We start from the raw sequence: 72089 nt of genomic DNA, 5'->3' as shown, positions 1-72089 counted from the left end.
AGGATAAGCCAAAACCAGCATGGTTTCCTGAAAGGAATATCTTGCCTGACAAACCTACTGCAATTCTTTGAGGCAATTACAAGCAGGGTAGACAAAGGAGATGCAGTGGATGTGGTGTACTTAGATTTTCTGAAGCCCTTTGACAAGGGGCCGCACACAAGGCTGCTGAGCAAGGTAAGAGTCCATGGAATTACAGGGAAGTTACTAGCGTGGGTGGAGCATTAACCATTACCCTAAAGTTTAATCTCCAATTTGAGTCAGTTGAGAAGAAGGCAAATGTAATGTTGGCATTCATTTCTAGAGGTATAGAATATAAGAGCAGGGATGTGATGTTGAGACTCTATAAGGCACTTGTGAGACCACACTTGGAGTATTGTGTGCAGTTTTGAGCTCCTTATTTTAGAAAGGATATACTGACATTGGAGAGGGTACAAAGGAGATTCATGAGAATGACTCCAGGAGTGAAAGGGTTACCGTATGAGGAAAGTCTGGCAGCTCTTGGGCTGTATTCCCTGGAGTTCAGGTGAATGAGGGGAATCTCGTAGAAACATTCCGAATGTTAAAAGGCCTGAATAGATTAGATATGGTGAAGTTATTTCCCATGGTAGGTGATTCTAGGAGAAGAGGGCACGACTTCAGGATTGAAGGACATCCTTTTAGAACTGAGATGCGGAGAAATTATTTTAGTCAGAGTGTGGTAAATCTGTGGAATTTGTTGCCACGAGCGGCTGTGGAGGCCAAGTCATTGGATGCATTTAAGGCATGGATAGATAGGTTCTTGATTAGCCAGGGCATCAAAAAGTATGGGGTGAAAGTAGGGGAGTGGAGATGACTGGATGAAGTGGATCGGCCCATGATTGAATGGCAGAGCAGACTGGATGGCTGAATGAACTACTTCTGCTCCTTTTTCTTATGGTTTTGTATAACCAGGACTCCCTGATGCGATGCTCACTCAAATACTGGCTCTGAGAGTAGTCACACTCAGCTCAGTTCTGGAGTTCAGCCTCTAAAAGTTCATCCTTGGACCAAGGTTATGCTGATGCCTGGAAAAAAGTGGTACTGATCAAACTTAAATTGGGCATATCCTTTGCTCTGCTTGACAAAACTATTGAATTCAGCTCCTGTCACCTTGTTGACAATTGGGAGTAGATTCACAGTTGGAAGCATTAGTTCCATTGGATTTGTTCTGCTATTTATGAACAAAATATAGCTGCAGAATTTTTCATATTGTCGATTAGATGCCAGTGCTTTAACCATACTATAATGGTTCGAGACCATATTGGTTGTAGTGTAGATTTTCCAATCGTGCAGCTGGGATTTTGTCTGGTTCTAAAAAGGCAGAAACTCACAGATCACGTGTCTGTTTCATCCATATCAACCAGTGAATATTAAAAACAAAATTACCATATTTATCCATATTAGCCATTCATATTAATCACATTTTCTCGTGCTTGCCACATAGTCTTTTATGCCATGACAACAGAAATGCTGATCTAGACACTTCTTTAATACTGTCAGCAAGTCTGCTTCCTCCACTCTCTCTGGCATTCTTTGCTGGTGACCTTGTTGTCAGGAATTTCTCGATATCATGTGGAGCGAATTGGGCAGCATGATAGCATAGGGGTTAGCCCAACGCTTTACAGTTCTAGCCATCCAGGTTCAATTCCTGCCGCTGCCTGTAAGGAGTATGTACATACTCCTCGAAACAGTGTGGATTTCCTCCGGGTGCTCCAGTTTCCTCCCATAGTCCAAAGACCTACTGGTTGGTAGGTCAATTGGTCATTGTAAATTGTCCCATGAGTAGGCTAGGGCAGTGATTCCCAAAGGGGGTAGTTATGTGTCCTAAAGGGGTGTTAGGGGAAATAGAAGTCATTGGGGAGTGGTCAAGACTTTTTGGGGGGTGGGGGTGGCGCAGTAAGCGGCACCCTTACTTGAGTCACAAGATCTGACCGACCATTAGTAGAGCAGGCACTTCCAAAAATAAAAGGATGAGGCACTGGAACACTTGTTATCACAATGCATCTGAAACTCGGCAATCTCATCCAACCTTACCAAACAAACAGATATTATTGGGGGCGCATGAATTAGCAAACAGGGTGCCCAACAGTTCCCCTTGACTCACAACATGGAACAAGTTCAAGTTCTTGCAAATTAACAGTGATAAGTCAAGATTACCCTCTCATCTTTTTCAACAGATCTATTAAAAACAGGTCGTACAATGATACAACACTGGTCCAAACCAAATGGTGTAATACAGCCAATCAGTGAACCTGCAACCCCAAGAATTCCTTTTGAAGTGTTTCAAGCAACCTTGGCTTTAAAGTGTGGTCAAGAACCATCTTTGGGGATTATGAGATCTTATGTAATTGGTCAAGTGTGCTAACTGGAATAGTACAAAGCTAACTTGCCAAACACCAACTCTATTGCAACCAACATTCAGTTTACAATCTGAATCCTTGTAAACGTAACTTTTGCTGTTGTGGTCATCTTCATCCTCGCCTCGCCACTCCTATGGATGCTGCTATCTTCATTCCATCTGCCATCGTCAACATCCAATAGGCATTCCATGTTTGTGTAAATTTTTTATTTTAATGAAACCCTGTTAATGATGGATAAACATGTATGGTGCAATTTCTATGAAGCTATGGTGGTGAAGCCTTGAATTCTAATCCTAAGAAATGCTAAAAGACAAAAACTGCAGAAAGCACAGAAATACAATGTTAAATACTGGGAGTATGGTTTTATTCTGCTCTCAGTGATGCCCATGTATTTTATTTGTAATACTGTACTGTCTAATGAAACCATGAAACCATCAAGATTGCAGGAACTCTTCTGGAAAAAAAAGACACCCTAAAAAGGGTACTTATAGTTTAACTCAGTTCCAGAAGATGAAAAGAGCATTTGAAAAGTGTTGCACTCAAGTCTATTGCCACGAATTCTAAAAATGACCCTGATAGTGGTCTCATTGCTTCTTATAACATTTCCAAAATGATAGCAAAGTGTGGAAAATCTCATACAACTCTTGAAAGATTAATACCGCCTGCTGCATCAGAAGTGCTCACCACTCTTCTCAAAATGGAATACCAGTATTTTAAAATCAATTCCTCTGAGTAGGTTTGCTGGGCAGCACAGCCTGAAGGACCTACTATGTGCTGTATCTCAATCAATCAATCAATCAATCAATCAATATACTGGGGACATCAGGGTCTCAGGAGGAAGGCTGTTAAATGCTGGGAATCACCATCATAGAGTTTGAGAATATTGTTGAAGCCCTTTGTTTCTGTTAGCTGTTTAATTTACATGACTAGATATGGATGGACTGCAGTGCTTTGATCTGAGCTGTTGGGTGTGAGATCATTTAGCTCCATCATTTTAGCACACATGTCATCCTGCTTTGCAGCTTCACCAAATTGGCTCTTCATTTTGAAAAGAAAAAAAAAACACTGAACCAAGATCCCAGTGACATGACTTGAAATGCACTCAGCTATTTTCACTAACAAGTATTCAAATCTTGGGCTGACTGAAAATTTTAGCTACCAGTTTTTCCAAATTCATAACAGATGTTTTCTCCCTGATTGACTGACTACAGGAATTTGAGCAAAAAATTTGTTTCGCAAAATTAGAGCCTTCAAGTTGGAATGAGACAGCGTAAGTAGGGGAGTGTTCTTGTCATCACAGGAAGAGAGTTTGGCTTAAGGGAAACATTCCAGATCTCTGTGTGATTTGTGAAATATGAGGAACCATGAAGTTCTCACTGTGCAAAATGGTTGGCAAAGTAGGAGTCTAAGGCCTATTGCAGTAGCCCAGGTGGGTTGCCGGAGAGTCATTGAATGGCCCCATTTGTTGACTGTTTTCAGTGATGTTCAAGGACTCCATCTGCCGTGGCTCCAAAGGCGAATATGGACGTAAATGATGGAGTTGAGAGGTTTATATTGAGAGGTTTGTTGAACCTGGAGGAAGAAATTCTGTTCCACATGGTTAATAAACCAGCGCTAGTGTTATGAGTGATGAACAGACCTGATGGAAATGGGGTGCAGAGTTAACCATTCCCCCCCCCCCCCCGAGAACTATGAACTATTGCTGTTGCTATGCTGCTACTGAGAGAGAGAGAGATGAAGCCCAGGGAAGAACTTTTTTTTTTACAGATAAGAGGGAGAGAGAGACTGTTGATTTATTGTATTTTGACTCTTCCTGGATTATTTACCTTTCACTACAAGGACTTTACTTTGCTTGTTAACATTCCTCAGGAGACAGCAGGAGTGGCCTGATTTGATGGACACAGTCATTCAGAGTTGATGGATAGCTGAGACCCCGTTAGTAGGGATAAAAGACAGGTCTGGAGAGACACCCTTCCGACACACCAGTGGACACTGACTGAGCATTGGGAACCCACAGAAAAGTGGGAGCTTCGGAGACCGAATCAGGAGATCGGTCAATAAAGCTCACAGTGGGACAGCAGGGCTGGTGGGGACTTATGTGTGTGTCCACTCATGCCAGAGTGATGAGTCCACCACAGAAGAACGGTCTAGCTGAAGAACAGAGTGGTCATAACTGAATGGTTACAACGACACGATGGGTTAAGAAAGCCACAGAAGGTTTGCTTGCTGCAGCTGCCTAATCTCTCACTCTCTCTCTCTCTCCAATGATTACAACACAACAACCATAACTACCTCAGCATTTATGAACTAAACTGAACATTATACTTTTCTATGACAATTTATTTACCCCTAGACATCGATAGAGCTTGTATATTATTGCTTATTATTATTCCTACACTTTTAGGTTTATTATAGCTAACTTGTTTTATATGTATATTTGCATTTTTGATGCTGTATTGTGTAATTTACTAATAAACATCTTTAGTTTTTGGTACCACCAGACTCCAACGGATTCTTCTTTCTCTGCTGGTCTGACACCCAGTTACGGGGTACGTAACACTAGAAAAAAATCAGCTCATCTTCCCTCTCACAGTTACAAAGTTTCCTGAGGCAAGGGATGCCCAAACCACCTGAGAGCATTAAAATAGAATAGAAAATTAGGAGTGCTCCTAGCATTCCTGCTTCCATTTCAGATTTCCAGCATATGCAAATGCTCTACTTTCGCTCAAGAATTAGAATGATTGGTAACATAAAGGTAATCGTAATATTTAAGTGGCCAACTGCTTGGCCTCAAGTGGGTTAGTCAAGTTTCATTTTATTTTTCAGGAATTACATCCAAGCTAAAGGGTGACTGAGATTTGTTCAGTTCTTTAACATCTGATCTGATCTGAAACAAAGCTATTGTGAGAAGAGTGAGCCACAAAATGCCATTAAACTACAATACCCAACATTATAACGACACAAAGCTGCTGTTTAATGTCCAACAGAAAATGTCAAGACAACTTTTGAAGTTTGCACCATTGATAAATAGGTCTTTGCAGTGGACTTGCCAATGTTATAGATGCTGGCCAAGCAACCCTTAGATGGTCTATTTTCCACCTACTACCTGGCATATTGCTCAGGTTATGAGAACAAAATGCTGTAAATACTCATCAGGTCAGGCAGCATTCATGAAGATAGAAACAGGACATGATTCAGTTTGATGATCCTTTATAATAGAGTTCAAGAAAGCTACCGCGTAAAAGAAGACCAACATGTCCATTGTGGCTATCAACTACTTTTCACTTTGTTAGACAAAAGTTCGTCAACCTGAAGCATTAACTTTGTTTCTTCATCTGTTAATTGCTTTCTAACTTGCTGGGTGCTTCCAACATCTTTTGTTTTAACTGCATAATACTTAAATTTTTGGTTATTACATTGTACTGATATAATAACCATCAATGTGAATGCAATAAAGCAAACTGGATGTCAGAAATAATTTAATTACTGTAATGTTAATTTTATGATATCATGATCAGCATTTGATCCACACAAAAATGTAAAACTAATGCAGACTAATTCAACTCATTTAGTCATAATTCTCTTTTTATTCCACTGTTTCCATTCTCCTCCGTTGAAGAGATGGTTTTCTACATCAGCTATTATTTCATAGATGGCAAACCTGTTTTATTTTCTAAACATAGTTGAAAATGCTTAAAGACCCTTGACAGCTTTAAACATTTCTCCCTCTTTCTCCCACTTTGAAGATGAATGCAAATGTGTAATTATTCTATCATTCAATTTGTGCAGGTTAAACTTTTTATTAGGCAATGTTCCAAAGCAATGTAGACAAGGCCAACCAAACTAATGCAAAGCAAATCTTGTTATAAATATGGAGTTCAAATACGGATCAGCCATTGAATTATGGAACATGTTCCAGAGTCTGAATGGTTTACTTCTGTATCTGTCATCTTAAACGATTTTTATTAGTTACGATAAAAAAAAGATTATTCAATCAGAGGCCCAAAAATGTAATGTTTGAAGAACTCCCTTGGAGATACAAGAACAAGGCTTAGTGGTCAAACTAATAGTACATATTTGTGATTCATTGTTAGCTTTTGCTGAAGAGGCCTGAAGTTCCAGTCCTCTGAGCCAGGCTCATCTGTTGAAATTACACAATTCACTTCTCCCTCAAGGTTCAGTAGTGTTGGAACTAATAATCTACTATATGGATACCCAATGGAAACCAAATGTTCCAAATGGATGTGTCAGAACAATGTAGGCCACTTGGATTTAATGGACATCTCAATAATTAACTTAAAATTGTGTCAGTATTTGTAAATTGTCATTTGTGCACTTTGAAAAAACCTACATCATACCAAATTTATAAAACAAGTTATATCTATCTAGTGGCAAGAAATCTAGCAGCAACAATAACCTACAATGATTGCAAAAGGCATCTGAGCGAGAACAGAATTTAGAGCTGGCAATTCAAGACTGAATAAACACAAAAAGTAACTAATATGTAAGGTTAATACTTGCTGTATTTAGCATAGTAGCAAATCCTGTTTGACTAGACAAGGTATCTCCCTGCACTTCCCCTCTTAAGTCACCTTAGAATCCACAGAACCAAAGGAGAGGTACCATATTCTTGACTACAAAAGACAGCTTAAGAAGAAAAAAATGATTACTACTTTGAGCCAGAAGTACATATTAGATCAGATTTATGGTATTGAGCATATAATGGAATATTTATGGACAAAAATTATGGCTTCTGATAGTGATTTTTACAGTACATGTTTGGACTCTCAACTTGGGATTGTGATGGAAATCTGTTTTTTTCTGAAATGTTATTTCACACGCAACTCAGAGCAAAGATGAAAGATCCATGATATTCTGGACTGTAAATGCAAAAGATAGGAAGACCAGGTAAATTTTGACCAACTCTACTAATATTTTCTTATGTAGCTTATTGTCAAATACTACAACGTACTGCTTCCATAAAAAGATGATGCCAGTGACCAACGTGACCAATGATGGTGTCCTGCAGACAGTTCACGAAATTACTTCTTCACTCTTTTAAATATGCTTCTGCTACCAAACTGCATGCAATTGTAGTTTACATTTTGATTATGTGTTTTTGGGCTGACTGCGTGATCTAGCACTTCTGCTGTCTCTAGGTGAATTCAGTGAAGTTGAGACCAGTGTGCGTAGCCTAAAGGTATAGTACAAACCTACGTCTGGGTCCATTACTCCTCACTGATTAAAGCGTCAAGAAAAATTGAAATCAACAAGGACGAGTGCAGAAGGCGAGCGGGTGTTCTACACCATCTGCCTGCTTTGACTGATCTCCATCTTCCTTAGGCTACAAAGTTTGATCAGTGAGGCTCGTGGCTGTGAACTCAATTTTGAGGACACAGCAGTTTATGTTACATTTTCTTTCTGGTTTCTGGTTACTCTTTTTTCCTTTTTGCATGATTTAATTAGAGTGCTTCAGGCAGATTGGCTCTGCGGTCTGCAGTCAACAAATGACACTGTGTTAAACTGAACTGAACAGAAGTAAACAGAACACTTCAAGACCATTTCAAAGTCACTGATGTTTAATATTCTGTGTTTTAAAAAAAGGCTCTAGGGCTTTCCCAACGTATATGTTGAATAAACTCTTGGGCTTCTAACCGGGTACAGGTATTGATTTTAACCAACATTTCGATGAGTTTGTCATTGAAACATCAGGTAAAATCAATACCTGTACCTGGCTGGAGGCCCGAGAAGAGTTTATTCATTCTGTATGTTATTGGCTCACTTTTTGCCATTTCTGTGATTTGTTCTTTATTTTTGCACATTCAGTGTTTGATATTTTCTTTGAAATAACTCCATATTTTGTGGCTGCCTGCACAAGGATGAATCTCAGTGTTGTATACTGCATGTATGAATTGATAATAAATGTTTTTTTGAATTGTTCAACCTTTCTATGAAAGCATTGGACATGATCAGAATTTCTGCCTAAGGTACTTAGGAAGACAGCGTTTGAACCCCTGGTAATAAATTATATGCAAAGTTTTCTGTAATCCCAAATTGAAAATGCTTAAATTCATTGCATAAGGATGGAGGACAGAATGAATTGGGTACAATTGAATATAATTGAATATTAATCCCAGGGTAGCTTGATGTTCTAACAAAATGGTAATAACTCTTGCCCTGCAACTGATGAAGAATGTAATTTGTCATGGAGTAATAAAACACAGAAACATGCCCTTCTGCCCATCTGGTCCATGCCAACCAGAGCATCCTCTTTACAGTCAAAATTGCCAGCATTCAACCCACAACCATCCAAGCCCTTTCCCTTCATGTACCTAACCAAGTGCCTCTTAAACATTTCAATTGTACCCACTTCAACTTCTGGCAGCTCATTCCAGCTACTCACTAGTCTCTGTAAGAAAGTTGCCTCTCAAGTCCCTTTTAAGTCTCTCCCCTCATGTCTTGTTATCTGAGCCCTCTAGTTGTGGGCTTCCCGTCCCTGGGGAAAAGACTATGACTGTCCACCCTATTTACACCCCTCATGATTTACTAAACTTCTATGGGGTCATTGGTCATTGTCCTGTGCTCCAGTGAATAAAGATCCAGGGTGGCAAAGTAGTTTAAACTACTTTGCTAGCTGGCAGTATATCCTCAAATCTGCCCAAGTAGTGGGTACTGGCAGCTAAACTCACCATGGAGAATCAACAGGGAAGTGATCTAGCCTTTGAAGAATAGGTAGTTATAGTATTATCTCCCTTTAGTAAGAATACCTATAGCTATCTATATTGGATAGAGTTTAAGATCTTTGTTTGAATTCAGAACTTTGCAGACAGCAAACCTAATAACTGCAATATATTGTGTTTATACTGAAGCTCTGACTGATGAAGGCCAGCATGCCTAGTGCCTTCTTCACCACCCTGTCTACCTGCACAGCCATTTTGAATGAAATATGCATTTGTTCCCCCAGATCCTCCTGTGTCACAACTTTCATTGCATGCATTGTATATATCCTACCATGGTTTGAATGCCCAAAATATATCACATCACATTTATACAAATTAAAATTTATTGCATTCATATCCAAATCATTTATGTAAATAATGAATACCAGAGGTCCCAAGACAGACCCCTGGGACACACACCAGACACATGATTCCATTTAAAAAATTGACTTTCAGTCTTCATCCTCTGCTTCCTATCATCAAGCCAATTCAGAATCTAACTTGCTAGCTCCCCTGAATCTCATGCAACCTAACCTTTCAGATCAGCTTGCCAAGTGGGACCTTGTCAAAAGTCTTATTGAAGTCCACATAGTCCACGTCTGCTTTCTTGCTTTCACATATCCCCTTAGTCACATGAAGCCATGCTGACAATTGCTGATTGGACCTTCACTATCCAAGTGATGGTCGATCGTACTTCTCAGATTTCCCTCCAGTAAGCTTCCCACAAATGAAGTCAGGCTCACCGGCCTGTAGTTCCTTGACCCGTTCTTGCTACCCTTCTAGAACAATGGAGCAACATTAACCATTGTCCTTTCTTCTGGAACTTAGTCAATGAGTAACTACGAAGGAAGTATTTCTGCGATTTCTTCCTTGGCCGTCTGTAAGGTATGGGGTTGACCTCGGTCAGGCTCTGAGGATTTGCTCACCTTTGTGTTCTACAAGGCTGGAAGTATCTCCTTTCTCATAATATGCATATGATTAAAGACCTCACTACTTACTACATTCATTTCTTTGGCATCCATGAAATTCTTCTCAGTAAATGCTGATAGACATTAAATTTCTGTAGCTTCACAATCTGTTCCAGCTGCTGTCATCCAGGAAACGGTACCGCAGTACAAAAGCCAAGTTCAACAGGCTCCGGGACAGCTTCTTCCACCAGGCCATCAGACTGATTAATTCATGCTGATACAATTGTATTTTTTATGGTATATTGACTGTCCTGTTGTATATACTATTTATCACAAGTTACTATAAATTGCAAAATGCACATTTAGACAGAGATGTAAAGATTTTTATGCCTCATGTATGTGAAGGATGTAAGTAATAAAGTCAATTCAATTCATTCATATAGGCAGCCCTGATGGTCTTTAAGAGGACCTAGTCATTCACTATTCAACCTTTCACTGTTAATGTAACCAAAGAATCTCTTGAGATTATCTTTAACACTTCGTATCTCATCTTATACCCTCCTTTTGCATCCTGATTTTCCTCTTAAGCCTGGTCTCAATTTTTTTTATATTCATGGAGGAATTCATTTGTACTCAGCTACTTAAACACAATATATACTTCCTTCTCTTTCCTTACATGAGCAGATCTTTCATTCGCCAGGGTTCCATGAATTTGGTATGTCTACCCTATAGCAAGACCATGGAAACTGTGGACCCCTCTTATTACTTTTTAAAAGCCTCCCACTTACTAACTGTTCTTTTCCTTTTACATAGAGTCACTTAGTTGACCCCAGCTAGATACTGACTAATGCCCTCAAAGTTGGCCCTAATCTAGCTGAGGAGTCTAACCTACGGAACTATCTTTTTGCATAATAATTTTAAAACTAAAAGAACTGTGGTCATTTGACTCAAAGTGCTGTCACTTCAGTTACCTGACCCATCTTGTTCCCTTAGAGGAAATCCAGTTTTACTCCTTCCTGAGTAGGTTCCTCTATGTACTGTGTGAATAATCTATCTTGGGTGGACTACACAAATTCCACCACAACTAGGTCCTTTGCCTATATCAGGAAAATTGAAATCACCCAATCACACTACCCTACTATTCTCACAGCTAAGTGAAAATTCTTAACACATCTACTCCACATGTTTCTAGTGAATATTGAGGTGTCTATAATATGGCTTGATCAAGGTGATTATTCCCTCCTTATTTCTGAGTTCTACCCCAATCACCTCATTAGATGATCTCTCAAGAATATCCCTCTAAACACTGTTGTTATGCCCTCCCTTATCAAACAGGTAAAATTCCCTTCAATATTCCTGTTACTCAGTATTGGCTAAAGCATCAGCATTCACTGTCAGCCCTACCTTCCATTTAGCCATGTTTCAGTTATGGCCACAATGTCCCCGTCCCTAGAGTTCATCTGCGTTATCTGTTAAGATACGATCATTGAAATAGGTGCAATTTAAAGCAGTGGTCCTATCAGGCCTGTTACTGTAAACACAGCTATCCTGAATGCTGGGCTTACACTCTTGGTTACTGTACTCCTTTCCTGATCTTTTACACTTACAACTTGATAACTTCAGCTAAGCAGATTAGAAGCAGAGTCAGGTTTAATATCAGCATGAAATTTGTTGACTTTGCAACAGCAGTACAATGCAATTCATAATAACAGAGAAAAAACTGTGAATGAAAGTAAATAAGTAAAAATGAGAAAATATATATATATATATATATTATATAGTCAAATTAAATAGGTAGTGCAAAAATAGAAATAAAATAAAAAAGTAGTGAGCCAGGCTGCATCTATGGAAAAGAGTAAAAAATCCTAATGAAAGGCCTCAGCCCAAAACATCAACTGTTTACACTTTTCCACAGATGCTGCCTGGCCTGCTGAGTTCCTCCAGCATTTCGTGTGTGTTGCTTTGGATTTCCAGCATCTGCAGATTTTCTCCTGTTACTGGGGTAGCATTCATGTGTTCAATGTCCACTCAGAAATCAAATGGCAAAGGAGAATAAGCTGTTCTTGAATCATTGAGTGCGTGCCTTCTGGCTTCTGTATCTTCTTCCTGCTGAGAACAAGGCATGACCTGGCTGATGGGGGTCCTTAAAGGTGGATGCCACCTTCCTGAGGCATCGCTTCTTGAAGACATCCTGGATAATACAGGGAAGGATTGTGGAGTAATTGAAGAACTGTGGTGCTGCTAGCAGAGCTGATGCCTCACAGTCACATGGTCTCCATCCTGTGCTGTCTATGTGAAGTTTGCTTGTTGTTCCTCTAACCATGTGGGTTCTTGGGTTTCCTCCTACATCACAAGAATGTGTGGATTGGTAACCTAACTGTTCCCAGTATGTGGATGAGCGATAGAATCTGCAGGGAGCTGATGGGAATAGGTTACGTGCAGATTAGCATAATGGTTGGTGCAAATTCAGTGGACCAAAGGACTAATTTTCAAGCTATCCAACTCTATGACTCTGTAACAGTGTGTGAATAGACTATAACTGGAAGAATGTTTAACGGAGCAGTACAGAGCCCTGCACTCAACTACCACTTCCACATCCAAGGACTGTGCTGATTGTTGGAGTGTAGGTTGTATGAAATGCAGTTACCATTTCTGCTCCTAGCAACATACCACCATACATTGCCATGGTGAGTCTGGCCTGTGGCTGCTGTTTGTCTGTTCTCATTGAATGCTGGGGAGTGATGGATATTGAAGATTATGTCCTAGGTGGGTGAAGAAAATCTGAAACTGGGGAGAAGCTGCCTTCCTTTGTTTCCATTTCCTCCCTCCTCATATCCAGGGCTGCTGTTGTTGCATCTTCTCCAGTCTCTCTGCACAACAGTATCAGCCTTACCTACCATTACCTAGCACAACGCTCTACAGTCCCAGCGATACATTTGCTGCCACTGCCTGTAGGGAGTTTGTACATTCTCCCTGTGACCTTGTGGGTTTCCTTCGGGTATTCCAATTCCTCCCACAGTCCAAAAACATACCGGTTAGTAGGTTAATTGGTCATTGTAAATATTCCTGTGATTAGACTAGGAGTAAATTGGGGGTTTGCTGGGTGGTGCTGCGAGAAGAGCTGGAAAGGCCCACTCCACACTGTATCTCAATAAGAATAATTAAATTTAAAAGCCCACAGATTCCAGAAATGATCTTGTGATGCAGGCTATGCTCTCTCACAGCAGAAGTAGTTCATGATTTTTAAGAGATATCTGGAAACACAATTCATTATGTTATAATTGGTTCCCAGCAGAAACAGCTTGGCATATACAGTGGATTCTAGTTCATTGAGCTATCAGTTAATTGGGGCACACACCTCTTAAAGAACACAAACTAATCAAGAAAATTGCCAAGATTCCCTTTGTTTATGAGGAGGAATTTCTTTAGCCAGGGAGTGGTTAATCTGTGGAATTCTTTGCCTCAGGCAGCAATGCAGGCCAAGTCTTAATGTATATAGGCTTATAGGTTCTTGATTGGTCAGGGCATAAAGGGATACAGGGAGAAGCCTGGAGATTGGGGCTGAGAGGAAAATTGGATCAGCCAAGATGAAATGGCAGAGTAGACTCAATGGACCAAATGGTCTAATTCTGCTCCTAAATCTTATTGTCTTTCGGTTTATCTGGAACACAATGCTGCTTAATTGGGGAAGGAGAGTGTTGCCAAATAGGTCTCACTCGCATCAGTCGTGCACACTTGTGTGGCCATTAGAGCAAACAGTTTTTAAACAGCGTTCGTTGTAGGTGTTTAAGTCAAAAACCGGTAGTTTCTGTTACTGATAGTTGGTGAGAAGTAGTCAGTAAAGCAACTCAGAACTGTTTTGCTCACTGCTGTTCCAGGTGTTCAAGCTTGGAGATGCCAGAAATGGCCAGGAGTGAAAATTAAACAATTTCACTACTTTAGCAAGCAAGGAAGGAACTATGAAGAATTCGAAGGTATTGACAATCATCTTCAATGTTAAAATTGAAAGTGAAGATTTTAAGATGCAATCATCGATAGCATTGTATTAAAGCATTCCTTTTCAAATCTTTCTATTATTATTATTCAAAAATGACACAGGTACATCGAAGTAACAACACTTACAATGCCTCAAAAAAAAAGAAATTATCTTAAAGATTGAAAATTTTTGTGAATAAAAAGAAACCCCTATAAGCACGAAAAGTGAGGGGAAAAAAAGAAACCCATTGGGGGTACAATGCTGGAGCCATGCGTCATACAAAAAGCTTCTAAAAATAACCATCAAGCCACCAACAAGAAAGAAAGATATATCTAGAAAAAAATTTACACTTAGATCGTGGAGGAAATCTATCAGTTAAATGAAATGATAATAACGAGCAAATGAGCCCCATCTTTTCTCAAAATCAAATGAAGGTTCAAAGATTCGACTTCTAATTTTCTCCAAGCTAAGATACAGCATCACTTGAGAGAAACATTGTGACAAAGTAGAAGCTGATATATCCTTCCATTTCAACAAGATGGTCCTCCTAGCTATCAATGTAACAAACACAATAACATGTTGGTCAGGCACAGAAATACCATGGATATTTTGAGGAATGATTCCAAAAAGCACAGTCAATTTATTAGGTTGTAAATTGATTCTGAGTGCTTTAGAAATTGTTGAAAAGACTGACTTCCAAAACTGTTTTAATATAGAACATGACCAGAACATATGTGTCAGTGTAGCTATCTCAGTTTTACATCTATCACAATACTTGTCAACATTGGGAAATATTTTAGAAAGTCTCTCCTTCATCAAATGGTAACGATGTACAATTTTAAATTGAATCAGTGAATGACTAGCACAGATCGAAGAAGAGTTAACCAGCTTCAGAATCCACATCCAATCCTCCCATATAAAAGTCAAATTGAGTTCCTTCTGCCAATCCTGTTTAATGTTAAGTAAAGGACGCTTATCCCATTGTAATAATAAATAATAAATTCTTCCAATAGAACCTTTCATCGAAGGGTTCATATTCATAATAGTATCTAACAAGTCAGCTTCCAATATGTAAGGAAAATTACTTAAATATTTTTGTAAAAAATGTCTAACTTGAAGGTATTGTAAAAAGTGTGAATATGAAAGAGAATATTTATCGACTAATTGTTCAAAAGACATCAATATGCCTTTTTTAAATAAATCCAAAAAAGAATTAATACCTTTACTTTTCCAAAGTAAAAAAAATTGGATCTCTCCAGGAAGGTTTTAAAAAGTAATTATGATAAATTATACCACAACGTTTAAATTTTTTAAGATTAAAATAATTGCGGAACTGGAGCCAAATTTTTTAAAGAGTGCTTAACCACAGGATATAGGTTTAAATTAGCAACTTTAGCTAATTGTATAAATAGAGCAACTCCTAATAATGAAGTTAAATAAAACTGTTTCACAGCTCTCAGTTCCAGGTCTACCCAAATTGGCCGATCATTCCTATCACCCCAATATAACCAAAACGACATATATCGCAAACTAACTTCCCAATAATACATTCTTAGATACGGTAAAGCGAGACCTCCATCCTTTTTCAACTTTTGTAAATGACATTTACTAATTCTTGGTCTTTTATTATCCCAAATAAAAGATAGAATAAAAGAATCAATCCGATCAAAAAACTTCTTAGTCAAAAAAACAGGAATATTCTGAAATAAATATAAAAATGTTGGTAAAATCATCATTTTAACTACACGAATATGACCAACAAGTGAAAATGTAAGTGGGCTCCATCTACTAAATGAGTACTGCATAGAGTCCACTAAAGGAGGAAAATTGGCTTTATAAAGATCCTTATATTTTTTAGTAATTATGATACCTAAGTATCTAAAAGAATCCGTAACTTTAAAAGGAATATTACCATATATAGAAACAGATTCATTTAAAGGAAGTAATTCACTTTTACTAAAATTTATTTTATATCCTGAAAGATCTCCAAATTTGTCAAATAATTTTAGCAAAGCAGGAATAGATTCTTCAGGCTTAGATATATATACCAATCAATCATCAGCGTTAAGAGAGATCTTGTGCATGGTCTCATTCACAAAAATCCCATGAATATTTTTGGCTTCACGAAGAGCACTAGCAAGGGGTTTTAATATTAAATTAAATAACAAAGGACTTAATGGACAACTTTGTCTTGTCCCCTGTGATAGCTGAAAAAAGGAGACCTACAGTTATTACTGACAACAGTAGCAATGTGAGCTTTATATATAATTTTAATCCAATTATTAAAATTAATACCAAAACCAAATTTTTGTAAAACATTAAATAAATATTTCCATTCGACTCGATCAAATGCTTTTTCAGCATCCAAAGATACAGCGCATTGTGGAGTTTTAGAAAAGGGTGAATATATAATGTTAAATAGTCTCTGAACCTTTGAAAAATAATAACAATCCTTTATAAAGCCTGTTTGATCTTTAAAAATGATTTTACCCAAAATACTCTCCAACCAATTGGCCATAATCTTTGAGAGAATCTTAGCATTGATATTCAATAATGAAATAGGTCTGTATGAGGCACAATCAGTAGGATCTTTATCCTTTTTGAGAACTAAAGAAATAGAAACCTCATAAAAAGTAGAGGGTAAATCACTTTTCACAAAAGAATCTTTAAACATCTCCAACATATATGAAGAAAGCAATTTTCCAAGTTTTTTATAAAATTCTACAGGATAACCATCAAGTCCTGGGGCCTTACCAGATTGCATTGAAATATTAAAGCATTCCATTATCTGCACAAAGAGCCTGCACCAATTTTGTTCATTAAGTACACTGAATAAATTTTCCATCGATAACTCTTAGGAACTAATACACAGTTTTACAGTACTGATATCCTATTGTTAGTGTTCTAATTTGTTCTGTAATTCATTTAAATACCTACATAACTTGTTACTCAGTTTATCTTCTTTATACCTTTTTAACTATTTACATGAAAATTTGGCTAATCGGCGCAGCCGTTAAATTGGGCCAAAATGTATTGGTCCTGATGTGTTCCAATTAATCAGACTCCACTGTACTGCAGTTCTGGTAAAAGAACATTTTGCCTCATTGTGTCCTATGTAATAATAGAAATTATGCAAACATTTTTGTCTCTTTTATAATAAAACGTTAATACACATGTGACTAATTTCTTATTTTTTCGGATTTCCTTACATTTATAATCCTCAACCCACATATCTTTGCTAATGAAGGAAACCCACTCCAAGAACACAAAAATCTTCTTGCAATCTGTAAAAAAATTGCTGGAACATTTGCTAAGTATAAAGAAGAGGTGTACAGTATCTTCTTCACCTTACTAATGAGAGGATACCAGGTGGCATTTTTTTTTTAAAGATGGTCAAACATTGCACATCTGGGATTGGAATTAAGGATAGAGAGATTGGTTTCCATGGAGGCAATGCATATGGAATTGTGGATCTAGGTTTGAGCACGCTCCGAAAAGGATTTCAACTTTCACATATTTCACATATCAATAAGGCCATGGTATTAGCATCAACAGTTCTCATTACTGCAACAAAATATTTTTGGCTTATGAAATTCATTCTGCTTTGACACTTGTTAAACAGTTTTCCATCACTGGGCACCAATTACACAACTGTGCACATCCTGAAAGGTATTGGACAAAGGTTAACAGGCTCAGATCTAAACTACCTCCCTCATCCCACTGTTACGTACCCCGTAACTGGGTTAACAGACCAGCAGAAATGGAAGGATACATTGGAATCTGGTGGTACTGTAACTAAAGGTGTTTATTAGTAAACTAAACAATACAATGTCAAAAATGCAAATATTCATATAAAACAGATTAGCAATAATAAAAACAGAAGTGTAGGAATAATAATCAACAGCAATAAACAAGCTCTATCAATGTCTAGGGGTAAATGAATTGTCATAGAAGAATATAAAGTTCAGTTCAGTTCGGGCTGAGGTAACTGTTGTTTTGTTGCAATTGTTGGAGAGAGAGAATGAGCAAGAGATTTGGCAGCCGCAGCAGGCAAACCTTCTGTTGTCTTCTTGTTCCGTCGTACCGTTGTGGTCATTCAGTTATGACCCCTCCGTTCTCGTCTAGACCGTTCTTCCATGGTGGACTCATCACTCTGGCATGAGTGGACACACACACAAACCCCCACCGGCCCTGCTGTAACACTGTGAGCTTTGTGACTGATCTCCCGATTCAGTCCTCTAAGCCCTCACCTGCCTGTGGGTGCACAACACTCTTTCAGTGTCCACTGGTGTGTCTGAGGGGTGTCTCCCGGACCTGTCTTTTATCCCCATGGATGGGGTATCAGCCATCCATCAACTCTACATGTCTATGTCCATCAAACTAGGCCACTCCTGCTGTCTCCTCAGGAATGTTAACGAGCAAAGAAACGTCCTTGTAGTGAAAGGTAAATAATCAGTGAAGAGCCATAATACATAAATCAACCGTCTCTCTCTTTCTTATCTGTAGCAGATGTCTCTACCTCTGTTCTTCATCTCTCTCTCTCTCATTAGCAGCATAGTTCCCAAAGTGGGGGGGGGGTTAACTCTGGACTCCATTTCCATCAGGTCTGTCCGGCACTCATAACACCACCTACAAAGATTTCTCTTGCTCTGTGTTGATTGGTCTCCAAAAAAATAAGAAGTCACCTTCAGGTTGTTTGTGATGCTATTACGAGTGCTGCTCAAACCTTGGGCTCTTCAGGTAATCTTTAATGTGGATTTGAATAACTAACAGAAGAAAAGTATATATATTATATTTTACATCTATATCTATATATTAGTTTCACTGTTAAGAATGAAATACAAGAATTGCTCATGTCAGTTCCACTCTTCTGCTATTCATTTAATTCATTCAATTTATGTGTTTGTTCCTGTTGTTTTGAAGCTTCTTTGATGAACTGTATGGCAATGAGTTATTTCTGTGTCTCCTCAAGATATTGATAAACATTCAACAATACTAGAAGCCAGTATTTCTTTCTACTCATTGTGTTCATGTGCCTACTCACAAGCATTAGGTGATGACTGACTACATCTCACAGAGTCACAGAATAATAAAATCTTCTGTGGCACAGTCTTAAAATAAAATTGCAGGCAGAGGTCATTCTGCCCTAAGTGGTTGAAAAGGCAATTCAATTCACTCTGCCTTTTTGCTCTATCAATTTCTCCTTTTAAAGGTAAATTTAACATTTTATACTGCTTGCAAAACAACTGTAGGTGATAGAATTTTCAAAATAAAACAGAAAATGTTTGAGATACTTAGCAGGTCATATATGGCAGTTTCTTAATAGGAATGTTAACTTAAGCAAGCAGAATCTTGGTCTAACCTTCCCATCTGAATAGTCCATGACCTGCTTCGTAGAATCACCTTCACATTTTTGCAATGCACAAGGCCTACCTTTCCATACAAAAAAAACATACCATTCCTTGACCCTAGTTTGACCTATTACTTTGACTTTGTCCATCTCAAGAAGTGCAATAGTCTCACCTTTAAAATATTCCAATAGGTATTCCATTTTTGGTTGTTTCAAGACAGGTTTCAGAGCCACCCCATATTCAATAATATTTATTTTTCTCTCCTTAAGTACAGAACGTTTGGCAGATGAAGTTTCACATGAAGAGATGGGTGTTGGTGACTCTTTTTGTTTTTGATAACATCTTTTCATATTTTTTATTTGGCTGTTGGCATGTGTGTCTGGATACTGAATTGTGTTATAACATCATGGTTGGCACATTTGACTTGAATAACTAGTTGAAATGAATTAACCTCTCAAGTTGTAGTCTCTGTAGAGAAGCAGTTAAGGATCCAGGTTGATGACCTTCCATCAGAACTCTGCTGAGTATCACCAGCATTATCTATTTTTATTTTATTCTATTACCCTTCTATGCTTATTACTAAATTCCCTTCCATTGTCTTTTCAGGCCATGCATCCTGGACCTGAAAGTAACTTCTCTTGTGCTCCTAAAGTTTTTGCCAATTATCTTAAACCTGCTCCTTCTGATGACTGAAATTTGATCCAATGGAAAATATTTCCTTCTTTCCACTCCACCAAAACCCAAAAAGCAAAAAAGAGAGACATGGGTGAAGAAAATGGTCAAGAATTCTGGAAAACGTGGTTTGTTCAAGCACTGTAGGCATAACTTTGTGGCTATAGAGTGTTACGTATCCCGTAACTGGATCACTTACCAGCAAAGATAGAGAGGTCCGCTGAAGTCTGATGGTACCATTTTTAAACGTTTTTATTTATAAAGGGGCACAAAAGTAATGTTAATACAAACATTCAGATAACATACGTCGTCAATACTCAATCTAAAGTGCAGGTATAGTAATAATCAATCAGAAATAAGCTCTATCATTGTCTAGGGGATAATATATTGTCCATTTGGAAATATAACAGTCATTCAAAAGTCTGCAGGCTTCAGCCTTGTGGGAACCGCTGGGTTTCCCGTGTTGGAGAGAGAGAGAGAGATTGGTGAGAAAAGGAACACTTGCCCGGGTCCTTACGAAGCAAAGCCGTGGAATCAGGGGAGCAGGCTTCCCTGTTGTTAGTTAAAAGTGGTTTTCCGTGATTCCAGCCACAGACTCCCAATTCGGAATCTAACGCACGTGGCTTCCTTCAAAATGGCTTCCCGCTACGACCGGATCGCTCTCGTGTCTCCTTGGTGCATCTGAAGGGGTCGTTCCCCCCCCCCCCCAGACCCTCCTTTATACTTCCTCACGGGATCGCAGGTGTCAATCAGGTTGCAGGTGTCAATCTCTCTCTCAACCAGCCCACTTTGCCCGAGGGCTTTACACGTGGTCTTCATGAGACAATAGTCAAGGTCGCCTTATTCTGCATCCCGGTGAAACGCTGGATTCAGCACGTCTCTCTCTCCCATTTCCTGTGTCTATTCAGCACATCTCTCTCTCCTCTTGGGTCATTGACCCCCCCTTCACTAGGGCTCTTGCGATTCTCACAAAGGAGAGGGCTGGTATCATAACAAGAGTCAGTAGTTAATTGTGGATTGAATGACCTTGGTACCCCACAAGCTGATTCCTGCACCATCGTTCTCTCTGTTCTGCCTCCTACGCACGTATTCAGTATCTCACCATTTTCTGATCCCTCTTCTCTCTAAGCCTCCAGTGCAAGCATCATGTCAGCATTTTACACAATGATTGAGAGCAGAAAAGTCACTGTAAATTTATTGTTGCTGACTTTGTCTCTTCATTCACTGATGAGAGGAATTCCATTTTTTTGAGGATCTAGAATAAGGTGGGGTGAAGGGAGGGTACAAAATAGGAGGGGGTTCTACATGAAGGGAAGTGGAATAAGAGGAAAGTTCAGCCACAACATGACATGAAGTATGTTTGTGCTTTATGAATGGTATGATCAAATAGCTGCCAACTTTTGAAAGGTGCAATTTTTGTATGTGAATCTTGCAGTGCAAAGAGTTGAATGCTGATTAATATCGATTGTTGGTGGCTGCAAGCAGTATATTGCAGAGAGTGGTTAAACTGGTAGGATATGGCATTTGAACATGAGTTCACTTACTTTGAAAATTCCTGTTAAATTGCTAAACTTGAACTGCAGCATGTTCTTCAAACAATCATCCAGGATTTGGCCTCAAACAACACCTGCTTCCACTGCCTCCCAAGCGTGTCTGGAGAGTCTCCTGTTTTCATTCAAGCCTGTAATTCTTCCACACTCCTTCACGTTAAATATGCTAAATAATGTCTTGTATGTGCCTTCAAAATTCATTCTGTTGCATTCTGCAGGAAGGGGACACAGTGCTGATGTTACTGTTGTGTGCACTTAAAACAACCTCAGTAAATTCATAAGGCTGCAGATGCTGGAAATCCAAACAACACACACAAAATGCTGGAGAAACTCAGCAGGCCAGGCAGCATTGATGGAAAAGAGTACAGTTGACAAGACTGTCCTGATGAAGGGTCTCAGTCCGAAATGTCGACTGTACTCTTTTCCATAGATGCTGACTGGCCTGCTGAGTTCGTCCAACATTTTGTGTGTGTTGCTCAGTAAATTCAGTCTGCTCTATCATAGATACTAGCTTTCCCAGCACCCTGGAGATCTTCAAAGTGAGATGCCTCAAAAAAGGAGCATCCATTATTAAGGACCACCATCACCCTCTTTTCATTGCTTCCATCAGGAAGGAGGTACAGGAGCCCAAGGAATATGCTCAGTGATTCAGGAACAGCTTCCTTCCCACCACCATCAGAAATCTGAATAGACAATAAACCTATGAACATTTCCTCGCTACTCTTTTGCACTACTTATTTAACATTTGAAGTATATATACATATATATGCTTCATACCGTAATTCACAGTTTTTATTATTATGTACTTCAATATACTGCTGCTGCATAACAACAAATTTTTGGGGACACATGCCGGTGATCTTAAACCCAATTCTGATTCTGACTCAGAACCATCTAAGGATATACAGTATATCTGAGCCAATGCCTCTCCTTTCCACACCTAGCACTAGCATCTACTCTATATCCAAAGAGAAAACTTAAAAATTACTCTCTCCTACATACAGCCATTCTCCAAAGTAGCAAAGCCCAGATTCATTTACTTAAAATAAAACTATACTAACCCTTTCTGAACTGGCAAGCTGCCTTTCGATTGCTCTATTTCTGTGCACCATTAAGTCTCCTGCTGATACCTGCAGACAGTAAGCACCAAAGGAAGCTCTGACTGCACACAGCAATCTTGTAAAACAGCTGGTAGCATCACTTTAATGCCCCTTTTTGAAAGCTATCCATTTCAACCCTTGTGGGGGTACACAGCATCCAGTGCTGCCAGTGGTTACTGTTCTTGTTATCACACCAAAGAGCTGAGAAATCATTTCTGTCCTCAGCTGGGCTACTCAGCTGCTTTATTTAAGCTGCTGAGCCTTTGTCAGAGCAAATCCCTGCTGACAGTACTCTGCAATAAATACAGATAAGATAATGGGAGATTCTTACAGTACACGGTTCACAATGCTGAGCAAATTAAGTTGCTATTGTTCTGTGAGAGCAATTTCTTCCAGTATTTGACCTCACCAGAAACCATTGAGGCAATATCAAGCGTCTTTGTCTTTACACAGTAGAGGAGAGATTCAGTTGAATTCCTGCTGATCTCAGCTGGGGTATCGGTAGGGACAATGAAATTGATCTCAGAAGCTCATGGTTAGACAGTGTCCAATGGATATTGTTACTTCAGTATGATACAAATCAGCTGTAATGTCGCCTGGAGGGAAATGCCCAGAGGATGCTAACCATCAATGTAACACACAATACCAGCACTTATATGCTAGAAATGAAACAATTTTTATCAAATTGAGAGTAATGTTGAAAACAGCTTTCATTGTCGATCTATTTACTTCCACTTCTTAGCAAAGCACATGTCAAAACAAATAAATGCAGAGGAGGATTTTTGAGTGATATCTGTGAACAATTGTCCTGTAAATTAAATTAAAGGGGATATAACTTTGCACAAGTTAAAACCTGTTTAGAAAAACTGAATGAACTCTTCTACTCAGCGGGTCAGGTAGCATCGCCTCACTGCAGGAAGGATGTCAAAACCATAGGAAGGTTGCAGAGGAGATTTACAAGGATGTTGCCTGGATTGGGGAGCATGCCTTATAAGAATAGGTTGAGTGAACTCGGCCTTTTCTCCTTGGAGCAATGGAGGACGAGAGGTGACCTGATAGAGGTGTAAAGATGATGAGAGGCATTGATCGTGTGGATAGTCAGCAGCTTTTTCCCAGGACTGAGATGGCTAGCACGAGAGGGCACAGTTTTAAGGTGCTTGGAAGGAGATACAGAGGAAATGTCAGGGGTAAGTTTATTTTACGCAGAGTGGTGAGTGTGTGGAATGGTCTGCCGGCGACGGTGGTGGAGGCGGATATAATAGTGTCTTTAAGAAACTCCTGGATAGGTACATGGAGCCAAGAAAAATAGAGGGCTACAGGTAACCCTTGGTAATTTCTAAGGTAAGGACATGTTCTGCATAGCTATGTGGGCCGAAGGGCCTGTATTGTGCTGTAGGTTTTCTATGTTTCTATGAAAATGAATAAACAGTCAACGTTTTGGACTGAAACCATCCTGATGAAGGGTTTTGGCCCAAAACGTCAATTGTTTATTCATTTCCTTAGATGTTGCCCTGATCTGATGGGTTCCTTCAGCATTTTGTGTGTGTTGGTCTGGATTTCCAACATCTGCTGAATCTCTTGTGTTTAACCATTCTACTTCTATTGCAGTCTCACACATATTTGATGCATCATAATTCTACATTTAGAGATAATTTCTGCATGTTTTCTTGTTTTTTAACAGAGTTTATGAATTTTAGTTTCTAATCTGGTATAAAAAAATCATAAAAGTTAGAACTGTAAATAGCTTGAAAAACAAGGGTATGATATACTGCTAGATAATTATTAGAAAATCTTATAAGACTTTGAACAGGAAAGCCCAAAGTTCTTCCTGGTGAGGCAACACCACCTGCAAATCTGTTGGAGTTTCTACTGCATCCATTGTTCCCGTTACAGCCTCCTCTGCATGGGTGAAAACAAGTGTAAATTCGGGGGACCATTTATTCAAGCACCATCACTCCATCTGCAAGAAGTCGAATTTCCTGGTGACCAAACATTTTAATTCCTATCCTCCTTCCCATCCCAACATGTTGGTCCATGTCCTCGCCTGTGTCATGATGAGGCCACTCTCAGGGTGGAGGAGCAACGCCTCATAATCCATCTTGGTAGCTTCCGACCTGATGGCATGAACATTGATTTCTCTTTCCGGTAATATTTTTCCCTCTCTCTTCCCTCTTCTTCGACTACCCACTCTGGCCTCTTACCTCTTCTCCTCACCTGCCTATCACCTTCCTCTGGTGCTCCTTCTCCTTTCTCCCATGGGCCACTTTCCTCTCCTATCAGATCCCTTCTTCTCCAGGCCTTTGCCTTTTCCACCTATCACCTCCCAGCTTTTTACTTCATATGCCCTCCCCACCCACCTGGCTGCACCTATCATCTTCTAGCTTGTCCTCCTTCCCTTGCCCCCCCCCCCCCATCTTTCTATTGTAGATTCTTTTCTAGTCCTGAAGAAAGGTCTCAGCCTGAAATATCAATTGTTTATTCACTTCCATAGATGCTGCCTGACCTGCTGAGTCCCTCCAGCATTTTGTGTGAGTTGATCTGGGATACCCCAGTTTTTGTTCAATTTCTCTCAAAACTGGAATTCTAAAGGACTAAATTATAGCAGTACGAGTGAATCTGCAGATGCTGGAAATAAATGAAAACACAAAATGCTGGCAGACCTCAGCAGGCCAGACAGCATCTATGGGAGGAGGTAGTGATGACGTTTCGGGCCAAAACCCTTCATCAGCAGTGAAGTAACATGGGATGGTTGGGGGGGGGGGGGGGTAAGAAGTGGGGGGAGGGATGAAGTAGAGAGCTGGGAAGTGATAGGCTGCAGGGAAATGGGCTGGGGGAAGGTGGAGAATTATGGGAAATAAAAGAGAAAGAAAGGTAGGGCTAGGGGGAGATTATAGTGAGGGGGGAAAAAGAGAGAGAAAGAGAACCAGACTAAAATAATAGATAGGGATGGGGGTAAGGGGGGGCAGGGGTATCAACAGAGGTCTGTGAGTTGAATGTTCATGCCGGCAGGTAGGAGGCTACCTAGGTGGGGGATAAGGTATTGCTCCATCAACCTGTGTGTGGCCTCATCTTGACGGTAGAGGAGGCCATGGACAGACATGTCGGAATGGGAGTGGTCTGTGGAATTGAAGTGTGTGGCGATAGGGAGATCCCGCCACTATTGGAGGACTGAGCGCCGGTGTTCGGCGAAACGGTCTCCCAGTCTGCAGCGGGTCTCCCCAATGTATAAATGGCCACATCGGGAGCACCGGATACAGTATATCACCCCGGTTGACTTGCTGGTGAAGTGGTGCCTCACCTGAAAGGACTGTCTGGGGCCTAGGATGGTGGTGAGGGAAGAAGTGTGGGGGCAGGTGTAGCACTTCTTCCGTTTGCAGGGATTATAGCAGTGCTTGAATAATACATAAACCTCTATGTTACTTTGAGACGAATCACCTTTGCATTTATTTAGACATTTTAACTACAGAAATGACAATAAAAATAATCATGTACAATTAGTAAAGAATCCAACAAGCAAAAAATGGCTTCTAAACACACAGTTTTGATACACAACATATCAACACAATCTTATGGTTGGTTAAGCAAGTGATTTTCAGTACTCAGTCAGCACTGTAGGCTTGTATATTTTGCTGCCACTGCTGCTCTTATCAAGGGGAGGAAAGAAAAAACAGTGAAAGTAATGGAATTGTTTTAAGTATCATGATTGTGTATCCAGATTTTTTCTCACTTTATAGTTACATGGGCATTACTGGAGAGGTAACTGGCAAAAAGTTGGAGCTGATTGTTGTACCCCAAATGCAAAGTTATATTTTATTCACATTTCAAAATCTACCAGTTAGTTAGGGATGCGTAAGTACTTATCCAACAATGGTTCTGTAAGGGAAGAAAGTAGGGATAAGCTCCCACTACCTATTAAATGCTTCCGATGACATGCGCTTCAAATAGCCTCTGACAACCAAGTCCAGCTCCGGCCCAATGAAGCAGTGGAGGCTTCTTTACTAAATATATTTAAGACGAGGTTGGATACCATTTTGCATAGTAGGGGAATTACGGGTTATGAGGAAAAGGCAGATAGGTGGAGGTGAGTCCATGATGGCCAGATCAGCCATGATCTTATTGAATGGCGGAGCAGGCTCGATAGACCAGATGTCTACAGTTTCTTATGTTCCTATGTAACTGTCCATCATATTGTCCCCTTGTCCCTGTACCTCATTATGAAGTCTTTGAATTCCCTCCTGTTTTTCAAAAGTCTTTCTTGTGTTGAATTTTTTTACATGTGTGGTGGTCCTTGCCTACTGTACTCCAATTAGAGATTCAGCCACCACTTGATTTCCTGTTTTCCTCGCCACCCTGTGTGGTGGGGTGTTGTGTTGAAAGGTGTGGTGAACTTGCCCACTTTTCCTTGCTGGATAAGCATAGTAGCAGACTCTTGTGTTCCTCTGTGATCGTCTGCATAGAGCTTATACTTTCGTTTTTGTTCTTTCTTTTCTTTTTCCATCCTTTTATTGAATTTTTCAAAGACAAATACTTAGCAGTCATAATAGTACAAACGGAGTGGGATTACATTGTTGGCAATTAACACATGTGAGTAGAAACTATAGGTAACACCAATATAATTGACCTCCCAAACTCTTAATATAGACAAAATACAAGAAAATAAAAAGATGGAAAAAAAACCCAAATTGAAAAATCAAAAACAAAATAATCTAAACTAAACAGAACTAAAACTAAACTAAACAAAGCTGGACTATTCTATTATATCAGATAAAATCATTAATGTCGTCAACTCCGCTCCTCTACTCAAATTAATATATTGTGGCAACCCACTTCCCAGCGCACTCGAACCGGCTCACAAAGCGGCGTGCGCCGGCATTGAGGCCGGTCCCAAAGAGGGCGCCAAGCCTGCTTCACCAGCAAGGGGAAAAGCCCGCGCGCAGGACGGGACTGTGAATACGCGCCCCCTACAGCATTCCTGCCCGGGGAGGGCGGGATCAGGAAGGCTTTAAAGCGAGGCCGCGAAGTTTGAATAAATCTCTTTTTGCAACTGCAGCTCACCGACTCCATGTCGTTATTTCAGCGCTGCGTGTAGCACACTGCTACAATTGGTGACCCTGACGGCCCAAACGATATTTGGGCCGAAGATGAATGACGCCGCATCTGTTCATGCAGCTTCGTTAAAACTGCCAAGCTTCTGGACGCTGCGACCTCACCTATGGTTCCAGCAAGCAGAAGCCCAATTCCACATTTGGCAGATAACCTCAGATGCCACACGTTACTACTACGTGGTGAGCTCCCTCGAGCAGGAGACAGCCGCCCAGGTTGAGGAGTTCATAAAATCGCCCCCAGCGGACGGCAAATACACAGAATTCAAAGCCCTGCTCATAAGGACTTTCGGACTCTCACGGAGTGAGCGAGCTGCCCGCTTACTGCACCTGGATGGTTTGGGAGACAGGCCGCTGTTGGCTTTGATGAACGAGATGCCTACCCTGGCTGACAGACACAAGCCCTGCCTCATGTTTGAGCAGGCGTTCCTGGAGCAACTGCCTGAGGACATACGCCTGCTGCTGTCCGACACAGATTTCAGCAACCCCCGGAAGGTGGCAGCCTGAGCAGACGTGCTGTGGATAGCCAAGAAGGAGAGTGGGGCGTCCGTCGCACAGATCACCAGGCCACGCTCCCAGCAGCAAACCAGACCAGGCCCAGCAGCAGAGCCCGCTAACCCCAGAGGCAGGGGTGAGGAGACCAACGAACAATGGTGCTTCGACCACCAGCGGTGGGGCGCAGAAGCCCACCGTTGTAGCCCGCCCTGCAAGTTCCCTGGAAACGCCAGGGCCAGCCACCGCTGATGGCTATGACGGCTGGCCATCGGGATAGCCTCCTGTATGTCTGGGACAAGCGGTCGGGACGTCGATTTTTGGTCGACACCGGAGCCGAGATCAGCGTCTTACCTCCGACGAGTTACGACACCCGCAACAGAGAACCGGGTCCCACCCTGAGGGCCACGAACGGCAGCACAGTAAGGACCTATGGCACCCGTATGGTGCGGCTACAGTTCGGCTCCAGCCAGTTCACATGGGACTTCACACTGGCCGCCGTAGCCCAACCGCTCCTCGGGACGGATTTTTTGCAAGCTCACAGCCTGCTGGTCGACCTGCCCAGGAGGAGATTGGTCCACGCCGAGACCTTTCAAACGTTCTCCCTGGGTGAAGCCCAGTTGCCGGCCCCACACCTAGACTCCATCACGCTGTCCGACAATGACTTCACCAGAGTCCTGGCGGATTTCCCATCGGTTCTGGCACCGCAGTTCACAGCAGCCATGCCCAGACACGGCGTACAGCACCACATCCCGACCCAGGGACCACCCCTCCACGCCCGTGCTCGAAGGCTTCCCCCAGACAAGCTCCGACTGGCGAAGGAGGAGTTCAAGAGGATGGAGGAATTGGGGATCATACGGCGGTCCGACAGCCCATGGGCCTCCCCCCTGCACATGGTGCCCAAAGCGACAGGGGGCTGGAGACCATGCGGCGACTACCGCAGACTGAACGAGGCTACAACACCGGACCGCTACCCTGTGCCGCACATTCAGGACTTTGCAGCAAACCTGCACGGTGCACGGATCTTCTCCAAGGTGGACCTCGTCCGGGGATACCATCAAATCCCGATGCATCCGGACGATGTCCCCAAAACGGCTCTCATCACCCCGTTCGGCCTTTTCGAGTTCCTCCGCATGCCGTTCGGCCTAAAGAATGCCGCACAGACGTTTCAGTGGTTAATGACACGGTGAAACGCGACCTGGACTTCGCTTTCATCTATTTGGATGACATCCTCATAGCCAGCAGCAGTCGTCAGGAGCATCTGTCCCACCTCCATCAACTCTACGCCCGACTGAGTGAATACAGCCTGACAATCAACCCGGCCATATGTCAGTTCGGGCTCGACACCATCGACTTCCTGGGCTACAGGATTACTAAAGACGGGGCAACCCCTCTGCCCGCCAAGGTAGACGTGGTCTGCCATTCCCCCCGACCCAACACAATCAAAGGCCTTCAGGAATTCACTTCCTCCCCTCAGCAGCCCGAATCATACGCCCCCTGTTTGCCCTGATGTCAGGTAAGGGCAAGGACATTACCTGGGATGATGAGTCCGCAGCCACTTTCGTTAAAACCAAAGAGGCCTTGGCAAACACCGCGATGCTAGTGCACCCTAGAACGGGCATCCCTACCGCCCTCACAATGGACGCATCCAACACGGCAGTCAGTGGAGTGCTGGAACAGCTCATCGAGGGTCGCTAGCAACCCCTGGCGTTCTTCAGCAAACACCTATGACCACCCGAGCTCAAATACAGTACTTTCAACCGGGAACTGTTGGTGCTATACCTGGCAATCTGGCATTTCAGGTACTTCTTAGAAGTTAGGCCCTTCACCGCGTTCACGGACCACAAGCCACTTACCTTTACGTTCACGAAGGTGACCGACCCCTGGTCGTCCCATAAGCAGTGACATCTGTCCTACATCTCCAAGTACACGGCAGATGTCCGGCATGTCTTAGGAAAGGACAATGTTGTGGCGGACACTCACTCCAGACCTACCTTCCAAGCCCTGTCCCAGGGGGTAGACTATGAAGCGCTGGCAGAGGCGCAGCAGGCAGACGAGGAGATCCCTAGTTACAGATCTGCAGTCTCCGGTTTGCAGCTCCAGGACCTCCCCGTAGGCCCAGGTGAGAGGACCCTACTCTGTGACATCACCACCGGCCAACCCCGCCCCGTTGTCCCGGCAACCTGGCGGCGACGCGTTTTCGACTCCATTCATAACTTAGCGCACACTCCATCAGGACAACCGTCCGGATGGTCTCCAACAGGTTCGTTTGGCACGGACCGCGCAAGCAAGTCAATGAATGGGCCAGAATGTGCATGCACTGCCAGACGGCCAAGGTGCAGCGGCACACCAAAGCTCTGCCGCAGCAGTTCCGCCCCACCCACTGGCGTTTCGACCACATTCATGTGGATATCGTGGGCCCCCTGCCAGTGTCGCGAGGAGCGCGGCACCTCCTGACTATCGTGGACCAGTTCACCAGATGGCCAGAGGCGGTCCCGCTCACCGACACCACCTCCGAATCTTGCGCCCGGGCACTGATCGCCACCTGGGTATCCCGCCCACATTACCTCCGACAGAGGCGCCCAGTTCACCTCCAGCCTGTGGTCAGCTATGGCCAGCCTTTTGGGGACACAGCTGCACCACATAACTGCCTACCACCCACAGTCGAACGGACTAGTGGAGCATTTCCACCATCACCTGAAGTCGGCTCTCATGGCCCACCTGAGAGGACCTAACTGAGTGGACGAGGTTCCCTGGGTCCTGCTCGAAATCCGCACGGCGCCCAAGGAAGATCTGCACACCTCGTTGGCCGAGTTGGTGTACGGCGCACCCCTGGTCATCCCAGGAGAGTTCATACCAGCCCCAAGGGGGCAAGAGGAAGAACCCGCAGCAGTCCTGGGCAGACTACGCGAGAGGCTCGGTAACCTGACCCCCATACCCACTTCACAGCATGGGCAGAACCTGACCTGCGTACCCAAAGGCCTGCAGCACAGTTTGTTTTTGTACGACGGGGCGGACATCGGGCACCGCTACAGCGGCCCTACGAGGGGCCGTTTACGGTGATCAGAAACAACAGGTCCATATTCGTGCAAGACATTGGGGGGAAAGAGGAGGTTTTCACGGTGGACCGACTCAAACCGGTCCATGTGGACTTGGTGCAGCCAGTCGAGATTCAGGCACCACGGCGCAGAGGCAGACCTCCCAAACAGAGTCCGACCCAGACTGAGGACATTGGGGGGTGTATCGCCGGTTCTTGGGGGGGGGGTTATGTGTCAACCCACTTCCCAGCGCACTCGAACCGGCTCACAAAGCGGCGTGCGCTGGCATTGAGGCCGGTCCCAAAGAGGGCGCCAAGCCTGCTTCACCAGCAAGGGGAAAATCCCACACGCGGGACGGGACTGCGAATACGCGTCCCCAACAGCATTCCTGCCTGGAGAGGATGGGAACAGGAAGGCTTTAAAGTGAGGCTGCCAAGCTTGAGTAAATCTCTTTGGCAACTGCAACTCACTGACTGCGTGTCATTATTTCAGCGCTGTGTGTAGCACACCACTATAATATAATATAAAGGAATCGGAAAAGGTCAAATTACATTCTATGAAAGTATTGAATAAATGGCCTCCAATTTTCTTCAAATTTAACCCAGGGATCAAAGGTACCACTTCTAATTTTTTCTAAGTTTAAACAAGATATGGTTTGAGAAAACCATTGAGATGTAGGTGGAGGATTCATCTCTTTCCAATTCAATAAAATAGATTTTCTAGCCATTAAAGTAGCAAATGCAATCATCCGTTGAGCTGAAGAGGCAGATCAATCATTGGTAAACCAAAACCTCTTTATCCTTTGGATGTAAAAACCTCCAAATTTCTGAAATACCAAAATCAAGCATAAGGGAATTAATAAAGGTAGCCGATTTATTTGGAAGTGCCTGATTAAACTTAGATCTATCCATCGAAGAATTTAAACAGCAATTAAAGTCTCCACCCATTGTCAACATATAGTCATTTAAATTGGGAAGGGATGTAAATAAGTGTTTAAAAAATTCAAGATAGTCAAGATAGTTTATGTTTGGAGCATAAACATTAACCATAACAACTTTTTTGTTACAGAGTAGGCCAGTAATTAACAAAAATCTACCATTCGGATCCAAAATTGTTTTGTAATGAACAAATGAAATTGAAGAATCTATAAAAATATAAAAACCTTGCATTTTAGCCTGAGAATTCGAATGGTATTGTTAATCCTTCCAAATCCTAAAAAAATGCTGATTATCCTTTTTCCTCACATGAGTTTCTTGTGCAAAGATAATATGGGTATTCATTCTATGGAATACTTTGAAATTTTTTTCCGTTTAATCAGATGGTTTAAACCGTTTGTATTCCATGAAACAAAATTAATAACCTTATCCATCATAGTAAAACCAGTAATATGGTATGTAAAGGGTTAACCAGAATACAAACCCATGAACCCGGAAGAGGAAGAAAGTTTCAAGGAAGGACTGGAAGTTACTACATATCGGACATTTTAGTAGTTTTAAAATAGCCAAGGTGAAAAAATCTAATCTAAAAAAAGAAATATCTCCTCCCCCCACCCACAAAGACACAGACATAGCTAGAGATTGGACAAGAGATAAGCTAGAGCTAAATCTATCCCCATCTCTCCTGATGGCAGCCCAAAACATAAAAGGTTTTAAAGGAAAGCAACCCATAATCCAAAAAATATATGAAGAAAATTATCAAAAAAGAAAACAAGAAACTACTGCGATTTTTAAAAAAATGTTAAATCATAAAACAGAATACTAAAATACTAATACTTCAGAAAAAGGAGAAAACGGAAACCAATTCAAGTTGTTGGTTATTTTCACACATAAACAATTGAAAATGACGCAGCAAGAAAATCAGGTCTTATGGGAAGAAGAAAGCAGGACAACATCTTAAAATGTAAAAAAAGAGAGAGCAAATGCATCACTGTTCAAAAAAAAAAGAAATCGAACACCAAAACATCTACTAAATAGTTTCAAAAAATAAAAAAAAGCAGAATCCCAAAAGGGAACAGAAAAGTTAATCTAGAAATACTAAAAATATCTACAGTACAAACCAAAAAAGAGAAACCTCGCATTCTAACTGACCAGATCAGTAAGCTGGTAAATAGCTTAAAAATTTAAGTAAAAGCCAAAAAAGAAAGCAGAACCTTAATTAGGCTGTAGCTGAGGAAGTTTGTTGGTCAAAAAATTTTTGAGCTTCATTTAATGACTTAAAGAGACAATGGGAATTATCAGAGAGGACAATTCTCAATCGGGCAGGAAACAGCAGGAATGGTCTGAGACTCATTCGAAAGAATTCCGACATCAGTGGCTTAAATGCCATTTGTTCCTTCAGAACCTCGGGGCTGAAATCTTCAATGAAGCGGAATTTGAAACCTTTAAATTCGAACATGCCTTTTCACTGAGCAAAGCGTATCAAACGATCCTTAATATGAACAAAATGGAGAGGAACAATAAATGGACTTGATTTAGAAGATTTTGGACGTGGTGTGCTATGAACACGGTCGATTAATGGAGGGGCATTCAGAACTTCTGTGCCAAACACATCGAATAAAAATTGAGAAAAGAACTTGATAGGATCACCCTCCTCAACATCTTCAGGGAGACTGATTATCTGTAGATTCTGTCTTCGAGATTGCTTTTGAACATCGGTAACTTTGAATTTATAATGATCCAGCTGTTGAGACATCGAAGCTAAATTTTGTTCCAGAGTTATAATCCTTCGGTCTCTCTGCTGGGCTCCTTCGTCAAGTTCTGAAATCGTTGCTTGCTGTAGCTCAAATTCACGTCTAAGCAATCTAAAATTATCCTCAAGCGTCTTCAAAACTCCTTCGAACACGGCAAATTTTTGAGTAAGTTTATCATCTAGAAGTTTCCACGTTGTTTCAAAATTGAAAGGAGGTTGCTTAGATGGTTTTGGATCACCATCTTTTTTCCCATTAGGATCCGAATCTTTCCCGTTTTTAGCTTCTCGTGATCTGGCATTAATTTCCAGCGATTTAAAGTCAAAATCCAGAATTATGTCTGTAATATAAGCCTTTTAGTGTAGGTATAAAAGAAAGTAAATAAGGGTGGCTACAGGTAATAGAAGTAAAGGGAATGGAGCGAAGCCAAATTGAATCTCACGCCATGAGCGCCACAAGGCGACCTCTCTTTCGTTCCAATCTCGTACTTTTAGTTTTGCTGTGTGTACCTCCTTTATGTCTGGTAACTTCCACCTCATTTTACAGTTGTAGAGAAGTTTGGCAGGACTTTTCCCTGTAGCAACATGTTCCACACATCTGTACACAGATATGTACTTCCTTATTTCACATTTCCAGTCAAGTCCTTCTGCTTAAGCAATCCTAAACCTTTTCATCAATGATGCATTTTGGCGCTTCACTTCACCATTTGCCTGAGTCCACTTTGGCCTTGTTGTCAGGTGTTTGATTCCATTACTCTCACAATATTCCTTGAACTGTTCAAACCAGAATAGTGATACATTACCTGATTTGATAAATACGGGCAATAAATGTTCACTGAAAATGTTCTCCAGACTGTCAATAACTCTCTCTGCAGTTGTAGAGGTCAAAACGTCATATTATAAAATTGGCTGTAGTAATCAACAACTACTAGAATGGAATGGTTTTTTGGTAATTCAACAGCTGCCTTCTGCCAAAGACCATTGGCTAATGGTGTCAGTTTTAGTGGTTCTGGAGGGTCAGGTTTGGATACTGTTTGATAGTTGTGACAATTTTTGCAGTGTTTATCCACTGCTTTATCCATACCAGGCCACCAAATATTGGCTCTGAGACGGTAGTTTCTACCAACTGTTCCCAAGTATCCTTCATGAGCTAGGGCAAGTGCCTGTGTGTGCAAGGTTTTAGGTAGCACCATCTGTGTCCTTCTGAGGATAAGATTACTCACTACACACTGCTCATTTGCAATGGGTGCATATGTCTTACAGTTTTCAAAATGTCTATTCATGATGGCTTTATGCACCTCCTGCAGCTCAGGAACTGTGGCTGATGCTCTCCCCACCTCCTGTGTTGTCAGGGCTTTAGATGTAGCACTCACAGCTATGAAGCTGACATGGTTCTCTGAATCCTTCTTGTGCCTCTGTTTCGAGCAGTCTCTCCCAGAAGCCTCAACTGTGGGTCTGCAATATTCTGTTTTCCTGGCATGTGTATGACTCTCTAGTCACATGGTTGCAATCTCAAGACCCGTCACTCTATGTGTACACTTGGTTTAGATCTTGGGCTATAAATCATCTCCAAAGGTTTGTGATCTGTGATCAGGTCAAATTTTCTCCCATACCAATAAGGATAAAGTCTTTCTCAAACCCATACTAGTGTTAACACAGATGCCTTGTGCAGGAAGGCACAGAGTCGACTGTACTTCCTTAGAAGGTTGGCGTCATTCAATGTCTGTAGTGAGATGCTGAAGATGTTCTATAGGTCAGTTGTGGAGAGCGCCCTCTTCTTTGTGGTGGCGTGTTGGGGAGGAAGCATTAAGAAGAGGGACGCCTCACGTCTTAATAAGCTGGTAAGGAAGGCGGGCTCTGTCGTGGGCAAAGTACTGGAGAGTTTAACATCGGTAGCTGAGCGAAGGGCGCTGAGTAGGCTACGGTCAATTATGGAAAACTCTGAACATCCTCTACATAGCACCATCCAGAGACAGAGAAGCAGTTTCAGCGACAGGTTACTATCGATGCAATGCTCCTCAGACAGGATGAAGAGGTCAATACTCCCCAATGCCATTAGGCTTTACAATTCAACCGCCAGGACTTAAGAACTTTTTAAAAGCTATTATTAATGCTTTTTGAGATAGTGATTTAGATGCATATCATATTTTTTACTGAGTTAAGTATTGTATGTAATTAGTTTTGCTACAACAAGTGTATGGGACATTGGAAAAAAAGTTGAATTTCCCCATGGGTATGAATAAAGTATCTATTTATCTATCTATCATCTAATGCTTCTCACTCTGTAAGTATTTTTGTTCACAGTCTGTGAGACTATGGCTCACATTGCAGACAGGTATCGCCTCTTCGTTTTGTTTTTGTATGAGTACTGCCCCCAGTCTGACTGGGCTGGCAACTGCTATTACTTTAGTTGGTGCTTCTTTATCAAAATAAGCCAATGTACCTGCTCTTGCAAGCTCCTCTTTTAGGGCTTTGAATGCTTGTCTCTGTTCTTCTCTGAACTTGAACTGGGTGTCCTTCCTGGTTAATTACCTCTGTGGTTCTGACAAAGTTGCAAACTGTGTTAAGAATCTGCTGCTGTAGCCAACAAGACCGAGGAACCTCCTCACTTCTGTGGCATTGTGTGGTCCATGAACCTCTGTTACTGCTCACAATCTCTCTTCAGTTGTTTGGATGCCTTTCTGTGTGTGGTGAGCTACATATACCTGTCTGGACAAGCCCCCTGCTGACTGCTCCTCTGGCTCCTCCCACAGACCCCGGTATAAAGGCGATTGAGGCCTGAGCCCGGCCCTCATTCTCCAGAATGTAGCATGGTGGTCAACCACTGCTAGTTCTTTCTTCCAGTCAATAAAAGCCGATATCTCGCCTTCACGTCTCAGAGAGAGTTATTGATAGCGCATCAATTTTATTGACTGGAAGAAAGAACAAACAGCCTTGATGCCCTATCCCGGGGAGCGTGTGCCAGTGCACAGCTCGACCAGCTATACGCCCTCCATGCACATCTTTGCCACCCGAGGGTCACCCGATTTTACCATTTCGTGAAAGCCCGGAACCTGCCGTACTCCCTTGAGGACATCAGGACGATGACCAGGGACTGCCAAGTCTGCGCTGAGTGCAAACCGCACTTCTACCGTCCTGAAAAGGCGCAACTTATCAAGGCCACCCGCCCCTTTGAGCGACTGAGTGTTGACTTTAAGGGCCTCCTTCCCTCCACCGACCGCAATGTCTACTTTCTCAATATTATCGACGAGTACTCGCAGTTCCCCTTTGCCATCCCCTGCCCTAACACCACTACCACGTCCGTCATAAAAACCCTGCGCCAGCTCTTCACTTTGTTCGGATATCCCTGCTATATCCACAGTGATAGAGGGTCCTCCTTTATGAGTGACGAGCTGCGCCAGTAACTGCTGGCTAGGGGCATTACTACTAGTCGGACCACGAGTTATAATCCCCGGGGAAATGGACAGGTGGAGAGGGAGAATGCCACAGTGTGGAAGGCCACACTTTTAGCCCTTAAGTCAAAAGGGTTGCCGGTCTCTCGCTGGCAGGAGGTCCTCCCCGAGGCACTCCACTCTATCCGCTCCCTGTTATGTACGTCCACCAATGCCATCCCTCACGAGCGCCTGTTCTCTTTTCCCAGGAAGTCTGCCACTGGGACCACCCTACCAGCTTGGCTGACGTCCCCAGGGCCAGTGCTGCTCTGGAAACATGTGAGGAGCAATAAATACTCCCCACTGGTCGAGAGGGTTCACCTTTTACATGCGAACCCCCAGTATGCTTACGTGGTCTTACCTGATGGACGGGAGGACACGGTCTCCGTCCGCGACCTGGTGCCTGCAGGAGCAGCAGACCACTACCCCGAACACTCCACGGTAACTATGAACCCTGTACCCGAGGTGACACCCGCACACCGAGCCCTACACAGACTCCTCACGACACTTCTATACCGGACGTCTCGTACGCGCATATACCAGGTGCCTCGCACACGCATGAGGGATCACTGACGCCTAGTGGGCTGACACCTCCGGTTAGGCCGGAACCAGCACAACCACCGTCTCCGGTGCAATCACCACCGGCAGCTGTGCAATCACAGCCGGTGCTACGTAGATCGCAGCGACAGATTCGACCACCTGATAGACTTAACCTGTAAATATACTTGTAAGAAACTTAGCCCCATGGGGACTCTCTTTTAAAACAAAGGGGGGGTGAATGTGGTGAACTACATATACCTGTCTGGACACGCCCCCCCGCTGACTGCTCCTGTGGCTCCTCCCACAGACCCCGGTATAAAGGCGATTGAGGCCTGAGCCCGGCCCTCAGTCTCCAGGATGTAGCATGGTGGTCAACTACTGCTTGTTCTTTCTTCCAGTCAATAAAAGCCGATATCTCGCCTTCACGTCTCAGAGAGAGTTATTGATGGTGCATCACTGTGACAAAAGAATTCCCATGAAAACTAGTCTGTACATGTTGAACTGACATTTCTCTGGGTTCAGTGTCAGTCCACACTGTGAGTCTCTTTAAGACAGCATGCCGTCTCTCATCATGCTGTTTTTGGTTAGGCACTTGTACAATCACATCATCTGAGATATTCTCAGCTTCTTCAGTTCCAGTGAAAGTATTTGCTATCTCATGCTGGTACTGCTCACTAGCTGATGACACACCAACTATCAGTCTCTTGTACCTATTCACCACATTATTCACAGCAAATGTGGTTAACTCTCTAGATTCTGGAGTTAGTTCTAGCTGATGATAGCCCGATTTCAAGTCTAGTTTGTTAAACACCACAGCTCCGTTCATACCCTGTAGTATCTCAGCTACAGTTGGAATGGGATATTTCTCTCTCACAAATGCTTCATTCGTCCTTCTCATGTCTGGGCCCATTCTAATGTCCTTGTCAAGTTCTGGTAAAATTACTTCTGGGCTAACCCAAGGAGATGGGCCTTCAACTTTCTCAGTAATGTCCATTTTCATGAGCTGTTCAGTTTTTTTCTCAATGGCCTCCGTACAATTGTAAGATGTACCTCTGAGTGGCTGGGCGACAGGCTTTACCTTCAGATCAATGCACAGACTGATCTGCTTAGTGTTCAGTTTTCCTACCCCTTCAAACATATTGGGTAATGCAGCTTAATCTGTCACTACCGACACATTTTCTCTAACCTGTAACACACCCAATTTTGTATCTGTTTCTCCACCTCGGAGTGGTTCACCAAGGCCTTTTATCACAATGAACTCTGCCTGGTCTGTTCTGCTTCCAATATTTACTTCACATTCAAACATCCTTTCAGCCTCCAGTGATGTGCTGGATGAATACATGTACAGCTTTCTCTTTTGCTTAGGAATATATGGAATGGTACTTTATCTTCTCCGATAAAGCTTTTCCCACACAGTTCCACCCAGTATATCACGTCTGGCTCTTGAATCTACTAATGTGCATAGATTTACACTCCCTACACAAAAAGTAATTTTTTCAGAACACTCTGTCTCATTAACAACAAATGCAAATTCCTTCTGTTCATCCTCAACATTGTTCACTTTTTGTATATTTAATCCTTTTGTTGGGAACATTTTTGCAAATTGGTCCTTTCCAATGCATTTTCTGCACGTTTGTCCATTTTGGGGCTCCAACCAGGTGATCTGTGTTTCCACACTTGTAGCATTTCCTTTCATTTATATTAGTAAACTTTCTTTTCCCCTCTGCCTTTTTGCCATGTGTTGTGTCCTCACGATGTGAAACTCAGCACACGGTCTCTGGCTGGCTCATTTGGACAGACATGGCTGACAACTGTTCCTCTACTTTTTCACATTGTGCCACTATTCCCAGTGTGTGAGTAAGTAAGATTATGCATATTGTCCAGTAGTTTTCTCTGCACATAGACTGAGTTACATTTTACCACTATGGCATCCCTGATTTGGTTGTCTGTGTCGATACAAAATTCACAGTCCTTTGCTGCCTGCTGAAGGTGAGTAGAGAACTGTTAGGCCATCTCATTTTTGATTTTGGATAAGCTGATGAAAATGTAGTGTTGACTTGTGGGACGAAGTAAGCATTCAGCGCATCCACTGTTGCTGTGTAGTCTGTGACTTCTCCCGTGTCTGGTAGTGTTGAGAATATATCCCTGCACATCTGGTCCTGCAAGGTGCAAAGGTAGTGCTCTCCTTCTTTGTTTCCAATTGTCTGTTGCATTATTGTCCACTATCAGTCGCTTACCATCGGCGTAAAGTTCAAATAATTTGAGCCACTGTGTCCATCTTTGACCTAGCATAGCTGGATCCATAAAACTTTGAAAATGTTGGGTCCCAGATTTCTCCATTCCCATCAACTAACGCTAAACTTACTTTCAAAATCCATATCCTTGTCGACACTCTTGTGTATTTGCAACCTACTTTAGTACTTAATTAGATAGTGTATATATCAAGACATGATGCTTCATTCTCTGAACATGCCTTTATTTCCCATTCTCACTTCCCTGCTCCCTCACATTGCACATTGTTCGGTCCCTGACTGATGATATAATCACTGTACTTCACAAGTGTCAAACCACGTTAAATGACCTTACCATTTCAATGCATGACAGGCGTGGTCGTGCAAAGTTCCTTATTGGCCGACAACCTGTCTCTTAATGTGAACAAAACAAAAGAGATGGTTGTTGCCTTCAGGAGGGCACGGAGCGACCACTCCCTGCTGAACATCGACGGCTCCTCGGTAGAGATCGTAAAGAGCACCAAATTTCTTGGTGTTCACCTGACAGAGAATCTCACCTGGTCCCTCAACACCAGCTCCATCGCAAAGAAAGCCCAGCAGCGTCTCTACTTTTTGCGAAGGCTGAGGAAAGTCCATCTCCCACCCCCCCATCCTCATCACATTCTACAGGGGTTGTATTGAGAGCGTCCTGAGCAACTGCATCACTGCCTGGTTTGGAAATTGCACCATCTCGGATCGCAAGTCCCTGCAGCGGATAGTGAGGTCAGCTGAGAAGATCATCGGGGTCTCTCTTCCCGCCATCACGGACATTTACACTACACGCTGCATCCGCAAAGGAAACAGCATTATGAAGGACCCCTGCACCCCTCATACAATTTCTTCTCCCTCCTGCCGTCTGGGAAAAGGCTCCAAAGCATTCGGGCTCTTACTACCAGACTATATAACAGTTTCTTCCCCCAAGCAATCAGACTCCTCAATACCCGAAGCCTAGACTGATGACTTGCCCTACTGTCCTGTTTATTATTTATTGTAATGCCAGTACTGTTTTTGTGCACTTTATGCAGTCTAGTGTAGGTCTGTAGTCTAGTATAGCTTTCTCTGTGCTTTTTGCTATTACGTAGTTCAGTCTAGTTTTTTGTACTGTGTCATGTAAACCATGGTCCTGAAAAACGTTGTCTCATTTTTACTATGCACTGTACCAGCAGTTATGGTCGAAATGTCAATAAAAGTTGACTTGACTTGACTTGGCCTAGTAGGTTAGTCTTTCTAGTATGTTAACTACAAGGCAATATAATATAAAAGTTTTTGTGAAGGTTTATTTTCATCTTACTTTGTTGTTTCATGACTGAATATAAATGTAATGGAGTAAGGTGAATGTATTAATCTCTGTTCATGTAGTGTAAGCAAGGAGAATTTGTTTTGGAGTCTAGCCTACACGTGTTTGGAAGTTAAGCATGTGTGTGCCAAAGAAAGTATACCACTTAGTTAAGATGAGATGTATTTATTCATATTTTTGATGTAGTGTATGAGGTACAGGGTTGGTGGGATTCTAATGTTGTTTGTATCATTTCTTTAGGTTTGCCACTACCATATTGGTTTTGTATATTTTGTTTAATTTATTTTCATACTGCATACGTAACTACTTGATACATAAGTGTGTGGACTGAAATCGTAACAGCAGGAACTGTTTTTTAAATTCGTTATGTTGTTTTTATTTTCATAACCTTCTTTCTGGATTAGAACAGCTAAAACAGATGAAGGAATTGAAGACCCGAAAAACTATTTGTTGTCCTGAGTGTATTTTTTCCCAGGCTATAAAATTTGGTACCCGGAGTGGGGTAATTCCAAACTACTTTAAAGGGTTTTTGATTTTTGCATGCAGTACAATATACATTATACGGTAGTGGTGAAGAATAGGACAGCCATTCCTGTGGAACAGAAGGAGAGCCTATTGTGGCATGGACACCATGGTAGAGCCTTGAGACTGGGTTGGAACATCCAGGATTGATGCCAAGACATGTAATAGTAGTCCAAAGCAACTGAGGCCTTGAAGTTATCGTATTTTCTGCAGGAGACATCAGCAGGCTTGTTGTAAAGACTTTACAGAATTGAGTTTTCATAATGCTGCATTCAGAGGATGGGCAAACTGAACCTGATTTGAATGAACAAAATAGAGAGTTGCACAGTCGGCATGAGGAAGCCATGGCAACTATACATAAATTAAGCAAAAGGTCCTTTGTATTTGTATTTGTTCCAAGGGAAAGACACATTGCTCCATTTATGGGGACATTGAAAAAGATGGGAGGTCTGTTGATGACTTTATTGAAGAAGTCAAATGGGTGCTTCGTGCTAGAAATCAGTCTGACCAGGATCAGTATGGTTTTGTTATGTCACTACTCAGGGGTGCAGCCCTAGAAAAAGCACCTATGCACAGTGATGCTGAGGAAGACCAGGCTGATGACTTGTTCACCTATCTCAGGGAAGCACTTAGAGACAATCGTAGTGCATCCCAGTTGATATACAGCTTCTGTGGTTACAAACAACGTGAGAGTGAAGACATAAGGGGATAGCACAGATCCCGAAAAGGTCTTGGCTGTTCAACAATTGTCAGTACCATCAACAGTCAAAGACTTCCGATCCTCAGCTTCTGTAGATGGTTCATTCAGGGATTTTCAAAGATTGCAGGTCCACTGCATGTTGTGGTGAACTTGTGTCTTAATGCAGGAAGTCTTAGTAAAACAAACCAATTGTTAAAACAGTCTTGGATAGAAGAATGCTAAACCACCTTTGACTTGCTCTAAGAGAAACTGACCAGTTCATCCATTCTCTGCTTTGCCAATTTCACACAGTCTTTCATAGTGGAGGCTGATGCAAGTAGTCATGGACTAGGAGCTGTTTTATACCAGCAACAGGGAGAGACAAAGAGGTTTATTGCATATGCAGGCCGACGATTGAGAAATGCTGAAAAGAATGACAGGAATTATAGCAGCATGAAATTAGAGCTGCTTGCACTTTAGTGAGCTGTAGTAGGGAAGCTTCGTGGTTACTTATCAGGTTCCAAATTCACTATAATTACTGACAATAATCCGTTATCCCACTTGAAAACTGCCAAGTTGTGAGCAATTGAGTAGAGATGGATCTCACAGCTGTCAGTGTTTGACTTTGATGCTCAGTATTGTCCAGGTCAGAGCAATACCATGGCTGATGCACTCTCTAGGCAGCCGTTTGCAGGGGAGCCTGAGCCTGTCTCGGAGGATGCTGAGTTTGATGGGTCTGTGGCGATCTGTTGTCTGATCAATCACGGCACTACTCTTGACCCAGCACTGGATACAGCTGGTCTTAAGGGCTGTAAGGTTAAGCAAAATCGAGCTCTTGAAGACGGTACTAGTGACGTAAGCAGTCTGATGCAAGGAAACACACCATTCGTCCCGGGTTATTCTGATGGAGATTTGCAGACTTTTCAGCAGCAATACCTTGTGTTAAGTGCCTTCAGAAACTAATGGAATAAAAAAAGAAAGCTGAATGGCAAGGAACATAGACCTCTGCCTGAACCGGTTTTGTCTCTGTTAAAGCATTGGGGCAGTATCAGGGAGCTTATGGGTTACTGCATCGTGTAGATGAGAATGAGAAGCACAGGGACTGTTATCAGCTTCTGCTACCTACACCAGCTTGAGGATTAAAGTGTTAGGGTATATGTATGACACTATGGGCCATCGAGGCATACACCATACTATCCACTTGTTGAGAAGCAGGTGTTTTTGGGTGGGCATGCGTAAGGATGTGGCACAGTGGATCAAAAATTGCCTGCGTTGTGTTTTAACTAAGGTGCTGCACTGTAAGATCCATCTACCCATGAAATCATTTCTTGCTTCTAGGCTGCTCAAAGTTGCTGTTGTAGATTTCACTACGTTGAGCCAGCAACTGATGGGCGTGAGACTATCACAAAATTCGCCCAAGCATTTCCATTTGAGGATCAAAAGGAAGATACCACAGCAAAGGTGCTCTTGGGGGAATAGTTTATGAAGTACAGTGTTCCTGAGAGGTTGCATTCTGACCAAAGCAATAACTTCGAAAGCGAGGTCATAGCTAAGCTCAGCAAACTGTAAGGGTTAAAGAAAAGCCATACTACACCCTATTATCCTACTGACAATGCTCAGTGCAAGGAATTCCCTCAGAACGACACACGATTTGTTGCGTACGTTGCCCCCAGAAAAGAAACGCAGGTGGCCAGAGCGTATAATGTGATGCCTTACTGGATATTCCCCTTATTACCTACAGTTCGGTGTTGATGCCCACTTGATGCCAGTGGATGCTCTGCTGGGGTGAGAACAGTCTGTGGACAGGAAATGTGACTGGTTAGCCAAACGCCAGAAACGACTGAGTGATGCTCATGCCAGAGCAAAAGAATACTCTGAGCAGAATGCTGCAGAACGGATTGCCTTACAGGAAGATAAAATTAATTATCCTAAGATTGACATAAATGCACTGGTTTACCTCAAGAAGAGGCTATTAGCCCGTAATGAGATCCAGGATGCTTTCAAATCAATTGTCTATGGCGTGGTGAGGATTACATTCCTTGACTTCTCTAGTGCCTTTAACACCATCCAGCCCAAGATCTTAAGGCACAAACTAACGGAGATGGGAGTAGACTCTCACATGGTGGATTGGATAGTGGACTACTTGACAGATAGACGAGGTTAATACTCCCCAATGCCATTAGGCTTTACAATTCAACCGCCAGGACTTAAGAACTTTTTAAAAGCTATTATTAATGCTTTTTGAGATAGTGATTTAGATGCATATCATATTTTTTACTGAGTTAAGTATTGTATGTAATTAGTTTTGCTACAACAAGTGTATGGGACATTGGAAAAAAAGTTGAATTTCCCCATGGGGATGAATAAAGTATCTATCTATCTATCTATCTATCTATCTAGACGACACATACAGTACACTGTGGATCCTTTGCAGGGAGGGCCTATCAAGAGGGTAAACAGGAGGAACATCAGGCCCTGTGAGAACCTTCCCATCCCAGCTCCACAAAGGAGACTGCAAACTCCTGTAGTTCAGAATAGGCCTCCCCTGGGACATGAATCAGATTCTGAGAATAGTGAGATATTAGTAGGAGCTGTATCAGAACCGGGTGTACAGCATCTTGACAACATATCTTCTGGAACTGAAAGAACTTATGGAATGGAGACAATTGTACCTGTGGCTGCTAATACAGGGTCAGATGTTAGTTGTCCTCCTGTTGCAGTACCCCACAGGAGTAAATAAGTTAACGCTAAGCAGCATTCTAACCCACATCAAGAACCAAGGTCAGTCCTAGATGTAACCTCCATAGGTGCGGCAGCAGTGTCACAGATCATGGTTACTCTAAGTTCAGTTCTCTTCAGAGAAGCAGTTAGAGAGGTTAAAAGTACCTTTGCAGTGAGCGAGTAATCAAGGATGCATACCTGTATGCAGGGGAGAATGTAACCAGATAACTGTTGAATATTATTTTTTATTGTTAAAGTGCACTTAGGTAATGCTAAAACAGCTGCTTGTGCCTTTAAGAGAAAACCATGATTCTAATACTGTTTGCATTTGTTTCAGATTTGCCACTACTGTATTGGTTTTCTATATATGCTGTTTTATTTATTGTCATACTGCATACGTAACTAGCTGGTACACAAGTCTGTGGACCAAGATTAAGCTGAAATTGTAACAGTAGGAATTTTTAAAAATTCATTTTGTTGTTTTTATTTTGATACAATCTTTCTTCATTAAAACATTTAAAAGAGATAAGGAATTAAAGCCCCCAAAACAAGTATCTGATGTCCTGAGTATGCATTTTTCCCAGGCTAAAGAAATGTTCATTATATTATTAAATTTGGTCCTTTCCTTAAATGTATCTTAGAAATAGTTACCAAACAGCAGAATACATGCCGTATATATAGAAAGAGGTCCATGTAACCTTCATCAAAGGCATCCAACAATATTGTTGGCTGAGAATAATTCGGCCAAGACTATTTTGATCTGAGAAATTTATTTTTCTTTTTCTTTCTGAATTGGTGTTGCAACCATATTAAACGTCTCATTGTCACGTTTGTAACTTCAAAGTGATGTCTGGCAGGATTAAGAGTTTAAATGATTTCAAGTTCAAAACAGCAAAAACAAAATGGCTTCATACATTTGCTATTAATGCTCTAACACCGAATGAAGCAACAAGCCCTTAGTCTTATATGTTGATATTCATCGACTGTAGGTTAGTATATTTCTGCTGGTGGTTTAATTGCTTTTAAAAATTAATCCTGGGTGGAGTCCTGATTCCTGTGGATTGGGTTTTTATTTTACTTCGATTTAACAGAGCCTCTACATAGTTTTCCCTGATTCAAGGTTTCAGATCTTTGATATTCCCCAGGTTTAGGGAAAAACCAACATAAATAGCAATGTGAAGGATACTCAAAAGTATAACCTGCTTCAAACATTGAAATAATTATTATTGATCTTTTTTAAAACTATCAGATAAAGACATGCATGTGATTATTACAATTTTACCATCATTAAATCATTATTTATATGCACTTTAAAAATGATATTTTTACAATGTTTTGAAACAAATGCATTATAAGAAACTTTTGTATTCAATGATGCCATATAATTGGACAAAGAAATACATAAAACATTTTTGTATTTTTATCATTTCATCAATTTTAATGGTGATTTTCAGGAAGAGAAGCTACTTAAATTGCTCTCTTGGTGATAGTTTGGTAAAACAATAGAGTCATAAAAATATTTTTCAATGCCTAAAAAAACTAGCCAATAGAAAAACAGTATTTTGAGGTCATCATCTCTCTAATATATTCTCATGTTGCCTTTGAAAAGGAAAAGCTCCAAGCATTTTAATGGCCAAGAAATTTAAACAGGAAACATGACTTCTTTACACTGAAAAATAAATAGGAATATTAATTCTCAGCTCAGCAAATCAACTAATCATTTGCTGAAAATTTCTGTTCAGCAGTTTTCAATGCAAAATCCAAGAGTACCTCATAATTAGATATTTCAGCCCACCTTAGTTTGTAAACAAATATGAAATAAATACCGGTACATCTGAGAGACTGCCTCTAAAGAAAAGAAGATATCTTTGTACTATATGCAAATTTTGTAGCTAAGCAGTCAAGAACACTACAAGATTCAGTACTTATTGCTTAGAAATGATCAAATATATTGATATCTAAAAAATGAATAATAAATGAATTTGATGAAAGATAATTGAACTGTGAAATTCACCCATTTTTTTCCCTCTCTTACAGATGCTGCTTGATCTGTTATATATTTCCACCATTGACAGTTATTTCAGATTTCCAGTAACTGCATTGCAACTGAAGTAATTGTATCTCAAAATTCCAGCATTTCCTTATTTATTCATTCCTTTGTCGTCATTCATCTCCCTCCAGTTACATCTCGTCCAGACAGAGCAGCTGCAATTAATAAGTGTTTTTCATCCTCTCTCGGGCAGCTCCATCTCCACTTGTATTAGTCTGTCTTTCTTGGTGTCCACCCTGTAAGATATGTTTCTTTTGCCTCATTGTGTCTTTCCCTTAAAACATACTTTTTGTCTAATCTTTCCTGGTTCTGATAAAAGGTCATTAACCTGGAACATGAAGTTCGGTTTCCTCTCCAAAGATGCTGCCTGACCTGCTGACATTTTTAACCTTTTCTATTTTTATTTCAGATTTCCAGCATCTCAAATACTTTGCTTTTCTATTAACCCAATATTGATTACATTGATTATCAATGTATTTTTAAAGAGTAGTACCAAATTTTATCTATAATGCCACACATCAGTTTAATATTTCTCTTAATTAATTATCATACTGTCTATTACACCACTGGAATTTAGGGCAGCAATGAAGGTCTCTGTCTGTATGATAATGATTTATAATGATTTTCATAATGATTTTTTAGCCCTGAATGGAACCCTCAAACCTGGAGGAGTGGTGGATCACTCTTAGTCTGGCTTTGGCATGGGAAACCCTACCAAGAGTCAAAGCAAAAAGCCCTGACTCTAGCCACCATAGCTCTCCAGATCATTGAGGCACTTTCGTGCAAACCCTGTGATAAGGTTGTGATCCTCTTGGTGGAATTAAATATCATGTACTCCAAAAAAAGTTATGCTTCTCACATGCTCTTAGCCTTCTTTAGCCTAGCACTAGATCACATTCCATTCTATCTTTGACTTCACTGCTACCCACCCAATCTCCATGTCCAATCATGACTTTCCCATACATTGCTAGCACTAAATCCACAATTTTCTGGTTTTATCCACACTTTAATTAAAGCTCCTAACCTCTCTTTTCCTTTACTCACTGTTGCACCTGCCCATAATGTACCAAAATTTTTCAATCAGCTATACGTTGATGAAAATTACAGAGGAAATGTCCATACAATGTCTAATTAATTGTCCATTTAACCTGGCTTTATGCTGATCAGAATATTACAAAAAGGTTACAACACTTCAAAGTATCTGTTTAAAATCCCTTTTGAGGCCTGGGCAGGCTTGTAGCTCAAAGACGAGGAAATATGCAGATACTGCAAATCCAAGTAATGCTGGAAGAACTCAGCAGCTCAGGCATCTATGGAAAAGAGTAAACAATTGATATTTCGGGCTCGAAACGTCGACTGTCATGCTGAGTTGCTCCAGCATTTTGAGTGTGAAGTCTATAGCTCTGGTGGCATTGATTCAGTCTGCTATGATTCAGATTCTAGGATTAGATATTTTAACACTGGGAAAAATATACTGTCTGCCTCTGTCTATGCCTCTCCTAATCTTATAAATCTCTATTAGATCTCTTCTCAGCCTCTGCCTCTCCAGAAAAAACAACACGTTTATCAAACCTCCTGTTATATAGCACATACCCTCTAATCCATCTCTGGTCTGTGAGAATAATCCTGACCATTCGGCCATCCTCTGCCTAGACTTTGCTCCTATCCCTGTCCACCCCATTGATATCATTGGAGGCTGATTTGCATTTAACTTGAAGGACCCAATTGGGTTTCCTTTCCGTCCACTTTAAAAGCTGTGAGAAGTATGTGAGCACCAGTGGATAGGTCACAATGGTAAATTTAATTATTCACCAGTTTTCTCACATTGGTGCACTTAATGTTGCTCTAGATATAAGTGGAAGGGTTTTTTTTGAAGGGATGGTCGATTAAACCTGTCTCTTTCCAAGCTTAGGTATTACTTCACTTTGCATGTATGTGCTTTACTAATCAATCAAAATGCCACATATGGCCTCCAAATATACCAGTGTAATAGAACCTGGTTGATATATCTGGTCACATACAACAGTGTTCAATTTAAAAGAAAAACATACTCACTATGACAGAAATTAGAAGATTGTAGGAGGTCGACAGGTCTGAGAAGTGGAATTCAAATATGCATGAAAGCAGTTCACGTTTATATTCCCATAACTTGAAATGTATTCTTAAATGAATATATGAGTCCTGTATAATGCACTCTGAGAAATGGTTTCATAGGTCTTAATTCATTATTATTTGGTCAGTTTCAGTTTGCCATAAGAAGGCACTGAACTTTCACATGTTCAAATGACCTCTTGTGTCTAATTATCTGCACTAAGATTAACATTATTGCCTATGAGGTAATGCAGCCAAACATTTTTAATGAGGACAGGATCTCACCTGGTGGAAAAATTACAGTAAGTAGTTAATACAAAGCAAATAATCTTGTTTTTGTCTAAGTATAACCAATATTTTTGAAGGACGGCCTCAGCTCTGAACACAATGCCCCCCATGAAAATCAGAAAATACCTACCTGAAGCTACAGAGTTACATACAAACCAATATGTATTCAATATTCAGTACTTCTGGTAACAACAAGTTGATGAATGTCATCTTTTGTCAAGTACATACATCAAGGCCAGCTTGTTTCAGATTGGATATTTGGGTTACCAGATAAATCCCGTTTCTGACTTCTTGCTAAGACTTTGTGTTTATTTGTGGTTGAGTAGAATGCCAATAATCAAAAATTATCATAAGACCATAAGACATAGCAGCAGAATTACACCATTTGGCCCATCAAATCTGCCCTGCTGTTCAATCATAGCTGATCCTTTTTTCACTTCAGCTCCACTCCTCGGCCTTTTCCCCATAACCTTTTTGCCATGTCCAATCAAGAACATATCAATCTCTGCCTTAAATACAACCTGGCCTCCACAGCTGCCTGTGGTAACAAATTCCACAATTTCACCACCCTCTGGATGAATAAATTTCTCTGTTTTCAGTGGACGCCCCTCTATCCTGAGGCTGTGCACTCTTGTCCTAGACTCCCTCTTCATGGGCAACAACCTTTCCACGTCTACTCTACCTAGGCCTTTCAATATTTGTAAGGTTTCAATGAGATTGCCCTTCACCCTTCTAAATTCCAGTGAGTACCGAGTAGAGCCATCAAACTTTCCTCATATGACAACCCTCATCCTTAATAATCGACTCCAAAATCTTCCCAAACACTGAGGTCAGACTAACTAGCCTATAATTTCTTTTCTTCTGCCTTTCTCCCTTTTCAAAGAGTGCAGTGAAATTTTCAATTTTCCAGTCTTCTGAAACCATTCCAGAATCTAGTGATTCTTGAAAGTTCATTAAAAAGCCTCCACAATCACTTCAACCATCTCTTTCAGAACTCTGGAGTGTACACCATCTGGTCCAGGTGACTTATCTACCATCAGACCTTTCAGTTTCCCAAGAACCTTCTCCCTAGTAATGGTAACACAAACTTCATGCCACCTGACACCTGGAACATCCATCATACCACTAGTGTCTTCCATGGTGAAGACTGACACAAATTATTTATTCAGTTCATCCACCATTTCCTTGTCCCCCATTACTACCTCTCCAGCGTCCTTTTTCGGTGGTTCAACAGTCACTCTCACCTGCCTTTTACACCATGTATCTGAAGAAACTTATGGTATCCTCTTTAATATTATTAGCTAGATTATTTTTATATTCAATCTTTTCCTACTTCATGACTGTTTTTGTTGCTTTCTGTTGGTATTTAAAAGCCTCCCAATACTCTAACTTCCCACTAATTTTTGCTCAGTAATGCGCCTTCTCTTTGGATTGTATGTTTGCTTTGACTTCTCGTGACAGCTATAGTTGTGTCATCATGCTCTCAGAACACTTCTTCCTCTTTGGGATGTGTATATCCTGTGCTTTCCGAGCTGCTTCCAGAAATTCCAGCCATTGCTACTCTGCTATCATCCCTGCCAGTGTTCTTTTCCAATCAATTCTGGCGAACTCCTCTCTCATGCCTCTGTAATTCCCTTTACTCCACAGAAATGCTGATACATCTGACCTTAGCCTCTCCTACTCAAATTTCTGGGAAAAGTTGATCACTTTGTGATCACTTGCCCTTACGGGTTCTTTTACCGAATGCTCTCTGATCAATTCATTGCACAACACCCAAAACAGAATAACTGATCCCCTAGTGGGCTCAACCACGTGCTGCAATCCTGAGGCATTCTAGAAATTCCCCCGCTTGGAATCCCATACCAACCTAATTTTCCAAGTCTATTTGCATATTGAAATCCCCTTGACTATTGTAACATTGCCCATTTGACATGCATCTTCTATCTCCTGTTGTAATATGTAGACCACATCCTTACTACAATTTGGGGGTCTGTATAAAAGATAATTTTACCCTTGCAGTTGCTTAGCTCTATCCACTATGATTCAACACCTGCCAACCGTATGTCACCTCTGTCTGATGACTTAATTTCATTTTTTACCAAAAAAGACATGCCGCTCCCTCTGTCTTTTTGCCTATCCTTTCAATACAATGAACATTAAATTCATTGGACATTAATGTCCTTGGACATTAAGTTCCCAGATATAATCTTCTTTCAGCATGATTTATCGATGCCTACAACATCTGTAACTGTGCTACAAGTTCAACGACTTTATTCTGCATACTGCAACCATTTAAATATAACAGATTGAGTCCTGAATTCCCCCTTTTTTGATTTTGTCCACCTTTTACATTGCAACTCATCCTGTTGACTGCAATTTTGCCCTATCATCAGCCTCTGCTTGCTAGGAATCTCACTACACATTGCCTCTGTAACCCAACTATCTCATCTTCAGCACTACCAGTCCGGTTCCCATCCCTCTGCCAAATTAGTTTAAACCTACCCAAACAACTCTAGCCAACCTGCCTGCAAGGATATTGAACCCCCTTCAGTTCAGATGTAACCCTTCCCCTTTGTATAGGTCATTCATTCCTGTGAAGTGATCCCAACGGTTCATAAATCTCTAGCCCTGCCCCCGGCACCAGTTCCTCAGCCATCCATTCACGTGCCGACTCATCCTATTCTTACCCTCATTGGAACATGACACGTCTAAGAGAAGCACTGCCATGCCTTCTTTGTAATGGCATGTACATGCTGGACCCAGGATAGTTTCTCAAAAGTGATAATGGCGAGGAATTCAAAGTTGCTCTCCCTCTCCACCTCTGATCCCCTGTCGATGACTGGCTCATAAATCCCCAGCTTCCACCTCCATAATGAGACATTGAGAGAGAGGCTGTCATGGCACCACAAGCCAGATTCTCAATCCCTCTTACATGCTGCTTTGTCACCACCCTTGATTCGGCCTTCAACTGTGCTGTCGTCAGCAAACTTAAATATGGCATTGAAACATAAGAGATACCACCTGCTCATTTCCTGCCTTACATTCAAAACTAAGCATAATGAATTATTTTTAAGCATTCTAACTTTATCCCAAAAGTATCTGCACAATGTATTTTATTAAAATTCTAGATTTTGTAAGTCTGCTCCTGAATAGTGAATGAGGATGAGAGAATGAAAAAGAATCACTTCATGATACTGGCTGAAAAAGCAATGCTTTAAATAAGGTTAAGTTTGCATTGTATGAATCCCATGCCCTTTCAATCATGCAAGTGTACAGCTCTAAGTGGTACTTGAATAGTTTTAGGATAAAGGAAACGCAAGTTATACGTTGGACATAAATAGCCATTTGTGAAATATGGTTAATATCACTGGATGACAATTTTTTTCAGAAGTGTTTTTTCCTCTGAAATTGTTTTGTTTATGATAGACCACTTGAAGCCAGACACAAATATAATTTTAGGTTACTTGCATCATGCAGGAATTTGGAGAAGCAAAAAATTAACTTTTATGGAATATAATGCATTTAAGTGCATGATGGTGCTGATGCTTTGCAATAGTTCAACTAAGCTAAGAATGTTTTCATGATGATTTTCATTTGTATTCAGTGTCTGAGGTTTCTTGCTTACAAGAATAATCAGCTAACATTAATGGATTCCAGTAGCCCTGATACAATTTCTCCATTTCCACAATGTCCTGGTGAAATCTTTCACCATGCTTGTCACCGACAGCACCAAGATTTGCAGGTAAGAAGTCTAAATGGGAATACGGAAAATGAATCTTCAGTGACGTGTTGTACTTCGTGGTTTTGTATGCCTGAAACATGCTGTCAACCAGCTGCACATAGCTTGGAGTTCTGCAGTTGCCAGGAAAGCTTTCAACAACATCCTCGAATGCCTTCCATGCAGTTTTCTCTGGTCCCACTAGAACTTCTTCAAATTGCCTATCAATCATGCCCTGTTTGATTTCTAGACCAACAAAAATACCTTCCTTAGTCTTGGCATCAGTTATTCTGACTTCCATTATGAACTGAAATAACAGATATAGGCAATTTTTTAAAAGTGTGCATGATAGAGAAATTCCATGGTGATTTTAGTGATCAACAGTCCAAAATTCATAACATACACCCAAAAAAATCGAGGAAGCAAAATCTTTGTTGTCCAGTGTTTAGTTGTTATCAGCCAGGAGGAAAGACCTGACTATAAAGTGAGTTTAGTAACCTCTGAGACATAAAGTAACTGTCATTTTACACGCAGAGCATCCACGCGGTTGAAATAGCGTACAAAATTAATTGAAGATAAACCAAGGCTTCTTGACATTTATGTAGTCTCTTTCCTTACTATCCTTAAGGCCATGCACATGAAATGGAAGTGCTCAGAAAATGTGAACTGAACTGACAATATCCTTGTCATATCTTTGCCCATTAATAACTGGAAAAGCTTTAAACCAGTCTCCAGTGTCTTCATATCCTGGTTTCATTCATTTTGTTTGCAACTATGTCAATCCTTCTTCTTAGTATAATGCTATATATGAAAATTATATCAGGTTTTCGGCTGCTTTTTAATTAACTTAATTTGTATATGCAATTAAAGTATATTTATGATCACCATGATATTACTCAGCATCAAGTTTCGTCTAATTTGGATATCCAAATAAAATCAAATTAGTGCAAATTATTATTATTATCCTTTTATAATGAAGGCCATTTCATTTTATAAAGTCAATTATAAATGAAAATGTGGATATGTTTATATCATTATTGCTATTTCATTCCTTGTCTTGCTCCTAGACTTTGCCCTGGACCAATATTTCACTACAAACTAAAACACCACATCCTTAAAAATAGAAATTCTACAGCACATTAAATCTTTAATTCTATTCAAGACATTAAAACAATAATTAAAAGGTGAAAACCACAAGGTTTTAATCAATATCACAATGAACTTAAGAGGAAAAGTTCAATAAGACCATGAAAATGGGCAGAGAGATCAGGATTTCTATTAACCTATTGGTATTGATGTAGATTTAGGCTGCTGCCAAATGGTGCTGCCTGTTTATTTCCATGACTAAAGTACCGTAGCCAGTGCATGCTCCAAGAAGGAACTAATATAATGACTAGTAGCATTATGTGAAGCTAACCTGTACTCTGTAATGGCAGACCGCATTTCTGAAAGGGGAGATGCATTTATCTAGAACTTGCTCCCAGTGCTAGGCTGCATTCCCGTAGTCCTTGGCAGTCCTCAAAATACAGTGCAGCTGACTGGGGAAGGAAGCAATGGTAGCTGAGGAGCAGAACCTAGGACATTACAATGCAGTACAGTCCCTTCCGCCCATGATGTTGCGTCAACCTTTAAATTTACACCAGGATCATGCTAGGCTTTCCCTCCATTTTTCTTTCATCCATGTGCTTATCTCAGAGTCTTGTAAATGCTCCTAATTGTACATTGCACATACCCACCATTCTCTGCATACAAAGCCTACACTGACTTTCCCCCAATCAGTTTAAAATTATGACCCCTCGTAATAGCCATTTCCACCCTGGGGAAAAGCCTCCGACTGTCCACTATCTGTGCATCTTGTACATCTCTATCAAGTCACTTGTCATTCTCCTTTGCTCCAAAGAGAAAAGCTCTAGTTCACTCAATCTTTCCTCTTAAAACATGCTCTCTAATCCTGGCAGCGTCCTGGTAAATCTCCAATGCACCCTCTTTAAAGCTTCTATATCCTTCTTATAATGAGGCGACCAAAACTGGACACGATTCTCCAAGTAAAACTGCTAGAAAATAGAACACTTTGAAAATTGTGATTCTCGTCATTGCTTCAAAAGCAGTATATGAAAGTCAAATTCTACTGCTGCTTGTCCAAATGAATGTCACACGTCAATAATGCACCCAACACTTCAGAACTCCGACAAGTCCAGCAAAGCTGCCAAGTCACACTCTGACACTTAGTAATTTTGGCAGCCTTGCAAATTGCACAGAACGATCACAGTTGCATGATTTGGGCACAAAAGTAGTAACATTCACTTTCATCTTACATGGAAATGAGAGCAGCTTGTGAATTTCTGGCCCTGGAAATGTTAGGTTTTCTTTACACCAAAATTAGCCAAATTGAATGGATGGAATAATGCTTGCAATGGATTGAGTAGAATTAGGCCCACTTTACACTGAAATTCAGGAGTTATTTACTTCCATGAGCTGCACATTTCTAATTGATGTGACTCCACTGCCCCTTGGCAAAAGCTATTGGTTTTTGGCTCTTAGTCTGGGCAGCAGTATCCATTTACAACTTGGAAGTAAGTGCAAACAGTCAGTAAGAGAGTGAATATAGGATAGACCATAGAAATAAAGTCAATGGGGAAGAGGGAAGTGATCAAGAGGAGGTATATAGAGCAGGAACAAGGTGATCAGGAATGTGTATAATCAGAAAAATAATCAAACAGAAATATGGAGGACCAAAGAAGTGGTTAGTGGTTGTGACAGAGGCGGTAAGTGATGGAGTGGCTGGATGGCTGTGGTGGCTGGAGCATCAATAAGGACTGTAAGAAAGAATGATTGCCCAATAGTTTTGTTTTCCACCATATTTTTTACAATTTTTATTTAAGCCCAAATCTGTGACTTACATTCTATTTGTTTTAATACTCTAGACCAATCTCCTGCCAAGAAATATAATTCATTTTATATAGAATATTATGCACTACACTACAAAGTATAAACTTGCCTCATAATATTATAGTTCCCTTTTATTTTCTTAAAAATAGAGCATGTCTTTTGCTTTTAAAAATATCACAATTTTGTCTGTTTTCTCATATTTTTCGATTTGAAAAATTGTTAATCTGATTAAAAGATCAAAGTTCAAATTTATTACCAAAGTATATAGATGTAACCATATAGTACCCTGAGATTTATTTTCTTGTGGGCATTTACAGCAGATGCAAAGAAATACAATGGAATCAATGAAAAACTACATACAAAGATGGTCAAACAACAACCAATGTGCAAAAGAACACAAACTGTGCAAATACAAAAAACTAATACTAGTAATAATAATAAATAAGTACAGAAGACAAGAAAAGATGTCATAAGGGTAAAGAACAATTTTGTAATAGATTCGATAATTCTAAATAAAGCCTGACAGAAAACCAGAAATCTTTCATGTTGTTATATTGACTTCCAAAAGGCGTTTGACTGTGTCCCACACTCAATAAAAGAACTTAATAAAAGTTCTTAATATATGTAAACTACACCCAATACTTTGAAATTCTTGCAACATCTGATGGAGCACTGGTATACTATAATCATCCTCTCTATTAACAATCAAAAAAGACTAATCATTGTCATCAAAATAAACTGAGGTATTTTCCAAGGCAACTCTCTAAGTCCATTGTGGTTCTATCCAGCTTTAAACCCACTTTCTAATTTACTGAATCGGACAAAAATTAGATATCAAATCAGAAACAACGAAATGAGCTCTACTTTAATACATCTTTTATACATGGGTGATTTGCAATTAATTCAAATAGTAGAACTATTTTCAAAAGATGGAGCTAATAGAATACAAAACAGAGCAGCAGGATGCAATACAACCAATGGATGAAAATGAAACATATATCTGGAATATCAACAAGGAAAGGAAAAGAAAAAAGCTTTTGACAGAATATATTTCAAGGTTTAAGAAAATCTGCCAAACAGAGCTCAACAGTAAAAATATAACTAAGGCATTAAACACTTTCACCATATCTATATTAATGTATTCTTTTGGCATAATATCTTGGTCCAAAACTGATCTGTAATATTTACAAAGATAAGTAAGAATTGAAATGACAATTTTCAGAAAACTTCTGAATGCACTTAGATTAACACTAGATAGGACAGAAGGGGGAAGAGAAACAACAAACATTAAAAATCTACACAACAGTCAGATAAAACTTCCAAGGATATACTTTTATTGATTAAAACAGGAATCAGCAATCCACACAAGCATATGCAATTCCGATAAGAAGTATACACCACTATACTTAAATGAGACTACAAGCTAGAAAAATAAAGACATTATCACTATTGAAGAAAAAGTTAACTAATAGATGAGCATGGTCCTCCATGGAAGACATCCCCATAATCTGACAGATTAGATATTGACAAGGGAGCATTGAACACCTCGGTCAGAGTTGGAGACCTCTTCCCAGAAACAGAAGGGTTCCTGGTGGCAATACAAGACCAGGAGGATAGCACAGAAAATTATCAAAAATATGTAATAAAAGACAAATGAATTCAAGATGATAAATGTAGAAAATACCAAGAAAAACTAGAAACAATCCAACACATCACAGGATCCTGTAGCAGTTTAACTCAATCTGATTACTAACATTTGCCCAATCAAGTATCAAACATCATTTATCAAAATCTTGCTTTAAATTATAAACTCATAAATGAAATCACATCTTACTATAAATACACGTCTGATCCAGTTTTAGAGTCTGAAAACCACAAATTATATTACACAGATAGGACAATCCATAACAACCATCCAGCTATAATACAGGATAAACAAGCAAGGACAACTTATTGCATAGATATAGCCATTCCAAACACAAATATAAAAATCAATAAGTGAAGAACACCACTGAATTAAAAGAGGAAATTGAAAGACTTAGGAACATGAACAAGGTATACATTGTCCCGGTAGTAATATCTACAATGGTGTCATCCCAAAGTCACTACACAATAGCAGTGAGCAATTAGCGCTACACAGTAATATGTATGTAAATTTTCAGAAAGCCACAGTACTAAACACCACTAGAATAGTCCGAAAGTTCCTAGCAATTGACAAATGAGCATGCTTGGCTATGCCTATACCTCAGGTTTTACCAGCTTGAGCTGTGAAAAAAATAGATAATAATAAATAAGTAATAAATAATATTGAAAACTTGGGTTGTAGAGTCCTTGAAAGTAAAAATGGAGGGTCCTTCAAAGCTACTCCAAACAGTCTGGAAGCAACATTCATATTTTTCATTCTAATAATGCAACATTGGAAAAGGAGAATATAAGAAAAACTCATTATACCTAGTGTTTCTCAAAGTCATTGTCAAGGGAGCACCAGATCAGTTCACTACTCATAGAATTGTAAAGTTAACTTTAAGAAAGGGAGCTCCAGAAATTCTGTGCGGAAATTTTATAAATGTGTCCTGAATAATTCATAGATCTCAGATTATTAAAACTTAACCACAAAGCTAAAAAGGCTATTGCAGAAATGCTAAATTGCCTTCATAGAAGATGCCCAAATAACATTCAATGTAAAGATGAATTAGCAAGTCAGGGTCTTGCCGTCCTGCTGTGTTAATGTGTTGTCAGTAGCAAGTCATTAAAAAAAGATTCTCCAACATACAGGCAGGCTAAATAGCTACAGTTCAATTCTAAACAAATCATGATGATAACTAAGTATAAAAATGTTTACAAGAATCCTTACTTTCTTTCTCATGCTATATTTACAGAATTAATGAAATGAAGGATCGGTAGAGTGATTTATTTTAAAGGGAAAAGTATTGAGCGCCTCTATGAACAGTGGGGAATCTTGCTGGAGATTAATTTTATTTATTTTTATTTACTTATATTTTATTTCAAGATAAAGTGCGGAATGGGCCCTTCTATCTCTTCAAGCTGCACCACCCAGCAACTCCTGAAATAATACTAGCCCATTCACAGGACAATTTACAATGACCAATTATCCTACTAACTGGTGTGACTTTGGACTGTGGGAAGAAACAGAAGGAGCCATAGAAAATGCATGCATTCCATAGGGAGGACATACAGACTTCTTCCGGATAATGAAATTGAACTCTGAACTCTGTCGCCCCAAGCTGTAATGGCACCACGTTAACTGCTACACTACCATGATGCAAATGTGTGACAAAGGAATGTAAAAGTATTGACACATAAATAGTAGTTACTAAGGTTTCTATTAGGAAAAGTTTGCTTTCCCATACAAATAATATATGCTGGTGAATGTGTTGTGCTGCTGAATTGTAAGGTATGTGAGACAAATTCAGCAGTGTGTGCTTGGAAGGGATAAAAAAACACAGTAAATATGGGGAAGAAGGAACAATCTCTAAGCATTGCTTATGTTGGCACTATGTGCAAACAGAGAGATGCTTGTGATTGGAGGAAAGTCTTGAGAGGCAAACATTGACAGTATTGGAGTAGAAGGCTGCTGCCCCCAGAGCAAGAAGGGAGAAGTTTTACCTCAACAAATCTTTAATGATCATTTGATTTCTTCCCACACTAAAGTCAGATTCAAGACAGCATGCTGGTCCATTTCCTTTCACCATTGGCTGTTAATGTCTGGGGATGTCATCAGTAGAAGGAAGGGTTCCTACCCACTCCTCACGAGATCCATGAGGAGATGACCTGCGTCATTCTAACATTTTGATTGAGATATTGCTGTCTCTAACCATCTTCAAATACCACAAAGCTCCTGGATTGCCTTTTCAATTGACACAGGCACCTGATTTTAATTAGAAAATAGAATAGTAGAACATGGGAACAGGCCCTTCAACCCACAACGTTGTGCCAAATTAATTAAACTAATGACACCTAATTAAACTAATCCCTTCTGTCTGCACATGGACTGGATTCCTCCCTTCTCTGCATACTGATTGGCCTCTTAAAACTGACACGTTTAACCTGTATTTGACTTAAATGTGGCTCAATCACCAAACTCAGCTAGGCTTCCAGACAAAGCTATAGGTGGCTGGGGGTAAACAGCATTCAAAATTTAAGTCTAGTTACTCAAACTTCAAAACAGATATGCAGATATTCATTTAAAAATTCCTACTCATTTTGTGTTGGAATGCAACCAGTTCTGTACACAAACCCATCCCTCTCTACTTGTGGTATTAATTGTAAATGTTTTGTTTCTGCTCTTTTAATGTGCTATCTAATTGGTGTTTTTTTTTGACATTTCTGGTTGCCCACTCTGTGCAGTCTGTTAAACAGTTCTGACCACCTTACTGCAGTAATGTTACTTGGGAGGACAGTTAGCTCCCAGCTGATCAAAATGTCCAGAGTGTGAGTTTCTAAAAACTCACTAAAAAGCCTATACTCTTACTGCTTGGAGGGAGGTGAACTTATCTCCCCTTGCATCCAACATGTGCAATCCACACATGCTTTTCTTCTATCATCTTTTGAATATTGTATTTACAACTACTTTGTTTTATTTCATCTCATTCCCAATGGATAAAAGAGCTTTGCTTCTACTCAGTAGTTTCTGAATATAGATATCAGGACCATGATAATCATTTGACTTGTGTTATTCAGTGAAATAATACACCATCTTCAGTTGACAGGGAGAAATATTTGTCTACAACAGAAATTTAGAAATAGAAGCTAAGCTACAGTAAAACCTTTGTTATATGGTATTTAGTTAACCAAATCTGTTGGTTATCATTCCCCCAGGGCTGACTGTATGTCAGCCCAGGTGCCCTCATGGTGCTGGCCTGCTCACCTGCTTCGTGTCAGGTAGAGAAGTATCATATCACTGAGGTTTTTCTGTACCTTTTAATGTTTGCCATTGTTATACTTTCTTGTCTGCTATAGACTGCTTAGGAAGCATTTAAATTATCTGCATGCAGTGTTAACTCTTTCCTTTGCAGCTATTCTGAGAATCATAGCCTGTTATTATTTCAATTCTGAAACATTTATTTTATTGGCTAGCTTCTGTGGGTTTTAATTTTGATTGATACTTTGATCATTTGCAAGTATTTCAACCTGGCTCATATGGTCCTTGAAACAGAAGGCTGGCGAGGAGGGCAGAATCTAAAGTATATTCAATGTAAAGAGGACTGGAATTAGAATTAAAATTGTTTCACTGTCGTCAAATGTACCGAGATACAGTGAAAAGTTTTTCTTGCATACTGTTCATACAGATCAAATCATTATACAGTGCACAGTGTATTGAAGCAGAACAAGTTAAAGCAATAACAGAGTACAAAATAAAGTGTTAAAGCTACAGAGAAAGGACAGTACAGGTAAATAATGTGTAAGATCAGAACAAGGTATATTGTGAGGTCAAGAGTCTATCTCATCGTACTAGGGTGCCATCAATAGTCATATAAGAGTGAGTGAGAAACCACCTTGGGATGGGTGGTACACCATGTGATTTCAGGGTTTTTTTTTCATGTTTTGTGTTTTCTACCTGATGAGAGAGGAAAATGTGCAGAGAGGCTTTACTCTCTGGAAGACTGACCTTATGTCCACAATGGTGACTGAGGGTTTAGGTTTCCAAGGTGAGTAGTGACATATCAGTCCCCTTCTGTTCAATAAGTGCATAGAATGAATTTGGCTCATTGGAAGGAAATATAGTGTTGTCAATGATGCTGCCTGAATTGGTTTTGTAGTCCATTGTATCATTTAAGCCCTGCCACAACTGCCAGGTGTCTCAGACTCAGTTTTGGACTGACACTGTCTCTTGGCATCACTGATAGCTTTACAGAGATTATTTTGTACTTTAGTTTTACTTGAATGCATTGACAGAAAGTGTAAAGAAAAGTAAGAATTAAAGGCATAAATTTTGAATCAGAATGTGGGCGTTTTAGCCTGGTTTACTTAATATTTTCAATAAAAGTTTTGTGAGCTAGCACAAGAAATCCATATCAGTCATCCTTCAAAGTGAAACTGTTGTTGTAATCTGATGTATATTTCACATGATTAAGTGGCTATTTGCAACATACAAAAACATTGTGGTGAATATATCCAACATAATCATAATCTTTTAGAAATTTTGATTTGATTTGTCAGATTTTAGAAATAATGCATTTTATCATTCTTAGCTCAGCTTCTAAATTGAGTGGGGTCAGCTCTAAATAATGAATCTCACCAGGCATTCTTACTTAGCAGTCAAGAGACCAAAAATATCCCCCTTTCTTTTAAATAAGTTTTGTTCCTAAAGCATTATCTGATTATAAAATGCTTGTAATTTAAAAACCTTTTGCTTGAAAAACTGAAATATTGCTGATATACCAAGTGTTTCTTTTTAAACCCTTACACCTAATTTCACCTTCTTATTAGTTAATTTAGTTAATGCATTGAGTGATACTGTCCAGACTTGCAAGGATGAGTCAGACTCCAGATTGGATCTTTGCTGAAATAGCTACTGTGAGCTGAGGTGGTTCTATAATTATCCACTCTCCACAGAAGTAGAAATGGATGTGAGGGGAAGATGGTGAGATTAATTAAATCATTGTGCTACTGGATACACATTCTATTCTCTGATGCTATTTTCTAATACCATTTGACATCAACACCATTTGATACCACTCAGGTTTGGTGGTTTACTTAGAAATATGGGTGTGTGGACAGAATTTTTGTTATCTTTATAGCCCTCATTTAAGTAGATCACTATTAATTTCTATTCAGGTTTATAAATGGAGGAGATCCATTTTGGACAAGACCTCAGAAGAGTATCAGTGCCCTTTTAACATGATATGAGTCAGAATCTTCAGACAAGAGATACATGAAAAAAAAGTATTAGGTTATTCAAGAGTATAATACTGTGACAGATTTCCAATATCTGCATTTTTTTTGTATTTCAGATACCATAAGTTGGTGAAGAAAGAAAAAAAATCAACAGCTACAAAAAATGCATTTTCTTTAGTATGAATCATTCAAACAAGAAAGATTTACCTCGAGATGTATGAAAATAAGTATCAGTTTCCTGATTGCCTCATTAAGTCAAGCAGAATTTCCTTTGCTTAAGATTGTACAGCACTTAACTTGTCTAGATTGAGTAATCCATCAAATGAAAAGGCAAATGATGAAGATTACACCTGCAACAATCAAATGATACTGGAGCTTCCCCGATCCTACAAAAAAAATATAAGACTTAACAAGGATTTGTTTGCATCCAGCCTCGTTATGAAATACACTTTTCAAGTCACTCCAAATCATTTTGAAAACGATGAAAAGAAAATGAAACATTGTTTAAGGGATAAACACCAGACATGGTTGGCTACCCATCAAAATTATAGGAGCAATTCTAAAGTAAAATTGATCCTGTGCTTCTAGATATTCTGAATTGTGTCTTATAGAGCAGGATTGTATTTGAATCAATGAGAACTCTGTTAATACTAGTGTCATTGAAAAAGGGTCAAGATTCAATAACAAGTCATTGCTTTTCCCGTCTGTCAGTCAGCTGTGCAACTGGCTGTTAATAGTAATTGACTGGATATTGTAGAAAGTACTTTGAAAATCAAAGTGCCATCACACTACCAGTACAGAAATTAGAATATGTTTCCAATAAATCTTGATTCTTAATATTTCCTTTCATGCATTTATTGATGAGTGGTTTTGGAAGTTACTTGGGAGAATGGCTAGCACAGCTTGTGTTGAGATGGTGTGATTAATCGTAACAAACCAAAGATAACATTCGGGGACATGTTTTGTCATTCAGAGCTCAAAGGTAGCACAACTATTGTCAAGAGTGGTACCTGGGAAATATTAAAATAAGCTGATGGCAGAAGCAATTTTCTTAACCATAGAGCAGAAGCATTGTACTTGCTCTGTCATTGGTAGCTGAGTTTATGAGCCAAAAATACCTAAATCATCAGCTTTTTCATGGCATCATTACTAAATGCTGTATCTTTAATGGATGGCCAGCCATTAATGATGTATTTATTGTCACAGCAACCAATTAGAGATATTCAAAGGTTTTATGAGTTGTTACTTTGCTTTATTGAGACTTTTTTTAAAACAAGGAATATCATTGACAAATACTGGAACAAAATCGCATAGAACATCTACCTGCAGTTTTAACTATTGCAGATACTTAAACTGTATCATTATGAATTGAATTTGAAACTGAGTACCTATGATAAAAGAACAGCAACCTAATTCTCTGTACCACTGCTGGCATAATGCTGTAGGAACATGTTGAACAGGCTATACCGTCAAGGATGAATTAATAAATACATTAATGTGTAAGTATCCTGAATGCATGAATATGTAAAATATGATCAAAAAAGAACATTCTATGGAAATCGAGGTGCAGTCTAATCAGATTTATGCTGGAAAAAAAATTTCAAATGAAGTGGGTCATAATTTGAAACAAAGAACAGTTTGAGTTTTCGTACCACATTTTTATCACAGGATAACAATACCATTAACCAAAATTAAGATATAACTATAAAAAAAATTCATTGTAAATGTTTCCCTGTATAAATCTGATCAAAATTCAGCTACTTATCTAGTTGATAGTATTTTAACTCCCTTCAAGCTTATGTTATTGTGCTTGAGGTCATAGACAGCAAAAAAAAAAAGACAAGTTCCAAAATGCCTCAGGAAAAGTGAACCAGAGGATTTACTAAGAAAAGTGATAACATGCTTGAGTTTTAAGGAAGTGTCTGCAGAAAACGAAGGTTATTAGGTGAATTCAACCTGGCAGCCTTTAAGTGCAAACTCCAGCATAGGTACACAAAAGAATAGACTTTCTGAAAGCATCTTTCTGAATTCTTTTCTATGTGCTGGCTGCCTGTGAATTCAAACACATTGAAATTAGCTGAAAGGAAATTAAGAATTAAGGTTTTCAATTTTAACGGCCTCACTTTTACCACAATTTGCTTTACTTCATATATAAAAATTCAAAAACTCTTCCCCTGCTACATTGATGACTGCATTGGTGCTGCTTCATGCACCCCTGCTCAGCTCGTCAATTTCGTCAAATTTGCCTCTAACTTCCAATCTGCCCTTCAATTCACTTGGTCCATTTCTGACACTGCCCTCCCCTTTCTTGATCTTTCTACCTCTGGAGACAAAATGTTAATCAACATCTTTTATAAACCTCCTGATTCCCACAGTTATCCTGACTATACTTCTTCCCTTCCTATCTCCTGTAAACATGCTATTCCCTTTTTCCCAGTTCCTTCGCCTCCACCGCATCTGTTCCCAGGATGTGGATTTCCTTTCCAGGACATCAGAGCTGTCCTCCTTCTTCAAAGAATGGGGTTTCCCTTCCTCCACCATTGATGATGTCCTCACCTTCATCTCGTCCCTTTCCTGAACATCCATGCCAAGCTAACAGTGATAGAGGTCTTCTTGCCCTTGCCTATCACCCCATGAGCTTCCACAACTTCTGCCATCTCCAAAGGGATTCTACCACTAAACTTTTGTGGGGGATGACCTCCTGGGAGAATGCCTTGGTGAGCAGGTTACAGGCCCTGACCATGGGTCCATGGTGCAGAAGGGGAAGAGCGAGAAGAACAGAGCAGTAGTGATAGGGAACAGACAGGAGATTTTGTGGACATGAATGGGACACACAGATTGTATGTTGCCTCTCAGGGATGTCTCAGATCGAGTCCACAGCATTTTGGAGAGGGAAGGGGTGCAGCTAGTTGTCTTGGTACATATTGGTACCAATGACATAGGAAGGAAAAGCAATGAGGTCCTAAAAAGAGAATTTAGAGAGCTAGGTAGAAAGGTAAGAAGCAGAGCCTCCCGGGTAGTAATTTCTGGATTGCTGCCTGTGCCACGCGCCAGTGAGGGTAGAAACAGAATAATTTGGCAGATAAATGTGTGGCTGAGAAGCTGGTGCAGGGGGCAGGCTTCAGATTCCTGGATCATTGGGATCTCTTCTGGGGGAGGTATGACTTGTTCAAAAGTGATGGGTTGCATCTGAACCCGAGGGGGACCAATAATCTTGCGGGCAGTTTGTTAGAGTTGTTGGGGAGAGTTTAAACTAATTTGGCAGCGGGGTGGGAACTCAGGATAGGACAGATGGTAAAAAAAAGTAAAGGTAGCATGCAGTCAGACTGTCTGAAAGGGCAGGCAGGTGATGGGAGTTAATTACAGCCAATGGGCTGAGTATCAAAACATTAGGGATGCAGAATCATAAAGGTTAGCAAATATGGTACTCAAGATGTTGTATCCAAATGTGTGTCGTATAAGAAATAAAGTAGATGATCTTGTTGCAAGATAAAGTGGATGATCTAGATTGCCAGGTATGATGTTTTGGCCATCACTGAATCATGGCTGAAGGATGGTTGTAGTTGGGAGCTGAACGCCCAAGGTTACACGTTATATCGGAGGGATAGGAAGATAGTCAAAGGGGATGGTGTGGCTCTACTGGTAAAGAATGGCATCAAATCAGTAGAAAGATGTGACATAGGATCAGAAGATGCTGAATCCTTGTGGGTTGAGTTAAGAAACTGCAAGAATAAAAGGACGTTGGTGGCAGTTATATTCAGCCCTCCCAACAGTGGCTGGGAGGTGGACCACAGGTTACAACAGGAAATAGAAAAGGCGAGTTAAAAGGGCAATTTTATGGTAGTCATGGGAGATTTTAACGTGCAGGTTGATTGGGAATATCAGGTTGGTAATGCTTCTCAAGAAAGTAAGTTGGTTGAATGCGTAAGAGATAGCTTTTTAGAGCAGTTTGTCATTGAGCCTACTAGAGCCAACTATACTGGATTGGGTGTTATGTAATTAGCCAGAGGCAATTAGGGAGCTTAAGGTAAAAGAACCCCTAGGAACCAGTGATCACAATATGAATGAGTTCAACTTGAAATTTGATAGGGAGAAAGTCAAGTCTTATGTAGCAGTATTTCAGTGGAGTAAGGAAAATGACAGTGGTATGAGAGAGGAGTTGGCCAAAGTAAATCGGAAGGAGCTGCTGGCAGGGATGTTATCAGAGCAGCAATGGTGTACACTTCTGGGGGAAATGAAGAAGGTGCAGGACACATGTATTTTATAAATGAAGAAATACTCAACTGGTAAAATTGTACAACCATGGCTGACAAGGGAAGTCAAAGCCATTGTAAAAGCAAAAGAAAGGGCATACAACAACGCAAAAATTAGTGGAAGATAGAGGATTGGGAAGTTTTTAAAAACCTATAAAGAGCAACTAAAAAAATTATTAGAAGGGAAAAGATGAAGTATGAAAGCAAGCTAGCAAATAATATCAAAGTGGATAGTGAAAGCTTTTTCAAGTACAGGTATGTTAAAAATAAAAGAGAAATGAGAGTGGATATAGGACCACTAGAAAATGAGGCAGGAGAAATAATAACAGGGGACAAGGAGATGAACTAAATGAGTATTTTGCATCAGTCTTCACTGTGGAGGACACTAGCAGTATGCCTGATGTTGTAGTGTGTGAAGGAAGAGAAGTGGATGTAGTTACTATTACAAGGGAGAAGGTACTCAAAAAGCTGAAAGACCTAAAGGTACATAAGTCACCCAGACCAGATGAACTGCATCCTAGAGTTCTGAAAGAGGTAGCATTAGAGATTGTGGTGGCTTTTGAAATGATCTTTGAAAAATCATTGGACTCTGGCATGCTGCCAGAGGACCGGAAAAATTGCAAATGTCCCTTCACTCTTTAAGAAAGGAGGAGGGCAGCAGAAAGGAAATTACAGACCAATTAGCCTGACCTCAGTGGTTGGGAAGATGTTAGAGTCAATTGTTAAGGGTGAGGTTTATGGAGTACTTGGAGACATAGGGCAAGATAGAACAAAGTCAGGATGGTTCCCTTCAGGGAAAACCCTGCCTGACAGGCTTCTTGGAATTCTTTGAGGAGATTACAAGTAGGATAGATAAAGGGGATGTAGTGGATGTTGTATATTTGGACTCTCAGAGGCCTTTGACAAAGTGCCACACATGAGGCTGCTTACCAAGTTAAGAGCCCATGGTATTACAGGAAAGTTACTAACATGGTTAGAGCATTGGCTGATTGGTAGGAGGCAGCGACTGGGAATAAAAGGATCTTTTTCTGGTGGGCTGCCAGTGACTAGTGGTGTTCCGCAGGGGTCGGTGTTGGGACCTCTTCTTATTATGCTGTACAGGTTTCCCCGCTATCCGAAGGTAAAGTGCTCCTATGTAACCGTTTGTAAGCCAAAATGTTGTAAAGCGAAGAAGCATTTACCATTGATTTATATGGGAAAAATTTTTGAGCATTCCCGACCCAAAAAATACCTACCAAGTCATACAAAATAACGCATAAAACCTAAAATAACACGAACGTATAGTGAAAACAGGAATGATAAGATAAATAGACAGCCTATATAAAGTAGAAATATTACATGTACAGTGTATTCTCATTTATCAGAATCGGGTAGACAGAGCACCAAAATGGATTTGTAGAAAAAAAATCAGCACGTACGCGCATTCGCACGTACACACATGCGCACACAACTGCCTGCACAAGGTTTCACGGTTATGGTAGTCTTTCTCGTGGTATACACATGTATAAAGCGGGGTTTTTTTTGTAAAAGCGAAAATCCTCTTTGGTTTGCGAGAACAGGTACTAATGTAGGTCTTTCGTAACAGCAAGCTGTCGTAAAGTGAACGTTCAAAAAACAGGGGCCGCCTGTATATAAATGATTTAGATGATGGAATAGATGGCTTTGTTGCCAAGCTTGCAGATGATATAAAGATTGGTGGAGGGGTAGGTAGTGTTGAGAAAACAGGTAGGATGCAGAAGGACTTAGACAGATTAGGAGAATGGGCAAGAAAGTGGCAAATGAAATACAATATTGGAAAATGCATGGTCATTTGTTAGTAGAAATAAATGTGCAGACTATTTTCTAAATGGGGAGAAAATCCAGGAATCTGAGATGCAGAGGGACTTGCGAGTCCTTGTGCAGGACTCCCTGAAGGTTAACTTGCAGGTTGAGTCAGTGGCAAGGAAGGCAAATGCCATGTTAGCATTCATTTCAAGAGGTCTAGGATACAAAAGCAAGGATGTGATGCTGAGTCTTTATATGGCACTGGTGAGGCCTCACCTTGAGTATTCTGAACAGTTTTTGGGCCCCTCATCTTAGAAAAGATGCGCTGGCATTGGAGAGGGTCCAGTGGAGTTTCACAAGGATGATTCCAGGAATGAAAGGGTTATCATACGAGGAACGTTTGATGGCTCAGGATATGTACTCACTGGATTTCAGAAGGATGAAGGGGGATCTCATTGAAGCCTTTCAACTGTTGAAAGGCCTAGACAGAATAGATGTGCAAAGGATGTTTCTCAGGGTGGAGGTTAAGGACAAGAGGGCACAGCCTCAGGATAGAGGGGTGCCCTTTCAAAACAGAGATGTGGAGAAATTTCTTTAGCCAAAGGGTGGTGAATTTGTGGAATTTGTTACCACATGCAGTTGTGGAGGCCAGGCCAATGGGTGTATTTAAGGCAGAGATTGATAGGTTCTTGATTGGACATGGCATTAAGGGTAATGGGGTAAAGGCCGGGAACTGGGGTTAAGGAGCATAAAAAAAAGCATCAGCCAGAGTCAATGGGTCAGATGGTCTAATTCTGCTCCTATGTCTTATGGTCTTGTATCTGTACCTCCTCCCCTCCACTTTCCGCAGGGATCACTCCATCTCCACTAATTGTACTCCCAACATTTAACCTTGACCCTGCAAGTGGTCTAAGTGCTTCACCTGCCCATACTCTTCCTCTTTCACCTCCATTCAGGGCCCCAAGCAGTCTTTCCAGGTCAAGCAACACTTCACCAGCATATCTGCTGGGGTCATCTATCATGTCAGGTGCTCCCAATGCGGTCGCCTCTACATTGGTGAGATCTGTTGTAAATTGGGGGACTGCTGCATCCAGCGCCTTTGCTCCATCCACCAAAAACTGAACGTCCTGGTGGCCAAACATTTTAATTCCTATTTCAACCCGTCGGTCCATGGCCTCCTCTTGTGCCAAGATGAAGCCACCCTCAGGGTGGAGGAGACACACCTTATATTTCCTCTGGGCAGCCTCCAACCTGAGGGTATAAATATCAGTTTCTCCGTCCGGTAATTTTTTCCCTCCCCCTCCCCTCTTCTTCTATTCATCACTCTGACATTTCACTTCTTCTTCCTTGCCCATCACTTCTTGTCTGGCATCTTCCCCCTTCCTTTTCAGCCCTGACTTTCTGCAGACTTTCTTATGTTTGCATCTTTGGAGCTTTCCATGTTTCCTGCGCAGTCCTCAGCAAATTACTGCAACAATTACCAGTTACCTTCAAACTAACATAAATCCTGTGATTTACTTACTTTTGTCTTCCATTCAAAGATGGATTTTCACCTTGTGTTCCTCCTATTTTTTCTTTTCTCTTGCTCCACACTTCCATAAAAACTGTTCATCTGTAACATCTTTCAGTTATGAAGAAATGTCAGAGACCAGGAATGTTGTCAGGGATCTTGCCAAGAGTGACTCACCACTCACAATCACTCCTGAGACACAAAGAAACACGGAACTTAATGCATGAAGTTGTACCATATGATATTCTGAAATCTAAGTCAGGGTCCAAAACAATGGGACATTGAGAAGGAGAGAGGATCTTGGTTGATTTATTATAATCAAATGGGTAAAGCAGTCAATGGGATGCAAACTCACATTCTTAGACTTGGTATTGCTATTTGTTTATCATTGTCATGTATATCAAAATGCAGTGAAAAGCTTTTGTTGAATTGAATCAAGATGATAAAATCAATTGAATCAAGATGATAAAAAGAAAAACAATACAGTTCATTTTTCCCATCTAACAATCAAATTTTTGAACGCTTCTCACTGCCCAATCATTTAAATTGCTTATAAATATTGAAAATTAGTTTAAATAATTAAATTAGAAAGCAAGAAGAAGGCCTAGGAGAAGATCATTTAATCCTTTGAGTCTGCACCATCAGTCATCAAGATCATGGCTGAATTATTGCCTCAACACCATTTTCCACTATTTGCCCTTTTGCCTTTATTCCTGTAATATGCAGAAATGCACCTGTTCCAGTTGTGAATGCGTTCAATCACTAAGCCTCCATAACCCTCTGTGGTACAAAATTTCAAAGAATCACTAGCCCTGCATGAAGAAATCTCTCCTCACCTCAATTCTAAACAGCCTCCCGCTGATTTGAATACGCTGGCTTTGGTTCTCACATCCTAAACTTTTCAATTTTTTAGCTGCTTCTTGGCTGCTTCACTTTACCAGAATCAGAGTCAGAATCAGATCTATTACACCGGCATCTGGCATGAAATTTGTAAACTTAGCAGCAACAATACAATGATAGCATAGAAAGAAAAAAATTAAGTAAGAATCAATTACAGCAAGTATCTATATGTATATTAAGTAGATTTTAAAACGTGAGGTGCGGTGCCTATAGCAAGTATTCAGCCCCCACCACCCCCTTCAGAAGTTTTCATGTTTTATCATTTTACAGCATTGATTCACAATGGATTTAATTTGGCTTTTTTGACACTGATCAACAGAAGAAGACTCTTTTGTGT

This window comes from Hemitrygon akajei, chromosome 10, assembly GCF_048418815.1.
Source record: "Hemitrygon akajei chromosome 10, sHemAka1.3, whole genome shotgun sequence".
Taxonomy (NCBI): domain Eukaryota; kingdom Metazoa; phylum Chordata; class Chondrichthyes; order Myliobatiformes; family Dasyatidae; genus Hemitrygon; species Hemitrygon akajei.
This window is presented reverse-complemented; position numbering follows the sequence as displayed.